Raw genomic sequence first — 72,089 nt, 5'->3', positions numbered from 1 at the left:
TTTCATAAAAATAAAAATTAAGTGCAAGACTGCAGAAGAATCATCTTACCATAGATTAGAGGTAAAATGATCCATCGATGAGGGAAAATGATTCCTTTCCATCGTAAGGATGTGTTATGTTTAAAAAGTTTTATAACTTAAGCAAAAGTTAGTAGAAATAATGGAAACAGTGAATATATTTGAGCATTAAAATAAAAACAAAATAAACTTAAATAACAAGAAGTAAAACAACAAAATAGAGACTCTTATTGAAGGCATAAATACACAAAAATATACATTTTTTTTTGTAAAAACCAAAAGTTTTTTTGATTCAAGAAGTTTTTAATTCCGCCAATCAAAAATTGCAAGTGAATATATTTTTCTCTTCGTCTACTCTTGCACATTGATTATGAGCCCATTTTTGGCACACATTGCATCTAATCCAATCCTCTTCTTTTGAAGAGTGAATATATTTTTTTCAATAAAAAATACATTCTAAAAAGATCCTTTTTCTCGCTTTTGTTTTTTATCACTGTCTTTTGTCAAGTATCATACAATTATTCATATTAGAAGTAAAATGATCCCGGAAAAACACAAATATTACTGTAATTTTTTTGAATATCCGCAGGTTTAGCAAGATATTTAATCATTTCATTGATAGATGGAACTAAGAGCAGTTTGGGAATCAAAGAGAATCATTTTACCGCGAGAGTTTATTTTACCCCAGTCTCCCCTAGCCCTCAAAGGACTAATGTTTGTCTCGATTGCTTCGGAAGACGACTTTTTTAATTAAAATTTTAATTATGAACGAGACAAATAATTAAATAGTTACCTGAAGTTTTTATGAAAAATTGTCAAATGTTGCCCTCCATTAGACAATCTACAATGTCATCAGTCTTCACCCGTAAAATTAGTTTTACCCGGAAACACACTTTTTATAAGTTTAGGTTCATCACAATACTTTTGAAGAAACCACAGCCAAAGGATAAATAAAAACACTAAGCAAGTGGCAAAACCAAATCGAACAAGTCAACTTGCGAACATTCGCCCTTTTGAGAGCTCGATTTATTTTAAACAAATTAATTACTGACAACCCCCAATTTTTGCAATGTGTCTTGGGTAAAACCATTAATAACTAAAAATTACAAACGTGTAAGTGTCGAATAAAGATGCTTAAAAACTAGCGCGCTTCCTTCGTGGTAGGTAAGCACCTACACAATTAAAAATGTATCCTGTGATCCATTAAAAACCCATTAACAGTAAGGTGAAAAAAATGTCATCTCATCAGTAACACATATCGTCGGCTTCAATTTTCTATTTTGTAAAATCAAAAACAAAAAGATGTAGCATCCGATTCTTTTATGTGTTATTATTTCAGAATTAAGAATCATTGTAATTTCAGTCCTCAAGTTTTCAAATTGCAGATTTGACTATAAATATGAAAAAATTAAGATTTCTCAACCTCCATTAAAAAAATTCAAAATGGAAAATTTTTATTTTATTCTTGAACTATTTTACAGATTGTTTTTCATGTGTCTTCGTGTGTATCATATAAAAAGTCACCTTGCTTTAAAATGCATAACCCGTCTAGAATGAATGCTTTTTGGGTGACACAATATAATTCAATAGTTTTCGAGCTTTCATCAAGAGCGGATTAAGGTGGATAGCGGATTAAGTGCGTGAGAAAATATAGGGCCGTTGGCCTTTTCAAAAATTATCTTACTAAAATCGTAAAATTACTCTCTCAGTTGTTCAAATTTCTTAGATTTACATTGACTTCTAATTCTTCTTAAATTTTCTATGGATTTTGTTTTGATTTTCTAAATGCTCTATAAATTAATATTTTCTTTGAAGATTTTTCTCAGATTGGAATATCAGGTTTTTTTTAATTTTCTCGATTAACTTGTGATCACACCAAATTTTTATTTCATTTAATTTTCTAGACTATGCATAAATTCTCATTGATGTTTTTTAATTTTTTCGGTTCTTTTTCCTATTATCTATATTATTTATATTATTATTCTAACGTGCGATGTTCTACGTTTTACATTCTATTTAATAAGTTCTATATGTTCTATATTTTATATTCTAAATTGTATATTTTAAATTCCATATTTTTTATTTTACTTTCTGCAGTCTACATTATTATTCAACGTTCAACATTTGATATTCTACATTTTCTTTCTACATGCTACAATCTAGAATCTACATTCTCTATTTAACATTTTACAGTCTAAATTTTACACTCTACATTCTAGAGTTTACATTGTTCCACATTCTACATTTGATGTTCCAGATTACATTATACAATTGTCATGCTAGATTCTACATTTTACATTCTACATTCCGCATTCCAGATTTTACATTCTAGATTTTGCATTCTACAGTCTGAATGATTCTACATTCCACATACTACATTCTATATTCTACATTCTAAAATTTGCATTTTACCTTCTATATTGTTACATTGTCCCAGAACCAAAATCGTCTATAATTTTAAAGATAAAATTTCGAAAATTTGTATAGGCTCTAGAACCTGACGCAAAAAGTTGTTTTTATCACCGATAGTTTTGGCGTCGCGACGCCTTAAAAATGTAATTTTTTACTAATTGTGAGGGATTGTGACATCAACCGGTAATTTTTTTTTCAATATAAATATGTTAAAAATATTTCAGTTGTTATTTTAGATTGAATGCAAATTGTATTTAAAATTTGAGGAAAAAAAGCTGTTTTATCAAGTTAGTTTTCAATTTCATTACGTCAAAATTGGGAACTACGTTTATACCGGTCTGTCAACATCTTGTGTTACAAATGGCATCTATTCATTGTTTTGCTTTAGATTGTAGCAAAAGTCTTACTTGGTGAAATTGTCGCTTTTTTGTCGATGTTAATTAACGATTTCTGGTGTCAAAAAAGTGCAACTTGCCCGAGTTAATCAAAATTGATTTTCATACAAGCGAATAAAGTGATTTGTGAAAATTTGGTGTAAACGTAGGTTGCCATTGCGCCGTCATAATTTTGAAAACTAACTTGATAAAACAGCGTTTTTTTCGCAAATTTTAAACACAATTTACAGTAGATTTAAAATTAAAACTCAAACATTTGCATCACATTTATGTTGAAAAAAATTTGAATTATATTTCTTACACGTCGCGACGCTAAACGAACCATGATAAAAAACAAATTTTTGCGCCAGCTTTTAGACCTTTGAAGACTATGAGCAAATGCAAGTTTTCAAAATTTTATCTTTAAAATTAAAGACTCTTTTGGGGGTGGACACAAGTGTTGCCGGACCCTGTATATTTTGCATTCTGAATTCTACATTATTTTACATTCTACATTCTCCTATATGTGTTCTAGATTATACAGATGTCCCAGAACGCTCGCAGTTCCTTTTAATACAAAATTCTCTATAAAAATCTGAGTTGACTATATCGCACAATGGTTAGGCATTTATAGTATTAAAGTTCCAAACATTTAAAGTTGGCGATTTATGAGCTTTATACTTGAAACTCAACAACTATAAGGACCTGAACATTGTGCGATACAACAATCAACTCAAATTTTTGCTTTGAACAATATTTATTTTAGGTACTTAATAATTTTAGTATTTTTAAGATGACAAGGTTGACATTGTTTTCCCCCAGATTTTGAGATTACTGTAGATAGAATAGAAGTCACTTTGCAGTTCAAACTGAGTCGCAGCTTGTGCTTTCGTCGCTAAACAATTAAAGTCATTAGATATATTTTATAAATTTTGGTATTTTTAAGAAGAGAATTGTCACCAGTTTGACATTTGACAAACTTTAGTGTATATTTAGGTTATGTAATAATTAATGCGAGCCCTTTAAAGTGTCAATGTGACCTGAACCCAGAGCCCAAATTGATTATTACGATTCATATAAATTAAAAATATGTTTAATGTTTTTTAATTAGTTTTGATTGGTGCACATTTTCGGCCGTGTTCTGATTTAAATAGGTCAAGATCGTACTGTCATGTAAATGCCAAAATCGTGACTCCAACCAATATTAAAAAAATAAAAATATTTGATAGCGTTCCTGTTGACATCAATAATGTGAGATAAAATCGATTAAAGATCAAAGCGGTTCGATTGAAATAAAAGTCATAAATTTAAATACATGCCAGTTAATAGTAAATTGCCATAAAAGTTTAATATTAAAACAACAAATTTTTGTATAAAAGACTAAAATTGAACCAAGTGCGCAAGAAATTATATCCATTCATGGACAACGTTAATTTTATCAGACGTTTTTATTACTTCTATTTTAATTCCAATTTCTTCAGTTCACAAAATGAATATGAGAAAGGCGACGCAATCTTCAAATGTGAGGGGAAAAGGTCAGTCTCATTTGCAGTTGAAATAAGAAATATACGAATGAAATGAAAATCCCAAGTTTTCAATTTACAAAAATGCATTTCCCCGCAACCAAATCAATTTTACAGCTGTAAGTGATAAAATGGTCACACGTGTAATTATGCTTTACAAACCTGCAAATTAAATAGACTAAGCTAGTAATTACCGCTGCCAAGAACACTTAATATGTAATGTTGACACAAACATAAATAATTAAAATTTTTTCGCTCTTGAAGCAGAGAACCAACGAAGCAAAATAACGAGATAGCATCTGATCACAAAACCTGTCACCCGAAGCCATTTTTGAATTCTCATGGACACTGACACTACCGAGCTGTGCAACCACTAAGAATGTTTTAAACTTGTTCTTTACATCTAATTTTATAATAAATTAACTTATTTCAACCGTCAGCTCTTTCAAGGCGATTTCCAACAACTGTATCTTCGTAATGTTGTAGTGATCCATTTCAGTGCGAGGATTCCTAATGCCAGTAAGTGTGGAATTTTTGATCAATTCTCAATTTGTGTGCCAATGTGTGCGATCTTTGTACAAAATTAAGCACTTCTCTTTCAATTTGGTTCTTAAAATCCGTTTTGTCCGGATTCGGAAATTTTCTTGAAAAATTATTTTGGCTGTTCAAATATTATTTTTTTTACTTTTTCTTGGAAACTTGTGAAGCTATGAACTTGCTTGACATGTTTTGAAAAACTAATTTAACAAGCTTTCGAAAGACAACACATCGCTAAGGTGAATACTTTTGATGATATTTTCAAAAAAGCATTGAAACTGAAAAGATCTTGCTTTTTGACGCGTTGACAAATGTATTCTCCTATCTCTTATTGTTTAGAAATGGAGTAGAAAAAATATTGAAAAGTTTTTTAAAATCTAAAACTTTTATTTTTTGCTGATTTGAGTTTTGGGTATTAAAATGACTTTAATTCTAACGCAGCGCAGAATAATACATGTTGGAAAACTTGTTGATGGTGAAGAGTTCTTAGTGTGCTTATGGTCCAAAAAAATTAGAAGGAATTGAGAAACTATTAAGCGCAAGTACTTGAAGATAGATGTCACTAAAAATGTATTTTTTGCATCCACTTGAACTTGTTTATTTTCTGGTGGCATCAGTAACCGGATCAAAATATCATCAATTTTAAGAAAATTCTATCTGAGGCAAAACAAATTATCTTGATTGATACAAAAACGTCTTCAAATTTATTTAAAACAAAAATCTCGACCACCAACTTTTTAACAGTTGTTGCTTATATTTTATCTAAAATCTGCCATTTCGACCTGTGAAATTATTTAGAAACGGAAGATTTTTCGAAAAACTACTGTTTTGTGGGTATTTAAATTAAAATTTTTCCAAAATGTTAGAAAGTTAACAAAACACCATTCTTTTTTTCAAAAAATTACTCCATATTCTTCTTTATTCTTGCTTACTTAATTTTTAGAAATGTTTAAAATTTGGAGGAGTTATTGTCATAAACCAGTTTTTTAAGTGTGCTGAATTTTAAAATTTTATACCAAGAAAAAGAATTTTTAGAAATTTCAACCTAAAAACTTTCTCAATAGTGCTAGAAAATTCCATAACTTAGACATTTTTAATTGAAAAACAATCGAATTTGGAGGAGGTACTGATTTAGATCTGTTTTTGATGTAAACAAAATTTCGAAATTTTGAGAACACGAAAAAATTTTTTTAGAAATTTTGACATTCATTTAATTTAAAGTAACAATTTCTCTAAGGATTCTATAAAATTCCTTAATTCGGGCAATTTTAATTAGAAATTAATTAAATTTACAGGAGTCATTGTCACAGACCTGATTCTTAAGTGTGCTGAATTTCAAAACTTTAGACCAAAAAAGAGAATTTTTAGAAATTTTGATTTCTATTAAACTAAAAATTTTTTCAAAGTGCTTTAAAATTCCATAACTTAGGCTTTTTTAATTCTAAAACGATGAAATTTCAAGAAAGTACTGCTTTAGATCTATTTCTTTTAGAATTTTAGAACACGAAAGACAATTTTTAGAAATGTTCATTCAAACTAAAATTTTTACTCAAGGGTCCTTGAAAAATGCGTAATTTAAGCAATTTTAATTTCAAATTAATGAAATTTGGAGGAGTTATTGTTATAAACCTGTTTCTTAAGTGTGCTAAATTTTAAAACTTTAGACCAAGAAAAAGAATTTTTAGAAATTTTGCTTTCTAATCAACGTAAAAATTTTCTCAAAACTGCTTTAAAATTCCATAACTTAAACATTTTTAATGGTATAGCAATCAAATTTGGAGGAGGTTCTGATTTAGATCTATTTTTGATGTGTACAAAATTTCGAAATGTTAGAACACGAATATGAATTTTTAGAAATTTTGACATTCATTTAAAGTAACAATTTCTTCAAGGACTCTATAAAATTCCTTAATTCGGGCATATTAAATTAGAAATTAATTAAATTTACACAAGTCATTGTCACACACCTGATTCCTAAGTGTGCTGAATTTCAAAATTGTAGATCAAAAAAGAGAATTTTTAGAAATTTTGTTTTCTATTAAACTAAAAATTTTCTCAAAGTGCTCTAAATTCCATAACTTGGGCTTTTTTAATTCTAAAACGATAAAATTTCAAGAAAGTACTGCTTTAGATCTATTTCTTTTAGAATTTTAGAACACGAAAAACAATTTTTAAAAATGTTTATGTTCATTCAAACTAAAATTTTTAGTCAAGGGTCTTAGAAAAATTCGTAATTTAAGCAATTTTAATTTCAGGTTAATAAAATTTGGAGGAGTTATTGCCATAAACTTGTTTCTTAAGTGTGCTAAATTTTAAAATTTTAGACGAAGAAAGAGAATTTTTAGAAATTTTGATTTCTAATCAACCTAAAAATTTTCTCAAAAGTGCTAGAAAATTCCATAACTTAGACATTTTTAATTGTAAAACAATCAAATTTGGAGGAGGTACTGATTTAGATCTATTTTTAATGTGTACAAAATTTCGCAATGTTAGAGCATGAAATAGAATTTTTAGAAATTTTGACATTCATTTACAGTAACAATTTCTTCAAGGACTATATAAAATTCCTTAATTCGGGCATATTTAATTAGAAATTAATTAAATTTACAGGAGTCATGGTCACAGACCTGAATCCTGACTGTGCTGAATTTCAAAATTTTAGACCAAGAAAATTTTTAGAAATTTGCATTTCTATTAAACTAAAAATTTTCTCAAAGTGCTTTAAAATTCCATAACTTAGGCTTTTTTAATTCTAAAACAATGAAATTTCAAGAAAGTACTGCTTTAGATCTATTTCTTTTGGAATTTTAGAACACGAAAGACAATTTTTAGAAATGTTCATTCAAACTAAAATTTTTACTCAAGGGTCCTAGAAAAATTTGTAATTTAACCAATTTTAATTTCAAATTAATGAAATTTGGAGGAGTTATTGTCATAAACCTGTTTCTTAAGTGTGCCAGTTTTCAAAATTTTAGACCAAGAAAGACAATTTTTCGAAATTTAGACATTCATTCAAACTAACAATTTTTTCAAGTATCGTAAGGTAAGTTCTAAATGGCAAGAGTTAATAACTTAATTACCAATTTATTATAATAAAAAATCAAAGTACCAATTTAGAAGTTTCATGCAAAAGAATTTCAAGAAGATTTTAAAAACCGTTTATTTTCGAAATTTTCACGAGTTTTTCTCAAATATCTTAGCCAAAACTGACTCTCCCGGAAACTTCTATAGTTTCTTGAGAAGCTTATTCAATTACCTTTCAAATAATATACAGGGTGTCTAAAAATGGCAAAAGACTAAGGAGACTACGGTCTTTAGAATGATGTACCTACTGATGCTTGAAAAAGTAGTAAAAAAAATTCTTCTCTCAATTTGGTAGACATAATTGGTTTAAAAACTGAGTTCTTTTGATCCATTGAGTAACAATATAAACAGTACATTATCAAAATAACTTAAAGTAGAACGTAAAGGTAATTTTTATGCACCCATTGATTATTATTTTTAAATACTGTTTTATTTGTAATTTTTAAAGTTACGAAAGTTTCATTTTTGAAAAATTTTGATAAAATCCATTTGACAACAATGTTTTTTTAGACACCCTGTATTATAAATTTTTATGATTTTACGAGTTGTTAAGCAATACCTACTAAAAAACACAAAAGTGAACGCGGAGTGAAACAAAGACTGATTTCACAAATATCTCTGAGTCCGGACCTGATGGAGCAAAATCGGCTTCGGATGTAAAATCAGGAGGCAATTCTACTTTAGAAATGATTTTTCACTCTAGTATAAATTTCGCCCAAAATTTAGAAAAGGTAGATGCATAGTACAATTGTTATATACAGGTGTCCCGAAACGCTGGTACGTCCTTTTAATCAAAAATTCTCCATCAAATCACAGCGCATTAATGTCAAAATAACATTCTTCATATTGCCCTTAAATAAATGCTAGAAATTTCTGAAAATTGCGCGAGGCAAAAATCAACTCATCATAAAGGAAGTGCAAGTGTTTTAAGACAATCCTGTATGTGTAAATGTGGGCTAGTTGGGCATAGTAGAACATATAAGGTGAAAACTTCACTGGTCAATTTCCAAAACCTTCTAGTTCTTAAATGAGATTGCGTGTCTCTTGAGGATCAAAGTAACCACTTAAACGATTGCCGCTCATTTATGGAACAGCCTATATACTTCCATAACATACGGCGGTCACTTACTCCTTGACCGAAAGGTCAAAAAGATAAAAGGCGCCGGCCGCAAATGGCGATTAGGTCGATGTTAAGTAGGATGCATTTTTAAAACCAACGTGTTAAATAGATCTAATGGAGTTTGTGCTAAATTCGCTACAAATATCCATCGTTTTGATTGATTTGGATTGATGGTTTCAATTAAATCGGCAGTAACGCTCAGTTTCCATTTTTTACTTCTTGGGCAGAATTCATTATCGTCCTGACTTGAAGCAATGTTTTTGCCAGTTTAGTTTACGACGTGCAAGAATTTCATTTTAGTTTTCTCAGATGACACTATCAAAAGGCGAGGCGAGGCTCAAAATTTAGACGACATGCTATGGGTTACTACTTGAACGTAGACGGTACGGTTGTGATCCCATATATGGTAGTTGTACATCTACTACAAGATGCACCGCGGTCTTCCTTCTTCTTCAGTTATTAATGGGATCTAAAACGGAACTATTCAATTTTAAAAGAGACACGGGAACCAAAACTCTTGCACTTCTCATCAACGAAGTAAAGTAGATTTAACACGTAATTAAAATGTGGAGAGTTAATTATTTGGGTCACTGGGATGGTATATAAAATTAGGCCTTCAACAAGTCGATGTTGCAAAATCTGGTTCTTTAAATTATTATGGTTATGAATGAATAACGTTTGTGCAGTTGGCTCATTTTACAACCAACTAGCAACAGTTTCACTCATGTGAAGACTCTATAAAGCAATCGACACGTTCGTAATAAAAATAAATACCTACATACCAAGAGCTTACTATAATTTACTTTTTCTGATGTTTTTATCGATTACAAAGGAAAAATGATTTTTTATTGATAAATTTGTCCAAAAAGTTAAGATTCTGATGCTAAATCTCATGTTGGGCCGAAAATATTAATAGTTATTTGTTTCACTAGGCTAGAAAATGGTCTATGGAAATGCAAGGAAAGTATTGAAATCCGAGCCAATTTTGTGCGCCGACAATTTTTAATTTTTATTTTTTTTGTCTTTTGGTTTGAATTTGAAACGTCACTCTCTCATTTAGGGGAATTTCATCAGCTGGGAAATAGGTTGGTAGCACCCCATTCAAATCAAACGATTGCAGATTAATTTAAATTCAAATGTGTTTCAGCAAATTTTTGTGGTATTTTTACTTAATTCATTTAGAATTAAAAAAATTCGTAATTTAAGCAAGTTTAATTTCAAATTAATAAAAGGAGGAGTTATTGTCATAAACCTGTTTCATAAGTGTGCTAAATTTTAAAATTTTAGACCAAGAAAAAAAATTTTTAGAAATTTTGATTTCTAATCAACCTAAAATTTTTCTCAAAAGTGCTAGAAAATTCCATAACTTAGACATTTTTAATTGTAAAACAATCAAATTTGGAGGAGGTACTGATTTAGATTTATTTTTGATGTGTACAAAATTTCGAAATGTTAGAACACGAAAAAGAATTTTTAGAAATTTTAACATTTATTTAAAGTACCAATTTCTTCAAGGATTCAATAAAATTCCTTAATTCGGGCAATTTTAATTAGAAATTAATTAAATATACAGGAGTCATTGTCACAGACCTGATTCTTAAGTGTGCTGAATTTCAAAATTTTAGATCAAGAAAGAAAATTTTTAGAAATTTTTATTTCTATTAAACTAAAAATTTTCTCTAAAATTCCATAACTTAGGCTTTTTTAATTCTAAAATGATGAAATTTCAAGAAAGTACTGCTTTAGATCTATTTCTTACATATGTGTGCCAAATTTCAAAATTTTAGAACACGAAAGACAATTTTTAGAAATGTTTATGTTCATTCAAACTAAAATTTTTACTCAAGGGTCCTAGAAAAATTTGTATATTAAGCAATTTTAATTTCAAATTAATAAAATTTGAAGGAGTTATTGTCATAAACCTGTTTCATACGTGTGCTAAATTTTAAAATTTTAGACCAAGAAAAAGAATTTTTAGAAATTTTGATTTCTAATCAACCTAAAAATATTTTCTCAAAAGTGCTAGAAAATTCCATAACTTAGACATTTTTAATTCTAAAACAATCAAATTTGGAGGAGGTACTGATTTAGATCAATTTTTGTTGTGTACAAAATTTCGAAATGTTAGATCACGAAAAAGAATTTTTAGAAATTTTGACATTGATTTAAAGTAACAATTTATTCAAGGATTTTATAAAATTCCTTAATTCGAACAATTTAATTAAAAATTAATTAGATTTACAGGAGTCATTGTCACAGACTTGATTCTTAAGTGTGCTGAATTTCAAAATTTTAGACCAAGAAAAAGAATTTTTAGAAATTTGATGATCTGTGAAACTAAAAATTTTCTCAAAGTGCTCTAAAATTTCATAACTTTGGCTTTTTAATTCTAAAACGATGAAATTTTAAGAAAGTACTGCTTTAGATCTATTTCTTACATATGTGTGCCAAATTTCAAAATTTCAAAATTTTTCAACTGAAATTTCTACTCAAGGTTAATTAATTTACCTTTACTATTTTCGAAAGTCATTGATCTAAAAATGGGCACACAAATTGACACAATTCACATTTTTGCAGCAATGCCAACTTGCAAAATAAAACCAACTATTCGAAATGGCACGTTTGACTGCCTAGACATTCAAAAGGTGATTTTCTTGCCGCGAATGAGTATCAAAAATCTCATGAAAAAATGACGGAGGCGCACAATTTGTATCGACGTAGATTATTTTGGGGCCGAATTTTAAATGAGCGCGAAATTCTGCGTAAAATAAGCACTAATAATAAGAATAAACCAATAAATAGTAGAAACTAGATATTGATCATTTTGGGGTGATTTTCAAGAAACTTTTTCAGGGCAAAAACGACGTTTATCATCTGTCCAAATTTCAAATCGATAGGAGATGTAGTTTTAGATTTATTAAAAAAATATTTTTTTCATCGTTTGAATCGGATTTTTTTCTCGAAAAAGTCAACCATCGCATTTTTTAGATTTTAATTCGTCTATTTCAACGTTAAAAATGCAATTTAAGGCACCGTTTTACGGTCAAGTATAAAAACTTAAGTGCATTTACCAAAAATTGACTGAATTCTCGTTTCCGTCTAAGAGAATTAGCCGATTTTGCAGTTAAAAATAGTCATCTTCTTAAAACAACTTTTTTAAGAAAAGGGGTGTGTTTGCAATGCAAAAATCAATCTGTACCTCTTCAGTTATCTTGGTTTTAAATATTATTAAATTCCATTAACAAATAAAAGAAAGTTTTATATCTGAGAGCGAATTCTAGACAAATAAAATCAATGATCAAAAAATTTACTGATTTACATAAAAAATGCAACACCTAGAAGCTGGAAACAGATTTTGATTTATTTCAGCACAAAATTGAAATGATCAAAATTTCATCAAGATATTTCAACTGGTTATGTTTTTCTGGGGGTTCTTGCTTCTTGAAACAATACTTTTAAGTGTGTTTTTATTGGAGAAAAATTCAAATGAGTGTATTAGAAATCGCGGCAGGCCGACATATTATTAAATATCTTTAAAATTTATAATGCTTTTTTGTTCAAATTTAAATCATTTGCTTATTGTTATTGACAAATAAAACTTTTGTATACATTTCACCAAAATCGGCCCACTTTTTATAAAACTCAGTATATACAGGGTGGTTTTGAAAAAGAAGCGGAAAAAAATCACATTTTCGGCGATTTTTATTAATTTTAAGGTAAGGGTAAAAATTCCAAAATCCTCACCTTAATCGGCGCCACTGATATGCACAAAATAACCTTAACAACAACGCAGCGCATTTTGTTCGTTAATAATCTACCTATGCGTAGTAACCTTAGTAACCTTAGTAATCATTGGCGTTGCATGAAAATTGGAACAAATTTCTTTTATTTTTTTCTTGAAACTGAGACAGCAATTTAAAAAACTAAACCTTCCAACTTTCTTCATTTACAATGGATTTTGTTTTCCGCCTCTATTTCAAAATCACCCTGTATAAATTATCAGATCTTAGAGAATTCAGAAATTGATTCTCACAATTAATTTATTTATATTGATCCAATTATTTATTTAAAATAAAAAGAATCTAAATGAATACATATACAGTAAAACTTTTCCAAACGGACACCTCTAATAAGCGGACAGTTTTGAATTCCCTGGCATAATTCTTGTTTACTTTGCCCCATTCATACAAGAAGTCTTAGTTAAATGATTTTAAACGATGTCAACCTCCAAATTCAGTTAGAAAAAAAAAATTGCTGTGGAAGCAAAATTGAAACAAAATAACAGATTTTGAAAAAAATTAAATTACATTTCTGCTCTTTTTTTTAATGTTTTATTGTTATGTTTATTTTTTATCCTTAATGTTTAATTAATATGTAATGTTTAAGAATTTTTACAAAAACAGTTTATGTACTTGTATTTCTTTAATCTTTTATTGTTAATAGGTAAATTATTGGTTTGAAGAAATTTCGCTTTATTTATTAAGTACAGATTTTTATTATAAAAACATTTTTAAAAATTTGTAAGCGGACAAAATCTTGACCTTCACTAGTTTCCGCTTAAGGGAAGTCCCACTGTACAACCTAAAATCAAAGAAAACGAATTAATGAAATGATTACTAAATTTAGAAGAATTCAGACTTGAAAACGACTAAAGAAAATCCCAAGAAAATTTGGGGAATCAAAAAATCGAAAAAGTGTATGCATAGTCTAGAAAATTTAGGCAGAATTGGGAATTTAAAAAAAAATTAATGTAACATAAATCTTAAAAATGTTAAAATAATAATAAATAAAATAAAGTTTTGACAGTCTCTTTAATTAGATACGATTAATCAATACATATATGTATGTCACCTGTCAAACTTGTCAACTGTCAATCAAAGTACATACAGTATGTCCCCGGATTGAGTTCACAAGAGGGAAAAAAAGTTTATTTTCCATTTTACAAAAAAATGACAAAGGAATAACATTTTTTGCTTATTTCAAAACAGATAAATCTGCAATTAAAATTTCAAAATTAGGAGTTTGTACTCTTAAAATTAATTTTTTCATTATTTTTATTTATTATATTTTGTAATCGTATTTAAATAATAGCAGGCTGTGGATTCACAATATCAAATAGTGCGTTAAAGATTAAAGAAAAATTTACCCAATAATGTTGTAAGTATTATAAAATTGGAAAAGAAATGCAATTTCATCCTTAACAATAATTGAGAAAATTCGAAACAGTCTTAGAGAATTACGAGTTAGAATAGAACTATGTGCTTAAACAGGTAATGGGTCAATCAAATAGTGGAAACTAGTTTAAGTTAAGGAACAAATTTCATTCCTTTGACATTTTTTGCAAAATTAAAAATAAAAAAGTTCTTCGTTATTTTTTGTTTTTTCGATTTTAAGAACACAGCTTCATAATATTAAAGTTTTAATTAAAGATTTATTTATTTTAAATTAAGCAAAAAATATTATTCCTTTGTCATTTTTTGGTAAAATAAAAAATAACGTTTTTTTTCCTCTTTTGAACTAAATCCGGGGACATACTGTATAATAGATATTAGAAGTGACCAACATTTTTTAGGTTCAACAAAAAAATCACTTTCAAAGCGGAATTTCCAGAGACACCCTTGAAACTAAAAACATTTATAAACACCTTGTACTACAGATTTTAATTTATGTTAATCAAACTTTTTTTTTAATTTTGACCTAAATTTCCTTAATATTTTTTTTCTCAAATAACGATCCGTACAACTTTGATTTAAATATTGGCGTTAATATAAAGTCTTACAATTCAGCAATTAATAAAGCAATGTAAAAATATCAACATTTTACTTTTCCAGAAAAATTTTTACGACCAATAAGGTAAACAGCAATTTGCAATAAAGCTAATATTTTATGATCGTACACTTTGCAATATGCCGATCCTCCCGCATTTTATTCGTTTAATCGATTCCAGAATACTGTCGTTGATAAAAAAAAGAAATCACATTGCAAATATCAAGAATTTTGATACTCCCAAGAAGCGCGCATTTCTAATTAAATTATTCCAGTTGATAATAAGCCACCCATATAATGAATACATCAGCAATTAGACTAGAAATACTAAGTGAAGTGTATGGCTTTTTGATGGCGTTCCTGGAGATTTCAGTCAGTAATATACAGTTGATGGTATTAATTTAAGCAAACCAACCGGTCGCAAATGCAAGAACACACTATACTGCTTTCAAATCAACCATACTTGCTAGTTGATTTTTTATTTTAGATTAGCAGGTGAAACGACTTATTGCAGGCGACTGCTACTTTTATTTTTATAAGAAGAAATTTTCCCATTTCCTTAATTAGAGTGTAAGCAGATGAAACCTGGCGGAATTTTTATCTATATTCTTTGCATAATTAATAATCAATTTTTAAAAGCAATTAATTCAATTCTTAAAAAAATCGATTCGGCACAGTTTTTACTCCAGCTTTGCCATTGTGCACCGCTATGCAATTTGATGACATTAAAGCATTTTTGTGCGTTTTTCAGACTTCTATTAAAGTCGCATTAAAGTAGCATTGCCACCTGCACCAAACACACAATAAATTAAACAAACGAGACCATTTGATGCTAATTGTAGTAAACTAACAAAAAAGTGAATATTTCAGGTACCACCCACTCTTAAATCGTCCGCCAATCAACCTACAAACGAATATCAGGTGTTAGATTCCGAAAACCAGGAGGTGTTCCTTAAAACAGACACGTTTTCTATTCGCCGATTGTGCGTTAGAAACCGGTGGAAGGGATGGAGGGTGTGGCTTTCTATTGCCAGGGATGAACATGCGTTTGCAGGATCAGTCGTCCTTACAGCTTTCTAAGGATAGGGTGTACTCAGTGTCAGGATCAAAGTGACGTTGAATGTGTCAAGTGGTGGTTTTTAGACCATTGCGGTGGCGCGACCTAAATTTGGGACACTAGTGGACGTTTTTCGAAGATATGGTAATTCTGTAAGTACCTTGTTTGTCACACAAAACTGAACTAAAAAGATAATCCTCCTGGCGCCTGTCAAGTATCTTAATATTCCACTTCTTTCGCACGAGAACTTGTTGTTTTTGACTCGAAAAAATGAAAATCACTTCCTGTCAGAGATTAAAAATAACCAATGCGCGTACTTGATTCCACTCGACTAGAATTATTTACGAGTTTAAAATCAGATATCTTATAATTAATCGAACATGATAATTACCTTCCCATTGACAACAGTAAATTACGATTGTTTAATAACCAAACGCCTCGAGCTACTTTACGACCGATTCACCAAGAAGTCGATAACTTAGTGAGATTAAATTTATTACTAGTTGATTTTACACGCTTTAATTTTACGGTGCAAAACTCGCGTGGGTCGAATGCTCATTATCTATTCATTACTACACTTCCCTTCCATACCACTTATGCGACCATCCCTTCAGAAATCACATTCCTCCATTCAAAATGTGCCGAATTCGATAATTCGCGCGGAGACTTCAACGCCAAGTCAGGCGCGAAACCCAAAGTAATCTTAATTTTTTTTTTTCTTGACAGGCATACCCCCTCCTCCCCTGGCATGTCGTGCCGGGTCTACTCAAGCTCTTCGTCTTCCGACTGGGACATTAATGATAGCGCAATACCGAGAATCAATGAGTTCGACACGTTTTCCGAATGGGCTGATGGGCACTGTCGCCTGGTTTACCGAGCGGACAATGAAGACGCCAAGAGGCACTCTTCCGGGTGGGCAATGCGGAACACGAATAATCACAACGTGCACATACTTAAAAAAAGTTGTCTGGGAGTTCTAGTCTGTTCTTTACGTTGTACTCTACCTAATGGTGATAGGGTGCATCTGCGACCCGCTATTTGTGATAAAGCCAGGAAGAAGCAACAAGGTTCGTTGTTCAGTTTTTGTGGTTTTGAAGTGTTCAAATGCGTTTTGTACAGGTAAACCTTGTCCGAATCGGCAGTGTACTGGTAGATTGGAAATTCTGGCATGTCGAGGACACTGCGGATATCCAGTCACGCATTTTTGGAGACATACGGATCATGCGATTTTTTTCCAAGCGAAGGGGGTCCATGATCATCCGAGACCGGAAGCCAAAAGTACGTCGGAAGCTCGACGAAGTTTGGGGAGTGGGAGGCGAGTTCGAGGATTGGCGGTGCTGTTGGCGAAAGAAGCTGCTCTAGGAAATAAGGTACAGAGAGTTTTTAGTTTAAATTAATGTTTCCGATTTTGAGAAACGCGCCAATAGTTGTTAACTAAAGAGATCTGAATTCTACAAATATTTACTAATTACTGCGAATAAGCTCAATGCAAGTTAACTCTGGAATGGAATGCATGCCATTTTATCAGAAATGCCCAATTAATTTGTGTTTGCTTCAAAGTGCAATGTTCTGAAATTTTTGCAAAGTTGATAAATAATTCGAAGATTATATTAAAACCGTAAAATTTTACAGTTTTGAAATTAAAACTGTAAAAATAATTACAAAAATTCGTAGATAATCTTAAAAAAAATAGTTTCGTCTCAAATGTTCTAAAAATTCTGTTTTTGGTGTGAAATTTTAGAATTTAGCACAATTGAAAAATATGTAAGTCAAAAATAAATTTTATTGTTTTAGGAGTAAAGTGCTAAAGTAATTTAATTTAATAGAAAATAATTCGTTTCTTTTAATGTTTAGAAATTCTGTTTCTTGTTTAAAAATTTCGAAATTTAGCACAGAATGCTAATCATGTCAAAAGTGGTAAAAGATGCTAATTTTGTTGCATTTATTGCACATTACAGTAACCATAAAAAATTAAGCATTTCGCTGTAATTTAACTTAAAAACACAAAACAGTTTAAATCTGTAATTTACTCGCTTTACCTAGAGAAGAGTTCTAAATTGGGTATATTTAGTCCCAAATTTCAACTTTTAAAATAATTAAAATTATTTGAGTAATTTTGATTATTTCTCTTTTTAGCATTGTCGAAAAAGACATTTATTTTAGTAGTCAATCTAATTTATAAATTATTTTAACATAGGCAACCAACCGATCCACACTAGTGACCAGAATGCACAAATTATTTCACATTTTGACAATGAATTTGTTATCAAAAATACGTGTAAATATTGGATTTATAAAAACTTGAACAAAAATAACATAATCACATAATATTCTAATAGAAAAAACTTTTTTGTATTGTTGGTTGCATAACCGTGGCGTTAAAAATATAACTTTATATGAGAAATACATATTATTTTGAATACCTACAAATGAATTGTATCGAAAATGGCGCAACAACTGCATAATTATACAGAAAATCCGAAACACCAAAAAAATCTGTCACATTTAATTTTTTAAACTATTGCCTTATGAATTTAGGGCCGAAGAAGTCGATTAACTTAATAATTATTCTATTTTTTGCAATTCCTACCTTGAATCTTGCACATTATACCAGATCACAAAATTTATCAAAGCGAATATCTAATCTTTAATAAAGTAAATTTACGAAAAAAAATCTAATTGGGTCGATTTCCACAACAATTTAATTGAAATTAAGTTAATCTAATTTGACATTTGATTTGAAAAATGGTCACATGTCACTACAACATGGCGTTAATATTTAATACAAAGTTTTAATATAGCTTCTCCAAACTAGATATTTACAGTTTAAATTAGACTTCATCAAGCACAAGCGACGAAAACAATGATACTAATTATTCACGAAACATAAAAGTACTAAAGTAGAGCAAAATAAATTCTAAAAGTGACAGTTGGCGAGAGTGGTATCTAAATAGGCAATTTTTCGATTGTCAAAACTTCAATTTCAAAATTTTAAATTCGACTACCAAAAAAATTCATAATTTCAACACTTCCCCAAGGTAATCTAAAATTAAATAAATCGTCGGCTTAATGTCGTAAAATAAATCGTCGACTGAAGAAGTGGAAAGGCATTTCTAAAGTAGAATGCCTCCTGATTCTAAATCCGAAGCTCGTTTTGCTCTATCTAGTCAGGATTCAGAAGTATTTGTAAAATAAGTTTTTTTACGTACCCCGCGTTCACTTTTTTTTTTTTTAATTTTGCTTGCAAAATCATGAAACTCTATAATACAGGGTGTTCTAGAACTAATGACCCAGAGAACAATTAGAGATGTCGACAGCAATACAGATGGTAAATTACAAAACACAAATTGCTTAAGTTTCATAGTATAGTGGTGTTATCTCTTGCATCTAGAAGTTAGATGACAAAAAATATAAAGTGCTTTTTAGAAAAAAAAAATCTTTCAAATATTTTGTAAAATTATTAATTTCAAAAATTCTAGATTTTTGATAAATTTCGCGTTCCTAAGTGATTTACCTAGATGCTCTTGGAATAAAAGATAAAATAGATAACAGATAAAAATTATTGTCAATTTGAAGACGTTTTCGTATAAATTTAGATAAATTTTTCGCCTCAGGCAAAATTGTCGTAAAATGGCACCAAATTGCCCGGAAAAAATTACGAGTAGTAAATAAATGTTCAGAGCCATCAAAACACTCTCAAGCAAATCCCATAACTTTGCAAAGTTTCATGAAAAAGTAAAGAAAATAAATTTTTGTACACAAGAATTGAACAAATCGCGACCTGAGAACTATAAGGTTCTAACTAACATTTGAATTAAATTGATCAGTGTTCACGTTATCAGTGATATCTCTTTAATTTATTAAGTATTTATTTAAAAAAATTACAGGATATATTAATATCTTTTTGATTTGTTAAAGTATTAACTTACTACATTTTTATACTTGATAGAAAATGTTTTCAAAAAATTTCAAAACACAATTTAAATTCTTACAAAAATCACTTATAATTCTCACGTCGCGAAATATCTTCGAATCCAGACCAGATGGAGCAAAACGGATTTCAGAATAATTGTGTTCTTTCTTTAAAAACATGACATTTTGTAAAATTTGACGGCAACGGAGATTAAATATACGCGCAAATAATTTGCAGTTTTGAAACAAATACAAGTTGTTTATAAATGTTTCTAGCATCGAAGGTGGCTAAGAAATGTCAAAGAAATTTGCCGCTCTTTACAAATGTGGGTTTCAATTTTTCAACTGACATTTGTAGTTAACCTCAAACATTAAGCAAAGTTTTGAGAAATAAACTGTTCTAGTTGTGGTTTAAAACCTGAAAATCAAAAATTTGTTAAAAAACGTCACTGAAACGTAACTGAAAGTAAGTAACATTATAAATAATTTTCACGACAGAATTCCAGAGCCACCCTTGATGCTAGAAACATTTATAAAGACCTTGTACTTCTCCTACATATTTTAAAAATTTTATTTTATTAATTTAAAAATCCAGGCAAGTACTCCAGGGCATTATCGCGAAGATTCGGAAATAAAAACCTTGCTTCACTGCTTGCTTCCCTTCTAAGAAAAACTTTTGATAAGAGATTCTTTATTTTTATTTAAATTAGCTTAGGTTCCATTGATAGTTTATAAATTACTTTCATTTAAATAAAAATAACTAGTTTCTTTAAGAAATGTTATGTTAAATTATGTTTGTACATAAAATGTTCTACAAAATAAATGGATTATAATAATTAATTAATTGTAATAATAAGTCTATTTGCCCAACAAAAAAAATCCAATAGGCTACCGGACTGTTTTTTTTTAATTTCAAAAAATGAATCTGTCCAGTCTGAAAACATTAAAAATATTTAAAAAATGGATAGTTTCAAACACGCGCCTTGGTGACGTAACAATTTAGTCGACGTCTATTGGCTGTAGGTAATGCCGAGGTCATTGGTGAAAACGATGAAGTTGAGTTTGAATTGAGGTTATGAATGCATAAAATGTGAATGGACAGATGACGTTCGGTGCAGTTGATTCCTGAGCTGACTTATGACAACAAAACTTCTGATTGGTTGACGCAAGTGTGCTATAAATCGGAAACCAGTTAGGAATTATAACGCTTACTCTATCTCACTCTCAGCAATGCAACATTCCGTTGGCGTATGCGTTTTCTCAATTCAATGCATAGAAAGGAGTTATGACGTAGTCACTGAAGACTTATTTAAACTAACAGCGCGAAGCTGGATTTCAAACGAATATTTAGCTAATAATTCCGACCTTTGGAGAACAAAAAATCTGTTTGGTAATTGATTCATGCGTATACGTAACTCATAAACATAATAAAATGCATCGATTTTTCTGGTGTCCGGTAGCCTATTACAGGACAAATATGAAAAAAGGAGTTATAACTAAAACAAACAAAAATAAACTAAAATTAAATATGTAATAGCAAAGACACCCAAGATTTTAAAAAGACATTAGATATTAGATATAATAAGTTAAACTTGTGGACTTTTAGAGCTCTCGCCTTCGGCTCGTGTATATAAATGATCCACGCGTGAAATAAAACACTATTGAAGTCACTTGTTATAAAAAATACTATTTTATGCTATTTACCTGTTAAACCCAATTTACAACATTTTTTGACGTAGCTATGGTAACGCACCCAATGCGGAAACAGCAAATTAGAAAAAATATTAATTAAAAGTACCCTCAATCATAATCAAACTTGAGAATCACAAAATAAAATGTAGAAAAACACGCAATCAAAACAAAGCTTAGCATTTTAACAAACCATATTATTTGTTTTTACACCTTCAAAATATTGTACATCATACTTTACTGTAATTAATTAGTTAATTGATTCAATTTATATCAGAACAAACGTGTCCACGAGATCGATGATAATTTCGGTAAATTGGCAGACCTGTGAAATTACGGGACAAGCGAGTTGCGTGTGTATTGAGTTTACTACATCCTGTCTATCGAATTTTTCATAAAGAATACCGATAAAACAAAACCTTGTTATTATGACTACATAAAACGGGTAGATACTAAAGATAAATTGTTTAGCAACTACATATAAAATAATACATTGAAGTGTAAACTGTAAACGTTTACCACCAGCTATTTCCATAACATCAATGAAACAAGGTCGCTTATTTTCTTCATATTTCGGATGACATCATCCTGACCACCAAGAAATACAGTCCAGACAGACGGAAATATACATTTAATGAAATTGGTATGTAAAACAACGAAGAAATATGTTTCTGTCAACACTACATCTTCTAGTGGATTACCAGTATTAATTGCCGGTTTGTACCCCTCAAATTGTCGGTCTCACTGTATAATTACATATGTGTGGTCGATTTATCAACCGTAACTTTATTTGTCTCGAAATATTGGTAATTGCTGATGCTTAATCATGTGTTAGACAAACCTCTCATTATCGGACCCCTTGGTTACATTCCCAAGACTCAATTTATTGCGTTTGGACTTAGATGATTGAGATAGTAATAGAGTTTTTTCTTCCTTCCAGCTAATGTCGCTCCGAGAGCCCAAGCGTCAGTGTCGCGATTTGACCTCGGGCCCACGTAATCTCAACCCTCCTCCGCTGATAGCAGATCAAGACAAAGGTAATAGAATTTTAATTATAAGCGCACAGAGATTAAAGTGATTCCGTTGCAGGTTATTGTTCTTGTCCGCCTTTTGAATGTATTTGTAATTATCAGCCGGTAATTTCCACTACTCTGCAACAATACAACCCTCACTCGCCCAACTACCAGCAGCCGCAGATTCTTGACTCTTACTGGACGCAAGAACCGGCACAAGCGCAATCGTATCCGGTAGACACCTTGAATCAACAGTACGACTTTGCGAACATTCCGGCGGATTTGTTTCAACCTGAGGAGATTTTCCAGTTGGATCAACCGATTAAGCCGGATTTCGTCGCCACCGCGCAAACTGATATCAATAAGTCGCCTTCGACTTTGTTGGATTTGGGGAGCGGTACCATCCATAGAGAATTCAAGTCGGAAGAGTACTGGAGTCAAAACATCATGATCAATGACGATAGTAATAATAGTGGAAGTAGTCGGTTCAATCTAAGTCAATCACCTGATAACAGTCTAAGTCTCAACAATAATTTAGTTCCTTCCATCAGTCAAAACCAGTACATGGAGACGGCGAAAATTGACGAGTTATCGTCGTACACTGGCCACAAATCTTCACATAGCTACTATCAACAGACGCTGCTGGATGGCGATTACAAAAGTCAAACGAATTTTGATGTTGCTGGTGATAATAAAGTTTACTTTGAAGACAATATGCAAAACTTTGAAATGTTTCAAAATTCAAAAGCTTATAAAGCAAATTATCAAGAGAAATATATTGATTTAGGACATTATTCTGAATACAATAATTTTCTTTCAGTCTACGACGGGAGCAAAAATAATGAAAATGCAATGTTCGGCGACTTAGACTTTCGAATTAATAATTGTGTTTCAAACACGAATGGTTTGCATTATATTCATGAAAATTTTGATCTTATTTCACATCCACAATAATACAGTATTTTCACGTTTTTGAGTGCCTTTTACACTAGTTAATTTCAATGATCTTCATTATGATAGAGTATGTATAGTATATTATTGTTGTACACTTGTATATATGATGTAGAATTAAACTAATAGATTTGTGATACACCTGTGGTTTACTTAACAATCCATTTGGCCTCTTTTTAAACGTACTTACTGCTTGCTCTAATGTAAATTAATATTTATTTCCTTCTACAGCACATTTTTGAACTTCATATTAAATATTGTCGGCTTAGATCGTTAAGTTGGCAAGTCCATTTTGAAAACACAGTATTTTTAAAAATTGAATGATTTGAACTCTACTTTTTTCATTTATCTGAAGATTTTTAAATAATAAAAAAGTAAATGACAAGTGTAACGTTAAGATCATCTGGGAAGGCATTTTAAATGAGTCATTTCTAGGCCCACTAAAAAATTTATTAAAGAGTAGATAATTATCAAAATTACAATTTATTCCCAAACACCAAATTTTGTCAAAAAATGCTGACGCGCGTTTCGATAGCAATGCTAAAAAAAATTTCTTTGAAAAAGTAGATACTTTGTTTTTGCTTGGGACAGCCGATTTGAAAATTTGGAGAATAAAAATAGAATGTTTTTAATTCTAAAATAATAACACATAAAAAGATCCAACGCTGTACCATTCTGTGATCCTTCTTATAAAATTAAAAACGGATTTTGTTCAAAAATAGACTTAGTAACTTAACAACTTAAGATATGTAGACTGTGCTCAAAGATTTTCAGAAGATTCAAAGATATTTCTGGAGTTTTTTATACATCTACAAGCTAGTCCATGAAAGTTTATACCATACCTACCTAATAGTTAGTTCTAAAACAAGTTACAGAATGGCCTATATCGAAATTTGGACACTAGTGCTGGAATACGTCTCTGCAACGAGCGGATTTTTCTAAGAATTTTGATGATTTCGTGAAGATTTCTGCTGTTTTTTTGCAATTCAGCCGTTGAATCTTGATAAAAATTGGTGATTTTGTAGATTTCCAGCTCTTCCTTGCGAATTCAAGCCAGAAAATGACGAAAATCAGCGAGAAATCGTCGTTTTGCATCGATATAAGCGGATTTTTCTAAGAATTTTGATGATTTCGTGAAGATTTCTGCTGTTTTCTTGCAATTCAGCCGTTGAATCTTGATAAAAACTGGTGGTTTTGTAGATTTCGAGCTCTTCTTTCCGAATTCAAACCAGAAAACGGCGAAAATCAGCGAGAAATTGTCGTTTTGCATCGAAATAAGCGGATTTCTCTAAGAATTTTGATGATTTCGTGCAGATTTCTGCTGTTTTCTGGCAATTCAGGCGTTGAATCTTCATAATAACTGGTGGTTTTGTAGATTTCGAGCTTTTCTTTGCGAATTCAAACCAGAAAACGGCGAAAATCAGCGAGAAATCGTCGTTTTGCATCGAAATAAGCGGATTTCTCTAAGAATTTTGATGATTTCGTGCAAATTTCTGCTGTCTTCTTGCAATTCAGCCGTTGAATTTTGATAAAAATTGGTGGTTTTGTGGATTTCGAACACTTCTTGGCGAATCCAAGCCAGAAAACGCCGAGAATCAAAGAGAAATCGTCGTTTGGCATTAAAATAAGCGGATTTCTCTAAGAATTTTGACGATTTTGTGCAGATGTCTTCTGTTTTCGGGAGATTCAGCCGTTGAATCGTGATAAAAATTGATGGTTTTGTAGATTTCGAGCTCTTCTTTGCAAATCCAAGCCAGAAAACGGCGAGAATCAGCGAGAAATCGTCGTTTAGTATCGAAAGAAACGGATTTCTTTAAGAATTTTGACGATTTTGTACAAATTTCAGCTGTTTTCTCGCGATTCAACCGTTGAATCTTGATAAAAATTGGTGGTTTTGTAGATTTCGAGCTTTTCTTTGCGAATTCCAGCCAGAAAACGGCGAAAATCAGCGAGAAATCGTCGTTTTGCATCGAAATAAGTGGATTTCTCTAAGAATTTTGACGATTTCGTGCAGATTTCTGCTGTCTTCTTGCAATTCAGCCGTTGAATCTTGATTAAAACTGGTGGTTTTGTAGATTTTGAGCCCTTCTTTGCGAATTCAAACCAGAAAACGGCGAAAATCAGCGAGAAATCGTCGTTTAGTATCGAAAGAAACGGATTTCTTTAAGAATTTTGACGATTTTGTACAAATTTCAGCTGTTTTCTCGCGATTCAACCGTTGAATCTTGATAAAAATTGGTGGTTTTGTAGATTTCGAGCTCTTCTTTCCGAATTCAAACCAGTAAACGGCGAAAATCAGCGAGAAATTGTCGTTTCTCATCGAAATGAGCGGATTTCTCTAAGAATTTTGATGATTTCGTGCAGATTTTTGCTGTTTTCTTGCAATTCAGCCGTTTTTCGGAATAATGTCGATATCTTGATGTAATATGTGAAATTATGGATAGATGGCGCCACCATAGCTCGGCCAAAAATATTTGCGGCCAGAAAAGGCTTACTTTTAGGTCGCTTTTGAGGCCTAAAAATACCATTTTCAGTTTACGCCGCCTAAAAACTGTATTTTGGGTTGCATTTCGAATTCCCCCTGTGTGGAAAGGCACGGCACGGTTTCATTTTAAGGCGGCGATTTACCTCCAGAAAAATGTATGTTTTCAGGCCTCACAAAATTCGATATTACTCCGTTGTCTGTGAAAAAAATCAGTTCAAATTTTGTGAAACTGCAGTTAAGATAGTAATTAATGTCGGGACGTTGAGTTTTTTTGAAAAAAAGTAATGACAGTATGATAAAAAAAATGTTGAAAATCGTTAAATTTGGCCAAGTTTAGAACTAAATATCTCAGGAAATAACATTCTTTTTGTAAAAAGCTCTTCGTCCCGACACAGAACCATTCTTTAACAAGAAGAATATCATGTTCGTTCCACTGTTAATTCTTTTATAATCATGTAGGATCTAATTTACATGAAGCCTGCATCGCCCAAATTGTGGATAAATTGCGTACATCTTAGGTTGAAACCAACCCTCTGTGACCATAATGGTGGGGGAAAAAAATAACATGTGTCCGAGAAGTGAGCTGAACGAAATTGTACGATAATAAACGACTAACTTTCATTTCTTTGCCCATTTGGTCTCGAAATCGACTCGATGTCCATTCAAATTTAAAGACTTGACATACCTAAATAACGGGCTCAGCGGCAAGTTACATATTTTGAGAAATTATTTAAATCTACGAGTAGACATTGTCACATTAACCTGACTGCAAAAACTATATTATTAAGCTTTGTTAATAAACTTGCAATTTGATATTGAGAGTTCTTAAATATTGTCTTCTTGACAAATGAGAAAAAAATTATTGACGTTGAAATTCACAAATTGTTCTAAGCGCCATGATATTAATTAAAAATAATGAGATATTCACCAATACAAATTAGTCAATAATTTTATTAAATTTTATTAAAAAATCGTAAAAATAATAACTAATTTTTTAAAAGTTTATTTATAAAACTTTTTGTTGGCAGATTTAAAAAATGGTAAAATCTGCTGAAGATTGTTATTTTGCTTGCATTTTTATTGGTTGTTTATATTCAATTGTCTAATGCTAGCGCACATTTACAATACACCTATAACAATTTTAACAATTAGAATAAATTAAAACAGATGTGATAGGATAACTTTCACGTTGTGTTAAAATTTGAAGAGATTACTTACTAAAAATGTCTTTATTGAAGGTTGACCATTGGCCAAAGTGTCAGGAACAACAAAAATGATTTGTGTATTGGCTTTATTTATGATTTACTACGAATTTAGACAACATCAAGTTTTTCTGTTTGTTGTTCGGTTCATTCACAGTCCAGTTAGATAAGAAGCAAATTTTTATTTACAGATTGGATTCTTTAGAACGAAGGCATACAGCACTTGACAAATACATCGCACATTCCACTTAGTTTTTCTTCTTTTACCTTCTTTCCGGTATTCGTAACATATTTCTTGCCTTGAAATTTTAATTTATTAAGGGATTGAAAGTTTTTTTTTATCAAATATGGACGATATTATTTAGAATTAATTATCTAATTTTTCATATTTTTGGCTCTTAGATCGGTCTCTATGTTAAGTTCAAGCTTCAAATTGTTGGCTGGAAATTTTTTGCGGAAGACATGACAATGCTTTCAAAAAAATTGTATAAAACGGAAAACTGTTAAAACGTAAACATCGGATTGCAATTCCTTTTTATACAGGTTTCACTGTAGTTTAGATCATTATTTGAACAAATTTGGTACCCGAGCTTGTGAATTCGCGTTGCGACAAAGGAATGCCTTGGTTTTAATAATTTCGGCTAATTTTATGTTTGTTTGTTTTTTGTTTTATTAAATAATTGGTTTGTTGTTGCTTTTATATTTTTTGTTTTTATTTTTATATTATGTATTATTTTTTATCATTATTTTTGATATATCGCTGTCTTCAATGTCTACTCTTTCTGAGCTGTAGTCCAACTAATAAAATGCTATGCTAAAAACGCTTCGTTTGCCGAGTCTGAAATGGTTAGTGTACTGCCGATGTGTCCGAAAGCATCACCTTGTCCTTGAATTTTGTCGAAGGGATGGATGTGTGTGTAACACTATAAGATTACAGCAGAGAAACGACACAGCAAACCTAGAATGCTCTGGGTAAATCGCCGCCTTAATAAGTTTTGCTTCCAAATGTTAGAATAATTATACAAGAACATGGCAGGTAGTAAAGATAGCGATGAACCATTATTAGACGTTAACGAAACATGCTCTGAAAATGAACAAATTGATATTTTTGAAATTTTGGAAAGATTTGATTTAGAAATTTTTGATTTTGTTAGTGAAATGTAGAACAATTCAGTAGTACCCCGAAAGTTTGTACAATTTGTCATTAAAAAAATTAAAAAAATCTTCTGTAAAGACCTTATAAGCTCCCTTAAAAGAGTTATTAACAATTCAGATCAATGGGTTCATGGGTTAATCACTTAGGAACAATTTACAAACCAAATTATTTATTGATTTTAAAATGGACTGATTGTTTTCCTGTTTTCGGCCTCACTGAGAAAATCATTGTAAATAAAAATGATCAAAACTTCTGTTTTTACTGTAAAATAATAAAAACTATTGGGTTTTCACGACATTTTTATGCTTTTGAAGTTGATGTTGAAAGTGAGAAAAAGGAATTTTTTAAAGCTGCAGATTTACATTGTTTTTTTTCCAGGCTTTGTTACAACCCTAAAATAATAAATGTTTTGTTTCACTAAGATATTTAGTATAATTTTTAAATAATTTTGTAAAATATCTTGCCATTTATATGTATTTGCATTATAGAAGTAAATAAATAATAAAAATGTTTGAATATTAAATGTGCACTTTTTTTTTTGACATAACCCATCTTTGAGCGTTTTTGAAGTATAAGATTGGGCAATTTTCATACACAAGATTCAAAAATGTGTTGAACAATTTTGTGTAAAAATTTCTTATAGTGTCCGTTAAAAATTGGCACGATTTTGTGCAATTAAAATTCACCTAATATTCTGGAATTAATATTCACACAATACTGTGCATTACAAGTCACACAGTTTTGTGCAAAATTATTCGATAAAAAATTGACTAATGTCATATTTTTACACTGATTTTTGAGGTAGAATTTCTACAGACGTCTCTATTGATTTTTTCTGATTTTCAGGGGGCGGGGACTGAATATCTTCTTCCATTATTTTAATAAATTCGCAACGAAACGCTCACTGTTTATGTTAAAATGTTATAAAGTTATGGCAACGCTGATAAATATACTATAAGCGGCAGGTAAAGTGGTTGATTTCACAGTGAAATAAAGTGATTGTTTATCTCCGAAAATCACTATGATAACATAGCTCAACAAAAAAATGATTTTTTTTGTTGATTTTTTTTGTTACCCTGAATATCTCTGCGGATTTCTATGTTTTCAAGACCATAGTTTTCGAATATATTCTTGAAAGTACTGAATTGGCTCTGGTTTTTATGATTTTGGCGTATTTTATATTTTTAATAATTTAGACTTTGAGTCGGCTCTTCAGAACACGAATTATAATAAAGTGTTTATTATCATGTTAATATTCGCTTTTGTGCACGCCACGTGACCAACAAAAGTTGGAATGCTTCAAGATTTTGAGTAAATAAGGGCATAAAAAATATAAAAGACGTGCTTATAAAATGCGTTTTATTAAAGTTTAACATAAATTTTATATATTTTTTTCTTTTTCAACTTCTGTGTACATTAATTAACCACTCAAACGAAACAATTTTTAATAATTTCCAAAAAAAAAAGATATTTAAGAATATACTTGTAATTTTTTTCTCAATTTTACCGATAAAATATAAAAATCAAGATTGAAAAAAAATCAGAGCCAATCTTCCAAAACCATCCATAGTTTCGTGAATTGTTGGCATAGAAGTGTTCGAAACCACTCTTACATCAAGGGCAACAAAATCATTGACACTGGTCAAGTGTAATGCATGGCTCTATTGACGGTTGGCGATAATAATGGATTTTTTCTCCTAACGTCACAAAAAGTCACTATTTTTCTGTTTATAAACGACAAAAAATAGTGACTTTTTGTGACGTTTGGAGAAAAAATATTAAATTAATCTTTAAACTAAAAACCAAAGTAACGCAGCAAAATATTTTCGGTGTTATTTATGAATGTAATTGTAAATTAAAAATCTAATTGCACTTGAATTTTAAAACAAAAATTTTCCAAAAAAGACTTGCTAATCCACTTTTAAAATGCCATGAATTCGTTCTGGGAATTTCCTTTTCAACGAGAAAAATTGAACAGGTGGTAGACTTTTGAAATAAACTTATATTTAATTCCGTCGTTGAGTCAACAACCAGTGCAAAAAGTTGTTACAAGCGCAGTTACCAACTGTATTATTAAATGGGGCGTTTTAGCTGTGCACTAAATTTAAATCAGGTAACATTTCAACTTTTTACCATATCCGGTCATGAAATGTTATGTAGGTAAAAAGCTGATAGTGTTCCTAAAATATAATATAGCTTTTTTATTAATATTAATAAAGTTTTTGCTACTTCTATTAATCCACTTCATCAAGAAATTAGAAAGTATGTATTCTTGAAGAGGTTCCAATAACCTGTCAAGTTCTTTTATGAAACAGACTGAAAAGTTCCGTAAAAACAGCATCCATTCTGTGTAATCTTACAGCTGCTTGTGAAACCATCCATTAAAAAAATCCTGCGACTTTTGAAAATTTTTCCTTTGTAACCGCAATCCCCTGAAAGAAAAATAAACTTTAAGTAAGTCGTGCAAGAACTCACCATATCATCACCCCTCGCCCTTTTCATACCTCCTAAATCACTACACGTACACGGTTGATTTTTAAAACGTATGTAAGTTTCATGTTAATACTAAAATGAGCCGATCGACGATAATACCCAATCATTAATTTCATCCAATAATGAGGTAATTTTAGGGAGAATTGCCCTGTATGAAAAAACGATTGGCAGCACTTGCTACATTGTAATGTACACACAATCATAAACTTTTGAGTTGCAATACTAAAAAGAGACCCTAGACTAAATCTGGGAACATCGAGTAAAAAAAATCGGTGTTGAACTCAATTTCAACAAGAGCACAATTACATCGATCTCCAATACATCGGAGAAAACATCGATTTTGAAAAATACTAAATAAAAAACTCAACATAGCATAAAGTGCAGCTCATTGCTATCAGTTCACTCTCTAGTGTAAATTTTCGAAAATTTTTGGGTGTAAATCCGGCTTTCAATTCCTTAGGGAGAAAATTAGGGGAAAATTGAATGTAGCGATTTTTGAGGTTAACACGTTGTCAAAGTTGAGTGTATTAATCAATAACTATAGTCGGAATTTTGTAACTTTGGTTTAACCCCGCCCACATGGACAAATGACGATTTGAATTTGTCGAATCAAGGAATGGCTAGCCTCTTTTACACAACATAATCAAAAATTTGACAACTCTAGTGTCACGTTTGTCAAGAAGATTTGCAGTTTTGCGGGAATTTATTTAATCGTGAAATCTTCGTCCAATTTAATCGTATTTCGTCTTCTAATGTGTGACATTTCTACTTCGGCTTCTGGCAAATATCAACGAACTCTCAAAATGTTGCAGAGTAAATCAGACTTCCAGCTAAAATTCTATTGGTCCAAAAGGTAGGCGGAGTTAAACCAAAGTTACAAAATTCTGACTATAATTAAAAATTTGTTGCAAAAAATGATTTTAATAGAAATTTAACAAGTTTTGGCAGTGCTGTGAAAGACGATTAGCTTCTACGCATGCCACAGTTGCGTCAAGGTCAAACGCTTTTGCTGCCAATTGTTGGCGATAAAAATCACCAAGGGCTGCTGTCAACTTTACTTTTTAATGAGTGGACCGATAGTAATGGGCTCTGGTATAGTTTATTGTGAAAAATAAAAATTAATAAAATTCTTAATAAAGCAACAAAATAGTAATAAACAAACTCGAGAAAAACAAAAATAAATAAAAACCTTAAGAAATAAACAAAATAATAAGTAAATAAATTATAAAAAAATGACAAATTCGAGATTAATAAGAATAAACAAAATTCTAAAATTTAACTCCCTTAAATTAAATTCCAGTCTTCTTTATTTAGACCGCAGCACAAGTAAATTCCGCCTTGCTTTGGTTCTATACGTTGACAACCAAGCAAACGGAATATCACCAAAATCAAGAGTGTAAAATAAAATACATACATCGAAACCGCAATCATCGATTTTTAATGAAACATCGAAAATAAAAATATATGTATTAAAAATCGATGTTTTTTTGGCGAAATCCAAATTAATAAAAAATCGATGTAAAAGTCCCAGATTTACCCTAGATGATCAATTGACAATATTGTTGATTGATCGTCTAATAAAGATATCTTTCCATGCAATTAACGCGATCGTAGGGCTATTTTACCATTAAATTACAAAACCTAGATTCCAATAACAAAATTAAGTTTTTACAATTTAGCATACAAAAAGTTGCCATTGTGTAATAAATTAAGTGTACAATGAAAGTACAAAAATTGTTGTTTTTCCTTAATTTAAAACTAATTTTAAAGACAAGAGTAAAGTGTTCAATTTAAAAGTCAGAAAATGTACTAAAAAATGTAACAAAATTTGTCTGTCAAATTTCATAATACAGTACAAAAATAAAAAAAAATTAATTGCCGATTCCAAGACAGTTTGCTTTCCTTAATTACCCATTAGCCTATGGCCGTAACGTTACCTAACACCCTGTATACAAAAACTTTAACAAAATTTATCAACATCTTAACAATAACAATTTTTAAAATTGAAAGAAAATGAAACAATCAACTCTCATCAGACATAAAGTAACTATTTTGTAGCAAAAAAATCTGGTACTTTCATTTATTTTTTTTTTGTTCCAAAATTTTCTCTGCCACTTGAGTTTTCAGTTTCCTTAATTATGACGGTTTTCGTTTCAAAAAAATTTGTTTCAAGCATTTTTATTATTGTTTGCGGACATTACTATTCGAAGAGAAAAATTTTAACTAATAATTTTGTTTTTGCTCTCTGCACTGACTTAAATCTGATGAAACTACACCAATTGTTACTCGTGAAATTACAAATTTTAAGTTTTATAACGTTGGAAGCAAAAGTATTTTTTTTTGTAATGCACGGATAATCGAACGAACACCCTTGCACGGATAATCCGCACCCGGATAATCGAGGTTCTACTGTAAAACAATAGTTTACGTTAAGAACACGCATGCGTTTTTTTCTTATTGTAAGTCAAAATTGCAACGCCAACTTAATAAATACGTGAAGACTCTCGTTATTTGCGATTAGAAAAAACTATGAAAAACTATGAACATTTTTTCCCTTATGGGGTTTCAACGCTAATTTCAAAAGAGGATGTCTTTCTTAATAAAATAGATATCGACATGGAAAAAAAAACTACTATAATGTGCAAAATATTCCCGAGGTGCCCTTTGGAGCAAAAGTTTGAAAAATCAGTGTGATCATCTTTAAATTAATTCGATGTTTCACAACCCCAAATTTAAGATGCAGGAAAACCAAAAGTTTGAGCTTTTGGTTTCATGATTTCTAAAATATGCAGTGAATAACAGTGAGAGTTTGAATGACAGAAAAGTCACTAAATCTACGCAATAAAAAGTGTACCATACGCGCGAAATTTAAAATAACAAAATAACCCCAGTTACTGACAACTCTGTCAACCCAAGTCACGTAGGAATTTAGTGTTTTTAGTGTATTTTGTAGCATAATTTGCTGCCAACCTATATGTCAACTGTCGAAATCTTCCAATCTCTCACCGGATATACTATACACCTAAAATTTAGTGCATTTATGGCTTTGACTTCAACGTTGTTTTGACATTTCTTGCACTTCCCGACATTTATTGGGGTTGACTTCACGTCAGATAAAACTTTATCACTGAGGGTGATTATGGGGCTTTGCGGAAAAATTGCCGAACAATTTTATTGCATTTTTAAATTCTATATGCAAATTAAAGATCTTTTTCAATATGCCGTGCTACACCGAAATTCTATAATTTCTGAAATATCTCGATTTAAAAAAAGAAATAAATTAAATTTGTATTACAAAACAAAAATTTCCACAAACATTTTTCAGAATTTTTTATTTCTACAAGGTGTTTATAAATGCTGCTAGCATCAAGGGTGACTATGAAATATAAAAAAAATTGCCGCTCATTACAAATACGGATTTCGATTTTTCAACTGACATTTGCAGGTAACCTCAAACATACAGCAAAGTAAATTTTGAGAAATAGTTCTAGTTGTGGTTTAAAACCTGAAAATTTAAAACTTGGACACAAAACTGTAACTAAAACGTCATGAATGTAAGTTACAATATAAATAATTTTTTAGATAGTTACATTCACTATGAAAACAAAGCGGCAACATAGTGCAGAATTCCAGAGCCACCCTTAATGCTAGAAACATTTATAAAAACCTTGTATTAGATTACCAAATTTGATTATAAAAAATCCACATAAAATTAAATTGTCACTATTCCAAAGCATGCTTAAAAAAATTGGAAACAAAAGAGTAAAATCACTTTTTTTTTCCGTATTTTTAGTAGTTTTGTACGTTTGTGTTTGTGTACGTTTGTGATTTTGAAATAGATTATAGGCTAATTATTTCGGAAAGAATATTTCACTTCTGTTGTGCATTTTTTTTTAGAAAAATCGAGATATCTCTGAAATGGTTCAATTTAAGTATAGTCACCCGAAATTTAGATGCAGAATCTGAAAATGCAATAATATATGAGATTTTCCATTTTTTAAGTGTTACGAATATGTGAATATTGTCATTCGATTTGTTTTATTCGCTGCTTTCTAAAGCGGTGTTAAAAGCGTTTATCATCTCTTGGCACTATATTTAGAAGATACATGACAAAAAATATGGAGCGATTTAAAAAAATCATGTTTTGTTAACTTTAAAAAATGTAAAAAATTTAATTTGAATACTCACAAAGTAGTTTTTTGATAATTAAGTCCCGCGTTTTTAAATGATTTCACTGATAAGAATAGATCATGGATACAAACTCTGCAGCAAAAGTTTGTCGAGCTTTTCATGATTTAAATAAATTTGAAGACGTTTTCGTATCAATCTAAATAATATTTTTGCCCCATATTGATTGATTTTCATCAATTAATGGCACCAGATTGTTCGGAAAAAAGTTCAAGTGAAGATTCAAAAAATAAATATCATTTTATGCTAACTTTTCAACAGATTTGCAAGAAGAATTGCAAGAAAACAGCAGAAATCTGCACGAAATCATCAAAATTCTTAGAGAAATCCGCATATTTCGATGCAAAACGAGCACTTCTCGCTGATTTTCGCTGTTTTCTGACTTGAATTCGCAAAGAAGAGCTCAAAATCTACAAAACCACCAATTTTTATCAAGATTCAACGGCTAAATTGCAAGAAAACAGCAGAAATCTGCACGAAATCATCAAAATTCTTAGAGAAATCCGCGAATTTCGATGCAAAACGACGATTTCTCGCTGATTTTCGCCGTTTTCTGACTTGAATTCGCAAAGAAGAGCTCAAAATCTACAAAACCACCAATTTTTATCGAGATTCAACGGCTGAGTTGCAAGAAAGCAGCAGAAATCTGCACGAAATCATCAAAATTTTTAGAGAAATCCGCGAATTTCGATGCAAAACGACGATTTCTCGCTGATTTTCGCCGTTTTCTGGCTTGAATTCGCAAAGAAGAGCTCGAAATCTACAAAACCACCAATTTTTATCAAGATTCAACGGCTGAGTTGCAAGAAACCAGCAGAAATCTGCACGAAATCATCAAAATTCTTTGAGAAATCCGCGAATTTCGATGCAAAACGACGATTTCTCGCTGATTTTCGCGGTTTTCTGGCTTGAATTCGCAAAGAAGAGCTCAAAATCTACAAAACCACTAATTTTTATCAAGATTCAACGGCTAAATTGCAAGAAAACAGCAGAAATCTGCACGAAATCATCAAAATTCATAGAGAAATCCGCGAATTTCGATGCAAAACGACGATTTCTCGCTGATTTTCGCTGTTTTCTGGCTTGAATTCGCAAAGAAGAGCTCAAAATCTACAAAACCACTAATTTTTATCAAGATTCAACGGCTAAATTGCAAGAAAACAGCAGAAATCTGCACGAAATCATCAAAATTCTTAGAGAAATCCGCGAATTTCGATGCAAAACGACGATTTCTCGCTGATTTTCGCCGTTTTCTGACTTGAATTCGCAAAGAAGAGCTCAAAATCTACAAAACCACCAATTTTTATCGAGATTCAACGGCTGAGTTGCAAGAAAGCAGCAGAAATCTGCACGAAATCATCAAAATTTTTAGAGAAATCCGCGAATTTCGATGCAAAACGACGATTTCTCGCTGATTTTCGCCGTTTTCTGGCTTGAATTCGCAAAGAAGAGCTCGAAATCTACAAAACCACCAATTTTTATCAAGATTCAACGGCTGAGTTGCAAGAAACCAGCAGAAATCTGCACGAAATCATCAAAATTCTTAGAGAAATCCGCGAATTTCGATGCAAAACGACGATTTCTCGCTGATTTTCGCGGTTTTCTGGCTTGAATTCGCAAAGAAGAGCTCGAAATCTATAAAACCACAAATTGTTATCAAGATTCAACGGCTGAGTTGCAAGAACACAGCAGAAATCTGCACGAAATCATCAAAATTCTTAGAGAAATCCGCGAATTTCGATGCAAAACGACGATTTCTCGCTGATTTTCGCTGTTTTCTGGCTTGAATTCGCAAAGAAGAGCTCAAAATCTACAAAACCACTAATTTTTATCAAGATTCAACGGCTAAATTGCAAGAAAACAGCAGAAATCTGCACGAAATCATCAAAATTCTTAGAGAAATCCGCGAATTTCGATGCAAAACGACGATTTCTCGCTGATTTTCGCCGTTTTCTGACTTGAATTCGCAAAGAAGAGCTCGAAATCTACAAAACCACCAATTTTTATCAAGATTCAACGGCTGAGTTGCAAGAAACCAGCAGAAATCTGCACGAAATCATCAAAATTCTTTGAGAAATCCGCGAATTTCGATGCAAAACGACGATTTCTCGCTGATTTTCGCGGTTTTCTGGCTTGAATTCGCAAAGAAGAGCTCAAAATCTACAAAACCACTAATTTTTATCAAGATTCAACGGCTAAATTGCAAGAAAACAGCAGAAATCTGCACGAAATCATCAAAATTCATAGAGAAATCCGCGAATTTCGATGCAAAACGACGATTTCTCGCTGATTTTCGCTGTTTTCTGGCTTGAATTCGCAAAGAAGAGCTCAAAATCTACAAAACCACTAATTTTTATCAAGATTCAACGGCTAAATTGCAAGAAAACAGCAGAAATCTGCACGAAATCATCAAAATTCTTAGAGAAATCCGCGAATTTCGATGCAAAACGACGATTTCTCGCTGATTTTCGCCGTTTTCTGACTTGAATTCGCAAAGAAGAGCTCAAAATCTACAAAACCACCAATTTTTATCGAGATTCAACGGCTGAGTTGCAAGAAAGCAGCAGAAATCTGCACGAAATCATCAAAATTTTTAGAGAAATCCGCGAATTTCGATGCAAAACGACGATTTCTCGCTGATTTTCGCCGTTTTCTGGCTTGAATTCGCAAAGAAGAGCTCGAAATCTACAAAACCACCAATTTTTATCAAGATTCAACGGCTGAGTTGCAAGAAACCAGCAGAAATCTGCACGAAATCATCAAAATTCTTAGAGAAATCCGCGAATTTCGATGCAAAACGACGATTTCTCGCTGATTTTCGCGGTTTTCTGGCTTGAATTCGCAAAGAAGAGCTCGAAATCTATAAAACCACAAATTGTTATCAAGATTCAACGGCTGAGTTGCAAGAACACAGCAGAAATCTGCACGAAATCATCAAAATTCTTAGAGAAATCCGCATATTTCGATGCAAAACGAGCACTTCTCGCTGATTTTCGCTGTTTTCTGACTTGAATTCGCAAAGAAGAGCTCAAAATCTACAAAACCACTAATTTTTATCAAGATTCAACGGCTAAATTGCAAGAAAACAGCAGAAATCTGCACGAAATCATCAAAATTCATAGAGAAATCCGCGAATTTCGATGCAAAACGACGATTTCTCGCTGATTTTCGCGGTTTTCTGGCTTGAATTCGCAAAGAAGAGCTCGAAATCTACAAAACCACCAATTTTTATCGAGATTCAACGGCTGAGTTGCAAGAAAGCAGCAGAAATCTGCACGAAATCATCAAAATTTTTAGAGAAATCCGCGAATTTCGATGCAAAACGACGATTTCTCGCTGATTTTCGCCGTTTTCTGGCTTGAATTCGCAAAGAAGAGCTCGAAATCTACAAAACCACCAATTTTTATCAAGATTCAACGGCTGAGTTGCAAGAAACCAGCAGAAATCTGCACGAAATCATCAAAATTCTTTGAGAAATCCGCGAATTTCGATGCAAAACGACGATTTCTCGCTGATTTTCGCGGTTTTCTGGCTTGAATTCGCAAAGAAGAGCTCAAAATCTACAAAACCACTAATTTTTATCAAGATTCAACGGCTAAATTGCAAGAAAACAGCAGAAATCTGCACGAAATCATCAAAATTCATAGAGAAATCCGCGAATTTCGATGCAAAACGACGATTTCTCGCTGATTTTCGCTGTTTTCTGGCTTGAATTCGCAAAGAAGAGCTCAAAATCTACAAAACCACTAATTTTTATCAAGATTCAACGGCTAAATTGCAAGAAAACAGCAGAAATCTGCACGAAATCATCAAAATTCTTAGAGAAATCCGCGAATTTCGATGCAAAACGACGATTTCTCGCTGATTTTCGCCGTTTTCTGACTTGAATTCGCAAAGAAGAGCTCAAAATCTACAAAACCACCAATTTTTATCGAGATTCAACGGCTGAGTTGCAAGAAAGCAGCAGAAATCTGCACGAAATCATCAAAATTTTTAGAGAAATCCGCGAATTTCGATGCAAAACGACGATTTCTCGCTGATTTTCGCCGTTTTCTGGCTTGAATTCGCAAAGAAGAGCTCGAAATCTACAAAACCACCAATTTTTATCAAGATTCAACGGCTGAGTTGCAAGAAACCAGCAGAAATCTGCACGAAATCATCAAAATTCTTAGAGAAATCCGCGAATTTCGATGCAAAACGACGATTTCTCGCTGATTTTCGCGGTTTTCTGGCTTGAATTCGCAAAGAAGAGCTCGAAATCTATAAAACCACAAATTGTTATCAAGATTCAACGGCTGAGTTGCAAGAACACAGCAGAAATCTGCACGAAATCATCAAAATTCTTAGAGAAATCCGCGAATTTCGATGCAAAACGACGATTTCTCGCTGATTTTCGCTGTTTTCTGGCTTGAATTCGCAAAGAAGAGCTCAAAATCTACAAAACCACTAATTTTTATCAAGATTCAACGGCTAAATTGCAAGAAAACAGCAGAAATCTGCACGAAATCATCAAAATTCTTAGAGAAATCCGCGAATTTCGATGCAAAACGACGATTTCTCGCTGATTTTCGCCGTTTTCTGACTTGAATTCGCAAAGAAGAGCTCGAAATCTACAAAACCACCAATTTTTATCAAGATTCAACGGCTGAGTTGCAAGAAACCAGCAGAAATCTGCACGAAATCATCAAAATTCTTTGAGAAATCCGCGAATTTCGATGCAAAACGACGATTTCTCGCTGATTTTCGCGGTTTTCTGGCTTGAATTCGCAAAGAAGAGCTCAAAATCTACAAAACCACTAATTTTTATCAAGATTCAACGGCTAAATTGCAAGAAAACAGCAGAAATCTGCACGAAATCATCAAAATTCATAGAGAAATCCGCGAATTTCGATGCAAAACGACGATTTCTCGCTGATTTTCGCTGTTTTCTGGCTTGAATTCGCAAAGAAGAGCTCAAAATCTACAAAACCACTAATTTTTATCAAGATTCAACGGCTAAATTGCAAGAAAACAGCAGAAATCTGCACGAAATCATCAAAATTCTTAGAGAAATCCGCGAATTTCGATGCAAAACGACGATTTCTCGCTGATTTTCGCCGTTTTCTGACTTGAATTCGCAAAGAAGAGCTCAAAATCTACAAAACCACCAATTTTTATCGAGATTCAACGGCTGAGTTGCAAGAAAGCAGCAGAAATCTGCACGAAATCATCAAAATTTTTAGAGAAATCCGCGAATTTCGATGCAAAACGACGATTTCTCGCTGATTTTCGCCGTTTTCTGGCTTGAATTCGCAAAGAAGAGCTCGAAATCTACAAAACCACCAATTTTTATCAAGATTCAACGGCTGAGTTGCAAGAAACCAGCAGAAATCTGCACGAAATCATCAAAATTCTTAGAGAAATCCGCGAATTTCGATGCAAAACGACGATTTCTCGCTGATTTTCGCGGTTTTCTGGCTTGAATTCGCAAAGAAGAGCTCGAAATCTATAAAACCACAAATTGTTATCAAGATTCAACGGCTGAGTTGCAAGAACACAGCAGAAATCTGCACGAAATCATCAAAATTCTTAGAGAAATCCGCGAATTTCGATGCAAAACGACGATTTCTCGCTGATTTTCGCTGTTTTCTGGCTTGAATTCGCAAAGAAGAGCTCAAAATCTACAAAACCACTAATTTTTATCAAGATTCAACGGCTAAATTGCAAGAAAACAGCAGAAATCTGCACGAAATCATCAAAATTCATAGAGAAATCCGCGAATTTCGATGCAAAACGACGATTTCTCGCTGATTTTCGCGGTTTTCTGGCTTGAATTCGCAAAGAAGAGCTCGAAATCTACAAAACCACAAATTTTTATCAAGATTCAACGGCTGAGTTGCAAGAAAACAGCAGAAATCTGCACGAAATCATCAAAATTCTTAGAGAAATCCGCATATTTCGATGCAAAACGACGATTTCTCGTTGATTTTCGCCGTTTTCTGGCTTGAATTCTGGGCTGCATTTGCATTAGTCATTTTAAATCTCAATGTGTCTAGAAATTAGAGTTTTTAAGCAACGTCATTGATTTTATGACGTCAAAAATAAAAAAAAATAAAAAATATAATACGTCTCAATGTATTTTGTCTTGTAACGTCAAATAGCAATGCATTTATCAATGCGTCAAAAAGACAAAATTCCAGTCTTTCAATGATATGTGTCGAGTTAAATGCAAAATTGCATATGAAGATAACTAAAAGAATGTTTTTTTGGAACATGAGGTTAGTTTTTCAAAAATATCATGATAAGTAGTGTCCCTAGTGATGAATTTTTTAGGTCATTGGAAAGCCTATGAAATTAGCTTTCCAAAACACTGTCGAGCAATCCAAAACAAAGTGAAGAAAATAAAATTTTGTACAGCAATACAAACCTAAAAAAATACATTTTCAAGAATATGTGTAAATCCGGACCTGATGGAGCAAAACGAGCCACAGATTCGGAAACAGATTATTCAGTACAATTTTTTTTTCCAAAATTTGTTGACTAGTAAAACGACTACACGTTTGGCCACCGTAAGAACAAGGCAGCAAAGTGGTCAAGTTAGAAAATTCCAAACCCACCCTTGGAATGTGGCTTATAATTATAATAACTTTAAACTCTGCTCTATTACTAACTAAATCTAAAAAAATTTCAAACTGTCAATTTTTGATATCTTTATTGCACACTGCGTTCTTATAAAAATTTGTCAATTTTACGTTATGTTACTAATGTTCAGAAAAATCACTTATACAAGCTTAAAAACACATACATTATCTAATTTATGAACAGAAATCTAAACAGAAAATGATATCAACACTATGTAATAAAAACAAACGGTGCCAATACTCATTTTTGCGCTTTATCACTCCATAAAATCAAATAACGGAAACAAAAAAAATATAATCCAGTCGAAACTTACAAGTAAGAAATGGGTATAATTTATAATTGTTATAGTCCGCTATAATTACTTATCCTATAAATTTATGCGATTGAAATTTTAAAAAGTAGTGAGATGGGCTATATGGTTAAATAAATTATTTATAAATATCAAAACTAGACTATTTTCTATGTTTGAAAGTAATATCGCTACACATTTTGATTCAAAAATCCGTAAGGCCATAAACAATGACAGAATGTCTATTTTATTACGCAGTATCGTATAATAAAATAAACTTTCTGTCAACATTACATTTTTCAAAATTTAATTCAAAAATCAGATATATCCTAACATACATCGGTAACCTGAACCAATACCCATAGTTTATTTTGAAACAACCACATAATCACATGTATACTTGTGATGGACTACTGATTTATGTACAATATTAAAATATCACAAAACAATTCTTCATTATAATAACACAAATTAAGCAAAACTCTTCTGTGGGGAGAGCGGTAAGCAGCTCATCTCTTCAATTCTGCAATCATCGAATTGACAGTTAAAGCAATGATTTGATGATAACAGTTAGTTGACAGTTAGTGACAGAACCTGAGGCGCCTGAGGCCGCTTTACCCCTTGCGCCGGGCCTGGTTAGTCAAATAATAGCCACTTTTTTAAATTCATCAAAACATGAAATGGGGATACATTTAAAAATATGTCTAGTGTAGAGAGAATTAGATCTTTAGAGTAACGAGAATATGTTAAAAGCCACTCATCTTTCTCTTACCTATCTACCACCTACGAAGTACCTCGGATTTATACTACTACACAAATTTGTGATCTGCAAAAAATAGAGCCTATTTACACACCAGTCAGGAAAATGTACGACTATTATTTTAACCAGTAAAGCAGCATACATGTACAAAGTTTTTCACGTTTTCCAAAAAACTACTTCCTACTCAAAAATGCATTAAACTCCTAACCGTCTAATCGAATTTTCTGAAAGTAAGGAACATTTTACCGTGGTTACAAATTCAAAACAATATAAATGAAACAGTTCTCTGCTTACAACTCTCCAAGATTTCATGCCGGTTTGGTTATGAAACTACCAACACGACAACAAAAACGAAACTTAACTGTATCGAAAAATTACACTATTGCATAGCAAAATTAACTAATTCGCCAATGAGACCTACCGATCAATACTGGATTGATTATCAACATTAAAATTCTCCGTTAACTCGGTTCCCTTCTCTATTTCTTCGTCGTTTCTGACTTCGCAGTCTCCACTTTCCGACGTTGCTGCATCTTCACCTTTTTCTTCGGGTATCGACGCTTCCTGTGATTCTGACTTTTCCCAAATCCCTTTTGAAGGACTGGAAGGGAGAGAATGTGATGGTTCTGAGGCTCGCACCACGTCTGAACCTTGCGAACTCTGACTCTGCGACATGCGGGTTGCCGGCAACGGAGGTGTGGGTTGGTAATGTGCTGAGGGAGGTTTTACTTTGACACGGAAAAATTTCGTGCCTTGGGGTACCTTGAACCGGTTGACAGGCTGAAAAAAGGCGAAATTAAAATGTCTTAATTATTTTGATTTAGAAAAAAAAAAAAATTTAGAAAAAAATATAGAGTATCCATTTATGCACAAACTAGGGAAAATCAAGAAAATCAGAACAAATTTAGAGAAACTAAAAAAAGTTTAAGTTCATTTGAAGAAATCTAGAAAGAAACAATTTCAAAGTGTATTTCCGGGAAAATTTTATGAGAATCTAAAAAATTTAAGACAATTTATGTATAGGAAAAAACTAAAAGGAAAGAAGAAAGTATATACAAGGTGTTTATAAATGTTTCTAGCATCAAGGGTGGCTCTGGAATTTCTGCCATACACCATTTTGCCGCTTTGTTTTCATAGTGAATATGACTATGTTTAAATTAAAAACGTCAATTACGTCAACGACGTTTCAGTTACGGTTTTGTGTCCAAGTCTTTGATTTTCAGGTTTCAAAACCATAACTAGAACAGTTTTTGTTTCAAAATTAACTTTACTCTGAGATTGAGGTTACCTTCAAATGACAGTTGAAAAATCTAAACCCACATTTGTAATAAGCGGCAAACTTTTTTGACATTTCATAGCCACACTTGATGCTAGAAACATTTATAAACACCTTGTACAAAGCAATTTAAACACAATCTAGAAAATTGTAATAAAACAAAGTAAGAGATTATTTAGAAAATACAAGCAAAATTTTGAAAATAACCTAAAAAGACCAAAAAAGTTTAGACTAAATTTAATGAAAACCTAGAGAAAACAAGGTATCTAAAATAGCAAAAATACAATTTATTCCCAAACACCAAATTTCGATAACAATGCCACCACCATCACAGCGATGATTAAACAGATTAGTTTTTGTCAACACCAAGATTTGATCCAACAATTTTCTTTAAGAAATCTAAAGAAAAGTCAAATAATCTAGAGAAGCCAGAAAGAATTAAAATTCATCATAAATAAATATGAGAAATTTAAAAGAAATCTAAAGAATCCAGTAGAACTTGGAGAAAAAATGTAAAGACAATCAAGCGGATGTAAAAAGAATTCAAAACATTGTAAATTCGAGACAAGATTTTGAGAATCTAAAAAAAGTTTTAACAAATCAAACTAAAATCCAGAAGATTGGAAATAATCTAAATCTAAAGTGAATTTAAAAATTGACTAGAGGCTCTACGAAACAATATAAAAAAACTAAAAAATACAAAAATTCCATGAAAATCCAATGTTTCGAAAGTTCGCAAAAAATCGAAAATAAACTAAAGTAAATCTAGAAAAACCAAAAATCTGTTTAGAGAATTTAAAAAAGTTATAGGTATTTGGACAAAACCTAGATTAGGTACCTAATAAGAATCGAGAGTGTAAATCGATCCAGAAAACTTAAAAAACCTAAAGAAAACAAAAATTAAAGAATGAAAATCTATAGAATTTTGAAAGAATGTAAACAAAATTGTAAAAAGAATGCATAAAGTCTAAAGAAAATCCAGAGATTAAACAGAATATAAGAAAAATCTAAAGAGAAGTAATGACAATCTAGTAAAAGTCTAGAAAATTTAAGAGTAGTGTTAAATTGTCTAGAGAATCTAAGAAAAGTATAAAAAGGCATTAAAAATAATCCTCACCATCAAAAAAAAAAAAAACGAAAAATATTAACATAAACAAGAAATTTAAACCTATATTTTGAGGAGTTATTTTTCAAAACTCAATAAATCCAATTAATAAATTTTGACAAAGGATTAGAAAAAACGATAATTTGTTCGATTTTCTTCAAATTTACTTGAACTTTTTTGGCATAAGTGAGTAACACAATGTTTTAGCAAGAAGTTTTTCACTCAATAAAAAATACACATTGTTAGATTTACCCAAAATAATTGAACAGTAACTCCTCATTTGTAATAAGCAGTAATTTTTTTTGAGATTTCAGAGCCAACTTTGATGCCAGAATTTTTTTTAAACTCCTTGTATACTATACAATGTGATGAAAAAAAGGCGCCCATAAGTGTAAGTACCATATTAAGAAATCAAAGCAAAATTAATCAAAGCCTATTCATTTTTGCAATATGGATTTTTTTAAGAAACAACTTGAGAAAACTGTTCAACACTTTCTTATACAATTTCACATTCAGCAGCAACTAATGATAAAGAGATTTACAATGATGCAACATTGAAAAAAATTCTTCAAAGCCAAGAAATGGTACTTTTAAAAGTTTAAGAATTTTTGGTTCAAAGCACTACTTTTCCTTTTTTTGATATAGATTATCATTAACTGTAAAAAAACTAATCTCTAACAGTGAAATTGTTATACAAATTTTAACCCCATAAAGTTTGATCGATATCATAAAAAAGATTCTCGATTAGTATCTTAACATATATAAAATATATAAAAAATACAAAGACCATAGAAAAAAAGGATAATAAAAACCAATACTGGAAAAAAACAGGAAAATTAGTGAAAATCTAGAAAACCCAAGAATATATTGAGAGCATTTTAAAAGAATTCAGAATGAAAATAGAAAATAGAGTTAAGATAAAAAGAATTGAACGCGATTTCTAGAGAGAATCTCAAGAAACTAAGAATTTAGTGAAACTGGACAGAAGAATCTAGAAAAATTCTAAAGCAGTCAAAAAGCGAATCTTGTTTTATTGTACCGTTCATTTCTTAATTGGCTTTTTTCCGGGAAAATATTAACTAGTTTTACTTGAAACCATTTAATTGTGTTTCAATGATGAAACTAAAATGCATAGTTTTAGCGACCCCGTCTATTTCGAAAAACCCTCGTCCGCTCAAACGCAATTTTCCGCACTTGTTACATAAAATTCCATAAAAACTTACTTTTCTAGCATGGCAGTATTCTTTGTCAAGAACTTCAGCGTAGCAGTAAAGTTTATTAGGCTGGCCATCCACGACTCTCAGTCCTAAGGATTCCAAACATTCGGCGTTGAGAAAATACAAAGAACTGCTTTCTTGGAGGATTTTAAAGTTCTGATGCGTTATGTCCCACACTACTAGCACCAAATCGCCTGGTTTACAAGAGTCTATATTCAGTTTCCCGCCTTTGGGAGAAGAGATTTCGCTACGTTTTCTAAGTTTTACTGGGCTTGTTGCTGCGTCGGAAGTAGCTGCACCTGCAAACGCAAATTAGCATTGTGGCGCAACTTGAGATTACTCACCTTCGCAAATAGCAACCGATGCCGCCATTCCTGTCGTTTCAGTTTTGTATTTGTCTAATTCCATTCTTAAACTCGCGTTATTCCGTTCTAAACTGTCTATTCGTTTTATTAAAGCGTTTTGGTCACTATCTTCACTACATTCTGTCAACTGCTGGATTATATTTTTATACTTAAAACACTCCATGTTCAAGCTGCTAATCTGCGCTCGCAACTGATTGAACTGATTTTCTTGATCTTGTTGGATCCTACTTTGGATATCTTGAATAAGAAAAGTTTTCTCTTGTTGAAAATTGACATTCATTTCGGCGACTTTATCATCTAAAACTTTCTGCCATTTTTGACTTTCTTTGTTAATGGCATCACTCACAGCCACTTCTTTCTCCGATTCGAAATTTTCCGTCATTTTCAACAAAAGTGTTTCATGGTTAGTAATACTAGAATAGTCTCCTCGTTCTATTTTCTCCAAACTGTTTTCCGAAGGACTTCGTTCCATAGTCATCAACTTAAACCGTGCTCTAATACTCTCCAATTCGCTTTTATGCTCACTTTTCAGTCTATCAGTAATTTCCTTAATACTCTTCTCCTTCTCCGTCATCGCTTCGTCCACTTTTTTTCGCATCTCATCCATTTCCTTCACGCTGTTTTCATCGACTTGTTCCATTTTCACTTTCAATTCGGAATTCTCCAACGACAGCTTCTTCAGTTCAGTATTTAAAACAGACGATTCGTCCCGCAATCCTTTAATTTCTTCATTCTTCGATTGGGCAATTTTTCGAAAATCGCTGATTTCCAATTCGTGATCCACCGTTAATCGTTGGACGATTTCACGTTCCTTGTTTTCTTTCACTGTGATAATTTGTTCAATACTCGATTTTAGGCTACCACAAGCTTCCTCAACCGACGCTTTCTCCAACAGAAGTTGCCTCTTGGTTTCGGCCAGATCAGCTTTGAGTTGAGCGTACGATTGTTGGCCAACCTGACACAGTTTAGTGAGAACTATTCGAAGTCTTTCGTAGCCTGACCTCGAAATTTGCAAATTATCCTAAAATAAATAGACAAAAGTCGTAGAACTAAGCGGTACTAAAGGGCTATGATTGTACAGGGACATGCATGTTGAAAGGGAACGTTCAGGAAGTAATTCTGGACCACCAACTTACTAGATTACTGGTGCTTGCAAATGAGAATGATAAACAAGTAATTTTAATGGAACTAAATAAAAATTATGTTCAGCTATTTCTCGTTTATTTTGAATACCGCATTTCAAGGTCATAGTTTGTGACAGTTGTGGAGCTTTACAACAAATTTATTAGGATTTATGTATTGAATATTTATGAAAAGAATCACGAACAGGTCTTTGGGTGTTTCAGTACTCTTTTATGTTCAATTCAATGGATAAATCTTCTCAAATTTGCCGTAGAGTTCCACAATTTTCACAAATTATGACCTTGAAATGCGGTATTCAAAATAAATGAGGAGTATGTTAGTGCCCAAGTTGACATTAACAAACAATACACATTATTGGTCATTGTAACAAAGACTTTGGCAACCAAAATCGCTCTGCTCGCGACTGTTTGGTATAATTTACTGTAAGTAGGTAAAAAAAAATATATTAAATTTATATTAAATTATACACCGTGTTTAAAAATAATTTTTATCTAGTTATGTGCCTTTAGGATGTAATTCCTTTTGTGCCGCTCACTTTGTACTTTGTTAATAATGTCACTTGTCAAATGTCAAAATAGCCAATAGAAAAAGAATTAAATAACAAACGGAAAAATTTAGCAGAGTCAGTTTTATCCCTTCAGCGATCCTGTTGTGCTCGATCAGTGCTAAATCTGGGACTTTTACATCGATTTTGCCAAAAAAACATCGATTAATACATATATTTTTATTTTCAATGTATCATTAAAAATCATAATTGCGGTTTCGATGTATGTATTTTATTTTACACTCTTGATTTTGGTGATATTTATAAAGAAGACTGGAATTTAATTTAAGGGAGTTATTATTTAGAATTTTGTTTATTATTATTAATCTCGAATTTGTTATTTTTTTTATAATTCATTTACTTTCATTGTATTATTTAATACTTAGGTAATATTTATTATTTAGGTTTTTATTTATTTTTATTTTTCTCGTATTTGCTTATTTAGTTGGTTTATTAAGAATTTTATTTATTTTTGTTTTTCACCATAAACTATTTTACTATTTTTCAAAATCGATGTTTTCTTCGATGTATTGGAGATCGATGTAATTGTGCCTTTGTTAAAATTTAGTTCAACATCGATTTTTTACTCGATGTTCCCAGATTTAATCAGTGCCTACTTAACAATTTTTTAAAAGTTTTTAGGTTATGTAACCAAAGTTAAAATCATTATTTTTTTAATTTGTACGGAAAATCAAAGGCGACTAGATGAAAATCCTTTTTAAACACGGCGTACAAAATGTGTATAAATGTTTCTAAAGTCCAGCTTATTGCTATCAGTCCACTCTCCAGTGTAAATTTTCTAAAATGCTTGGGTGTAAATCCGGTTTTCAATTCTTTAGGGAGAAAATTAGGGGAAAATTGAACAACGATTTTTCAGGTTAACACATTGTCAATGTTTGGTGTATCATCATCTCACATATGTTAAGAATTAATCAAAAGTTAGTTCCAAACGAGAGATTTAAATAAGGATTTAACAAGTTTTGGCAAACTTGCGCAGGATTAGCTTCTACGCATGTCACAATTGCTTCAAGGTCAGATCAGCACAAGTGTTTGACCTTGTTAAAAACTTGTTAAATCCGTATTTAAATGTCTCTTTTGGAAGAGATCTGTAATTAATTATTATTAATTAATGTGCGATGTTAATATACTCAACTTTGAAACGTGTTAACCTCAAAAATCGCTGCATTTTTCCCTAATTTTCTCTCTAATAAATGAAAGCCCAACAATTTTTAAAAATTTACACAGAAGAGTAGGCTGACAGCAATGAGCTCCACTTTAGTATCAAGGGTGGCTGTGAAATGTCAAAAAAAATTACTGTTCAATACAAATGTGGATTTAAAATCCGTTTTTTTTTTTAAAACCACGCAATCTTCCCCTGCATTACAACCGGCAACGTTGCCTAGGGAGATTTTTGGTGAGAAAATAATTGTCAAATTTTTGACATTTCTGAAAATTAGCCAGTGTTTCCGTTAAAAACGTTTCTTTTACAGCCTGTTGGATTGCAAATCAAAGGATTTAATGGTGAAAAGACTCGGCACAGCCTGAAAGGCCGTTTTGTGTAATCAAATTGTCAATTAGGCAACTAACCTATTTGATTTTATCACCAAAAAGTCACCATCGACGACGTTGCCGGTTGTAAAGTGGTGGGAAAGTGCGGTGTTGGTGATTTTTTAATAAAAAAACGGACTTTACGTCTTATTCTAAAAAAAATCACAGAAGATAATCTGGCTGTACCCCAAAATCGTCTTTAATTTCAAAGAACATTTGCTAATTTACATGTGCACCGTTAATTTGGATTCGCATAAAAATTGTAATTTAATTGTTTTCATAAAACCCAAAAATCGCTAAAAATTAAAATGTTTAAGCGTCGCGACGCCAGACTATCGATTATAAAACAAATTTGAGTCCAATTCTAGAGCTTAATCAACTATAAGCGCACGCAAATTAGCAAATTGTCACGCACGCAAAATTTTCAATTAAAGACGGTTTTGGGAGTGAGTAAAAATATTGCCAATTTTAATATTTATAACTCTGTGTCGACATACAGTAATTCTTTTCATTATTAAATAAAGATGGCTTTGAATTTTTGCACCTAGATTTAATGTACAAAGTGTTTATAAATGTTTCTAGCATCAAGGAGGGCTTTGGAATTCTTGTCAAGCGCTATTTTGCCGCTTTGTTTTCATAGTGAATATAACTATATTTACAATTATTTCAAATGTCACTTACGTCTACGACTTTTCAGTTACGGTTTTGTGTCAAAATTTTAGATTTTCAGGCTTCAAACCACAACTTGAACAGTTTGTTTTCAAAACTATCTTTGTTCAATGATTGAGGTTAACTACAAATGTCAGTTGAAAAGCCTAAACCCACATAAGTAACGAGCGGCAAATTTTTTTGACATTTCATAGCCACCCTTGATGCTAGAAACATTTATCAACACCTTGTATTTCCACAGTGATTCCAAGCTTGACACATGAGATTAGAATCAAGAATAGTCAGAAAGCTTAATTTAATTATTTGTCATTAACAAGAGTTATTTGGTTTTGTGTTAAGAATGAACACTTCAACCAGACGAGCAACATGCATTGAAAACACTTTTTACATAATTAAAACAAATTTGTTTAATAGCAAAATGTTACTACATGATGAGCCATTGCTTTGAAATTGTCACGAATCTTTTCGCGAGAATGTTTCATTACCTTGGCTGGAAACAAACCACAAAAACTTTTATTATAGCGAAAAATGTTGTTTTGTGGTATAGAAATGACATGACACTCAAAAATTTCAACGCCGCCTTTGATTAATATTGAAAAGAATCACCTATATTATGCAATCGGCTGTATCAACTTTTTACATGATACTGCGGACGAAAGACACCTCTGTCTTCCATTTTCTGTTGAAATTTTTGAAAAAATCGTATTTGAACCAATTTGTCAACTAGTTAGCTACGACATGACTTTTTTAAAGCCAACTACGAATAGGAATTTAACGAATAAATAATTATTATTAACTACAAGGTGTTTATAAATGTTTCTAGCGTCAAGAGTGGCTCTGAAATTCCTGTCATGCACTACTTTGCCGCTTTGTTTTCATAGTGAATTTAACTATCTTGAAAATTATTTATAATGTTACTTACGTCAACGTTTCAGTTACGGTTTTGTAACAAAATTTTTTATTTTCATGTTTCAAACCACAACTAGAACAGTTTTCTTTCTTACTTTGCTTTATGATTGAGGTTAATTACAAATGTCGGTTGAAAAATGTAAACCCACTTTTATAATGAGCGGCAAATTTCTTTGACATTTCTAGCATCAAGGGTAGCTCTGGAATTCCTGCCGTGCACTATTTTGCCGCTTTGTTTTCATAGTGAATATAACTATTTTGAAAAGTATTTATAATGTTACTTACGTCAATGACGTTTCAGTTACAGTCTTGTGTCCAGGTTTTTGATCTTCGGGTTTTAAACCACAATTAGAACCGTTTATTTCTCAAAATTTACTTTATTCCATATTTGAGGTTAACTGAAAATGTCAGTTGAAAAATCGAAATCCACATTTGTAATGAGCGGCAAATTTCTTTGACATTTCATAGCCACCCTTGATGCTAGAAACATTTATAAACACCTTGTAGATTTGCTGTTTTTTTAATTCACCAGTGTAAACTATTCATTCTCTTTTGCAACGCACCTGTCCTTGACTACTATTTTTGAACCTGAATGATTGAAGCAAATAATTCGTCTAAATAAAATAAACGGATACATGCAACATAACTATAAAAAGTAGAAAAAAAATGAAGAAATTCGATGATAAATAGCAAATAAAACTGTAATAACTTAACAACAGTGTAAAATGCGCATTACTGCAGTAGCTACAATGAATTAAGTACCTGTAACAAGGCCACAACATTATTTGCAGTATCAAGCTGCTTAACGAATTCGCCTTGGCTCTGTCCAGTTTCGATACTCAAGCTCGACGGCAGACTTTCGTCAATATAAAATTCGTCATTAACGAAATCGTTTTGTTGGTGGCCCATAACAGGTGAATTGGGTGATTCTCCTTGGATATCTTTTGGGCTTTGCGGTGTGTGAGGGGAAATCGATTTGGACCGATTTAGAAGTGTTGAATTATAGCCCTGCATATGCTGATGATGCGAATTGAAACAACTCTCCGTGTTCGAACCGAAGTTTTTCAATGACGACAACTCGTCTATAGATTCAAGTGAGGGATTTTTGAGGTTAGTGAAGCTTTCGGTGTTGCTCTGACTGCCACTGATGCTCAGAGTACGTTGGAGGGAGGAATTGATTATGATGTTGGTATCGTCTTGGGTTTGTATGTGAGGCTTTTGGAAAGTACGGGGAGGTTTTTTAGGGGGTAAAGGATTACGGTCACCAACCTCGGTTAAAGTAGACGCGTCTTGAGTGCCAGGCCGCGGAGACGGAATCCCCTTATCAAAATGCAAGTCGAAGGGACTCTGGCCCACTTTCTCAAACTCTTCGGTGTCGGTTTCCGACTCGCAACCCCTAAAAACAACCACCGAATTCACACAAATTTTTACTACTATTAGACCAGGGTCGATAATTTTTGAAACCAAAAAAATCGTAGTAGAATGAAACCTATTCGAAATGTTGAGAATATTACAAAAATGAAAGGAAAAAAATTACGATCGATTCGAGATCGGGAAGTGGGAGAGGGTGAGTTTTTAAGAGTTAAAAAAGGTTTATCTCGATTTCCGGCAAAACTACAAGTCTTATGGAAAAAAGTTAAGTGGTAAAGTTGTAAGTAATAAAAAGATCTACAACTTTTGTATTTACACTTTTTTCTCATAACCTCAAAATTCACATGAAAAACTCAAAAAAACACGTTTTTGGTTTTTTATTTCTATCTTTTACAAAATTTTTTTTTTTATGAAATTTCGTGAGAACTTACCTTTGTATATACCAAATACACAAGAATTTTTTGGATTTGAAAAATTCATTTTTTCTCCTTATTTTTATTTAATACCGAAAAAGCACCCTAATTTTCAATCGAAAATTCACGCGTCAAAATATCAGCTTTTTTAAAAAAGTTGGTGGGCTTTTTATTCGTTGAAATCTCTACTTTCTGATAGTGTAATAAAAAATATACGTCACTATGGAAAATATTTTCAAAAAATTTAAAAAACGAAAAAAACTCGAATCGAAAAATTATTTCTCTATCATTATGTACAATTTTGAGCTATTTATTAATATTAACACTGTAATTACTCATTTAGCGTATGAATCTATGTTACATTGATAAACAACAAAATTTTCAATCCATCAAACATTAAGATTGCAAAATAAAACATGGGAAAATGGTTGTTAAAAATATTCAAGATAGGATTTAAAGGGAATTTTATCTAAAAAATGAGGATGTTATAATTTTTTTTTCAGTAAAAAAGCTGGTTTATTACAGTTTTATTATATTTTTGTCATAAAAAAAATCTCATACTATATAAATGTTCTTCGGAATATTTTTTAGTTCAATAATTTCTGTCTCTTTGATGGTATTCCTTCGTCGTTTTCCGATTCTAGCAATGAAATTTCGGGAGGTTTTTAATCTAGACTTATTTATTAATTGTGCCAAATTACAAAATTATCGATCAAAAGAAACACATTTCGAAATTTTTTAAATTGATGATAGAACTAGAAATTTTTGAAAAAATATGTTAATGCTTGTAACTCTAACAATTTTAATGCCAAAGCAATCAAATTTGGCAAAGTTACTTATTTGGACTTAGTTACTAACCATACGAAACTTTAAAGTTATGCAGCAAAAGATACAGAATTTGAAAATTTTTTATAATTTTTTTGAATGGACCAAAAACTGTAAAAATTATTTATTTGGGGTTTTATCTCGGTCAGTTTTAACGCCAAACAATAAAATTTGAGGAAGTTACTAATTTAGACTTATTTATTAACTGTTCTAAATTGCAAAAATATAAACCAAGAAAGTCAAATTTTGGAATTTTTTATTTTGAAAAAGAACCAAAAATTTTTGGAAAAAATATATGGGTCTATTTTAATGACAAAGCAATGAAATTTAGCAAGGCTATTATTTCAGATTTAATTACTAAATATGCCAAATTTCAAAATTATACAGCAAAAGGTACTAATTTTGGAAAATTTAATTTTTTGATTGAACAGAAATTTGAAAGAATTGTCTAATAAGGGCTGCATCTCTAACAATTTTAATGCCAAAGCAATCAAATTTGGCAAAATTACTACTTTGAACTTAATTACTAAGTCTGCTAATTTCAAAATTCTACAGCAAAACGTACTAATTTTGGCAAATTTAATTTTTTTTTATTAAACCGTTAACTATTTAAATTATATATGTATTAAGGGCTGTATTTTTAACAAACATGAAAATTGAGAAGATTACTAATTTAGACGTACAGTAATTAATATACAATTAACTGCGAAAAAAAATGCTATTACAGATCAAAAATGTCAAATTTTGGATTTTTTTATTTTGGGAATAAACTATAAACTTTTGGAAAAAATATGTTAAAACTGTAACTCTGTTAATTTAAATGCCAGAGCAATCAAATTGTAGATGTTTTATCAAATATACACATTATTAACTTAGTTGTTTGTTAATTATAGTAGTATCTTTTGATTGAAAATTTTTTTGTTAATCAATGTAACTTAGAATCATACGCTAAATGAGTAATTACAGTGTTAATATATTAATAAATAGCTCAAAATTGTACATAATGATAGAAAAATAATTTTTCGATTCGAGTTTTTTTCGTTTTTTAATTTTTTTGAAAATATTTTCCATAGTGACGTATATTTTTTATTACACTATCAGAAAGTAGAGATTTCAACGAATAAAAAGCCCACCAACTTTTTTAAAAAAGCTGATATTTTGACGCGTGAATTTTCGATTGAAAATTAGGGTGCTTTTTCGGTATTAAATAAAAATAAGGAGAAAAAATTGAATTTTTCAAATTCAAAAAATTCTTGTGTATTTGGTATATACAAAGGTAAGTTCTCACCAAATTTCATAAAAATTTTTTTTTTTGTAAAAGATAAAAATAAAAACCAAAAACGTGGTTTTTTGAGTTTTTCATGTAAATTTTGAGGTTATGAGAAAAAAAAGTGTAAATACAAAAGTTGTGGATCTTTTTATTACCTACAACTTTGTCATTTAACTTTTTTTCATAAGACTTGTAGTTTTGCCGGAAATCGAGACAAACCGATTTTAACCCTTAAAAACCAACCCTCTCCCACTTCCCGACCTCGAATCGACCGTAATTTATTTTTCCTTTCATTTTTGTAATATTCTCAACATTTTCTACTACGATTTTTTTGCACTTTTTACCTTTTTTGAAGGCTTCGACACTGGTCTATATTACTAATTTTATTATTACCTGTCCAAATCTTTCAAATGCGGAAGTCCATGCGGCGTCTGCAGCGGTTCATTCTCTATCGCCTTCAGTATATTTTGGTCCAAATTACTAGCAAACCCCACTTCAATCAACTTATCCTCCACTGTTTTATTCACATTCCTTTCCACGTCTTTTACGTCTCTCAACAGGAAATAATTCGTAATCGCCGATGTGTCAGGGACCAGCAAACTCTCGCTCATTTCCGGTAGGGCCACCTTCAATTGTTCTACATCTTCTTCCGTGACCTTCGGTAAGCTTGAATCAAAGATTGACGGTGCTTGTGTGGCAAAGCTTGGAGGAAAATCCTCCATCCCAGGAAACAAGGAACTAAGAAAATGTCCTTCGATTTGACTCTGGAAGTCTTTCCGTCTGGCGATTTCCTCGTTGTAGATGGTCAGTAAGTGACAAGCGACATCTGATGCCCACTACCATTCAAATATCATCAAGTGTCTTAAGTAAAAAAGTTACTCACCAAAAGAAAAGCCTGCGAGATTTTTCGTCTTCTCACTACTTCAACTATGGACGAAAGATAAGTTGTCGGTGCAGTGTGCACTTGCTGGAGAATCTCCAACTGTCTTTGTAAACTCAACAGATTTTCGAAGTAAAACACTAATTTATTGTCAAGTTCGGATAAATTATCTTCCATGAACACAATCCATTTGAGTCTGTGATACAAATTAGAACTAAGTTCGTCTTTCGCAAGTATACAACGCCGCGTAATATCGCGCAATTTCGTGTGGTTGTCTAAAAGAACGTTCAACTGCTGGAGATGCGTAGCACAAAGATCCGGTAACACTGATGCTTCCCTGACTTGGCTCGCTCGGTTGTGGTTCTGAAAAGTTCTAAGTTATTTATTTACAACTGAAAATTCCATATCGTCGGTTAAGAGTGGTAACCTGCTAACTCCACTGGTCATTTTTTGAATTTTCATCTATTCTAATTTTTTGTGACTTTACTTCTTTGTAGTTTGCGTATTATTTAATCATTAAATTTGTTTTTGAAAATTAGCTTAAAGATAAGTTCGCTTTTTATAATATAAAAATTTAATAGGGTATAAGGAGACATTGTTTAACGTGTTTAAAAAATTAATTTTGGATGGCTATAGCAGTTTGTTTTTCTAATATTTATTTAAATAAGAGTCACAAAAATGTTTTATTACTGTCGAGAACTTCAACGTCTTAATATTGATTTTTTAATTACGTGACATAAATAATTTTTTCTGTAACGGTTAATAATACCTATAATTATTACAACAAGACATTCATTTTAAATTTTGTTATTATTATTTTATTAAATTTTCCCAATACAACTAATAAAACGTTGCTTAGTAAATATTTGAAGTTGAATTTTATTTATTGCTTTCATGTTCAAAAAACCTGCTAACTCCAAAATTAATAAAAATCATAGAAGTTCGCCTGCCATCTCCAAATATACAATGCTTTAAAGTATTAATTTAGGAGTTATTTTTAAATTATTACTATGTATAATTCGGTATCCCAGAAGCATAAGAATCTATCTCCAATTTTTGTGAAAAATGAGTTAAATAATGTTTTTTATTACTCTTTACATCTTCTTTAAGACAGAAAAATAATCCCCATTAGATGAAAAAGAAACAATTTTAGGTTTCTCTAAGGAACTAAATACCACATTATGTTGGAAGCATAAAGAACCTTACAGGTCTACATTTCGAGGTGATTTTGTTACTCAACTGATCCAAACTTACTTAAATTGATGATAAAAGCAAGTATATATTTGGGGATGCTAAAAAAATATCCGTGTATTGAAACATACCATTAAAATTTTGCCACCATTTTTTTTTAAGTTTTGGCATTTCTTTATTTTTTATGCGATTTTAACGACATTCGTGGAGATTATCACTCTCGACTGCCTTATTAAAAGTTTCGATTTAGAAAAATTCAGACCAAAAAATTGTGACCTGTAAGTTCTTCATTTTTAATGCCACTATAACCAAATTTGTGGAATTTATAAGTCTCGACTGTCCTATTAAGAGTGTCGATTTAGAAAAATTTAGACCGAAAAAGAGAATTTTTAGAAATTTTGATTTCTAGAAGCAAAGAAAAATTTTTGTTTTTTCACAAAAAAAAAAATTGGTACCAAAAGTACTATAAGTTTGTTCTTCATTTTTAATGCCAATAACCAAATTTGTGGAATTTATAAGTCTTGACTGTGTTATTAAGAGTACCGATTTAGAAAAATTTAGACTAAAAAGAAGAATATTTAGAAATTTTTATTTGGACAACTGTGAAAAAGTCAATTTTTTTCAACAATGTAATTTCGTTATTTTTAGTGCGACACGAACTAAATTTATGCATGTTGTTTCTTTTGTTAGTTTTAGTAATATCACTAATTTGCAAAAATTTAGATCAAAAAGTCGAATTTTTAGAAATTTTCGTTTTAAGACCAAAAAAATGCCACCAATTTTTTTTAAGATCCTGTAATTTCATTAATTTTTAGGCGATTTTAACCACATTTGTGGAAATTATCACTCTCGACTGCCTTATTAAGAGTGTCGATTTAGAAAAATTTAGACCGAAAAAGAAAATTTTTAGAAATTTTGATTTCTAGAAGCAAAGAAAAATTTTTTCACCAAAAAAAAATTGGTACCAAAAGTACTATAAGTTCTTCATTTTTAATGCCACTATAACCAAATTTGTGTAATTTATAAGTCTCGACTGCCCTATTAAGAGTGTCGATTTAGAAAAATTTAGACCGAAAAAGAGAATTTTTAGAAATTTCGATTTGTAGAACCAAAGAAAAATTTTTATTTTTTGACCAAAAAAAAATGGTACCAAAAGTACTGTAAGTTCTTCATTTTTAATGCCACTATAACCAAATTTGTGGAATTTATAAGTCTGGACTGTCTTATTAAGAATACCGATTTAGAAAAATTTAGACTAAAAAGAAGAATATTTAGAAATTTTTATTTGGACAACTGTTAAAATGTCAAAACTAAATAGCAAAAAATTAGATCAAAAAGTCGAATTTTTAGAAATTTTCGTTTTAAGACCAAAAAATGGCCACCAATTTTTTTTAAGATTCTGTAATTTCCATTTTTTTTATGTGATTTTAACGAAATTTATGGAGATTATCACTTTTGACTGTCTTATTTACAATGCCGATTTACAAAAATTTAGAGCGAAAAGGAGAATTTGTAAACATTTTTATTTCCAGCAGCTAAAAAAATACAAAAAAACTTGAACGCGCTTTAATTTCGACATTTTTGGTGTCATAAGAACGAAATTTGTGGGTGTTTTTTAACATTAAATAGTCTATAGAAGTTGCTGAATTTTTAATATATCTTTGTTAGCAATTATTTCTAATAACGTATTACCTTTTTTTTGTAAAAACATTGTTAATTTTTTTGAAAGTTTTTATTACTAAGTGGGACTTAAGTCCAAATAATCTAATTTTTCTTAGAAGCATAAGAAACCAAGTGTAAAAAAAATATTTTTGGATCAAATGTTACGACTATTAAGTCTAATAACTAATAACTAGTAACTCGCAATTTGCATATTTGAAAAGAGATTAATAACACCACCTCGATTTTTTTAAATATCTATTTTGTTAATTTTCTCGAAACTATAATTTATGGAGATAAACCCTTATGCTTCTAAGGTACCGAATTCGTAGCCGAACATTGTTAACCCGTTCGTATTTTGAGTTCTTTCATAAACCTATTTTTAATAAAATTATTAAGTTTTTTTTACCACCTGTAAAATTTGCGTTACTAAAGTTAGCAAGTTAACACTCTCAACCGACGATATGCAAAACATCTACCCTTTGAAACGATTCCGCCAGTTTAACTTGCTCGCTAACCAGGTATCTAGCATCTTTCATTAATTTTTCCAGCCCGAAAAGTCGATCCCCTAAGCCTTTAATTTCTTTCATCGCTACATTATTTGTCATTTCCAAAGTCTTTTGGACTTCGTGCTCCAATGAAAGAAACTCTTTCTCGTCCGTCTTAAAACCAAATCGTTATTTAGAATGTAAGAAAAAAAATTCAAACCTGGATAAGTCCTTTAGAACAAATCTCAAACAAACTGTCCAGAAAATCGTCCCTCTGGGTTATCCACTCCAAAAGTGTCACGTCGTCATTATCGGGCTCCGGCTGCTTTTCAACGGAAAAATGGTCGTGCTCAGGTACTATTAACTTCTGCGCATCCACCAGGGCAGGTAATACAGGAATTTTTTGTAATATAAGGAGATCATCTTTGAAACTGCAACAACAAAATTAACCGAAACGTGGAGAGCCCACGACTACTTACTGGTTTAAAAATTCTAAATAAGAGTCCCGTTTTTCTATGTACTCCCTGAACGCTTCCTTGTAGAGATTCCAGCGAGTTTGTAAATCGGAGTTTAAATCTTCTAAATTCGCCACAACGGCGGACCATCCTTGTTGTTGTAAGTGCTGTTCATGGACTAACTTTTCACACGTGCTCATTTGGCCCTGGCTGATGTCGCAAAACAAACGAGCCAACTGAGCTCTTTTTTGGACTGTTTGGTAAGTTGCTGGCAGTTCGCTAGATTCTCGCACTTTGCCGGACAGATCTAAACAAAATTTCAAATAATAGAGAGGTAAATTAGATCTGCGACTTTTACATCGATTTTTAATACATATACCAGAGCTCACTACTATCGGTCCAGTCATTAACACGTTAAGTTGGCAACAGCCCCTAGTGATTTTTATGAATAGTTGGCAGCAATAGCGTTTGACTTTAATTCAACTGTGGCATGCGTAAAAGCTAATCGCCTTGTGCAAGATTGCCAGAACTTGTTAAATCTCTATTGAAATCTTTCTTTGGCAGCAAATTTTTAATTGAATATTGATTAATACCCTCAACTTTAACAACGTGTTAACCTCAAAAATCGCTTCAATTTTCCCCTAATTTTCTCTCTAAAGAATTAAAAGCTAGATTTACACTAAAGAATTTTCAAAAATTTACACAGGAGAGTGGACTGATAGCACTGAGCCACACTTTATATTTTTATTCTCAATGTATCTTTTAACATCGATGATTGCGGTTTCGATGTATGTATTTTATTTTACACTCTTGATTTTGGTGATATTTCGTTTGGTTGGTTATTAACGTATAGAATCAAAGCAAGGCAGGATTTACTTGTGCTGCGGTCTAAATAAAGAAGACTGGAATTTAATTTAATTTAGAATTTTGTTTATTCTTATTAATCTCGAATTTGTTATTTTTTTTATAATTTATTTACTTATTATTTTGTTTTGTTTTATTAAGAATTTTATTTATTTTTGTTTTTCACAATAAACTATGCTATATTGATTTTTTTATTTCAGCAGTTCCACACGAACTGAACATGACACATTAAAAACTAAAACATCTTGCAGAAACATAATTTTGTTAAAAATCGGATATATAATTCTTAAATTAACCAAAACCATGAATGGTTGAATTGTTTCTTCTTGATACTTTAAATAATTACCTTCTTTTAACTACACTTTGGTTCTTCTATTTTAATTAAATTTTTCGCTTAACTTCACTTATTTTTTTGCACTCAAAATATAAATTCCAAGAATTTAAAATTAGTGGACAAATCAGTTTGAACTCTTTACTTAACACATCAGATACTGAATACATAAAAAAGTAATTTCATAATTTGTTTTTGAATTAAAACTTTGTTAAGAAAATTTGTCACACCCGTGACAATATTTTAACAAAAGTTGGCAAAACTGGTTGAAATCTGTGGAGTTAAAAATTGATAATTTGTATACAAAGTAACAAATTGATAATGCAGTTTTTGCACTGAATTAAGTTAAAAGATATATTAGAGAAATACTGAAAATAAATGTCACGGGTGTGACAATTGTTAGATCGGACTTTCCAAATTTGATGATTTAAAGCTTAAACATGTACACACAGTTGGTTTTAACAACTCCTATTAAAATGCTCACATGTTAAAGAAATGGATGGTATGGAAGGCACAATAAACGTATCGTTCACAGAAAGGTAAACAACAATTCTGCAAAGGATTTCTTCTTGAAAGCAAAAATCAATTAATAATATAAATATTTTGTATACTGGTGAATTCAAAGTCAAAATATCTGAATCTACTAAGTAAAAATATTCAAGCAATCAACACCAAATATCTAACAATATCTCATATTTTGTCCAAATAAAGAAGTTAGTTTAGGGTGGATGTAGGTATGTCTAGCGGATATAAGTACACTCGACCAATTTGTGAAACCGAAACTGGGGGCTGTGGGCGCCTTCGCCTGTGTAAAATATAACTTACTTTGTTCAAAATGTTACAAGCATTAATAAAATTAGTTTTTCTGCTACATTATTTTCATTTTTTAGCAACGCTTATTTAACAAGTTTTGCTTTGTCACACCCGTTACAGTTTTCTAAAAAATACAGTGCACAATTGAATTGGTTATTCTAATTGCAAAAAGGCTTAAAATGTGTGCCTATAGTTCATCTATTTGTGTACTAAAGGAGAAAGAATCAGACTTTTGTTATTCGCAGAAATATAGAAAAATGTTATTAAAAACAATAAATTTAATTTGTACGCGTCACACCCGTGACACCACAAATTAATTTGCTGCTCTATGATCTGCAATCGTAACTTAACAAATTTTATTTAGATAGTTTGCAGCACTGATAACAGTGTACTTCTGCTTGAAAAAGCTCTTAGTCGTAAATAAATTTAAAAAATGTTGTCATTTTGTCACACCCGTGACATATGGAATTGCTGATTTACTATTTTTCAAAATCAAAGTTTTCTCCGATGTATGTATTGGAGATCGATGTAATTGTGCTTTTGTTGAAATTGAGTTCAACATCGATTTTCTCTACTCGATGTTCCCAATTTTCAGGTTAAATTAACAAAATCGAAGAAATGTAAAACACTATTCAAAAGACGTAGCATAAATGCGATATCTCGGCTCTTTTAGCACGTAAGAGCTTTGAGCTTCAGAAATTTAATCGGATCCATCATGCTCACGTTTTAATTAATCGAATTAATTGAAATTAATTTAGATTAGCCTGACTGCAGGTGGTCATTAAACCTCTCGTTTAGTTCAACTTTGAAAATATGCATGAATTACCATGTTCAGATCCATAATCGATGCTAGCGGCTGGCGGTTGATCAGACTCGATGACAGCCTTACTGAAGAGAAAGATGGGATTGGTATCTGTCCCTGCCGGATACGAACAAACTCTGTCGTCGGGACGCAAGTGCTCGCCACCGCTGATTAGCAGGACTTGTTTGTCAACGGGGATTTTTAAAGTGTGTTCCACCTGAGATTTCAAACTTTGTACACTAAAACAAAAAAATTATTACCATAAATATACAACGCTCAATTTTTTTCAATCTAACGTAATATGCAGCTTAACAATATTCATAACATTCCTGAGTTTATTAATATCTCTAAACGGTTTGAATTCTATGTTTATGTATACTTTTAACACGCCACTATATTTACGAGCGTGAAACATGTTGCCCTGTAAAATTGGGTTTAGCTGTTTCAGATTTCGTTTACAATTAACCGCGAAATATAAGTCAAAAATAGCAATAGAAGCAAATAACTGATAGAATAAAAATGACAATTGTCAAATGTGTCAGTCGAATTATAAATTTTGAAATCCTGAAACAAAACAATGACATTGTCACCCGAAATTTTAAGCTCGCGACTGTTCTCAAAAGTGGAAGCATTTTATGCACAATCAATATGATAATGAAGTCATTTCGTACGTTTAAAAAACAGCAAAATAGGTCTTATTAACTTTTTGGAATTTCACATTATCCAATAACATGCGACAAATACGACTAAAAACAATAAAAAAATGACATGAGATTTAAGTAAGCAAATCTCACAAAAAGCAATTGATTGTTAAAACCTTCAAACGGCGTATAAGTTCTTGACATATTTACAAAAATTATATATATTTTTTTAATTTTCTGGAATTCAATTATGTATGTACTTCAAATAATTATTTTCATTGATTAAAAATAAATTGGCGACAACAAAATAAAACTTTCTTCTGTGATTTTTGCTTGAATTATTTATACAGGGTGTTGGGTAAAGTTACTGTCATATACAAATGGCTAATCAAGAAAGGTAAAATACAATACCCTGTAAAATTAACGCAAAATTGACACTCTGACTTTAAAATTTTCTTTAAAAAAATTATTGATGATTCACTTCAATTTAACAGAACTTTAATTTGATAGAGCATTTATAGAACAAAACGAAAATGCAAATTAAATTTTTGTAGCAGCATTTTGCAATCTTTTTAGAACTAACAATTTCATTAACTGATTTAACACAAATGTGGCAAAAAATCGCAAAGTAAGAAATCAGTAGGCGAGGAGGTAAAACACTGTGAAAGCCAACTGTAAAACTCGAGGTAAAAATCACAGCCTTTCCCATTTTTGATTTTTTGCATTTATTTGCACCAAGTGTTAATTTTTTGGAAAAATTTTGATTTAAAATTGTAAAAAATGCTTTCATAAGCAATTACAAGGTTAATAAATATTTCTAGCATCAAGGGTGGCTATGAAAGGTCAAAGAAATTTGCCGCTTATTGCAAATGTGGGTTTAGATTTTTCTAGTTATGGTTTGAAATCATAACACTTGGACACAAAACCGTAACCAAAACGTCGTTGACGTAAGTGACATAAATAATTTTCAAGATAGTTACATTCACTATCAAAACAACGCGGCAAAATAGTGCATCACAGGAATTCCAGAGCTACTTTTGATGCTAGAAACATTTATAAACACCTTGTATTGGAAACCAGTTTGAGAAAAAAATATTTAGAAAAAATTAGTTAATTTCAAATATTTGCGGCGTATCTTGCAAACTCTAATTATGTTGTTTTTTTTTCGATTAATTTAAAAAACTACAAAGCCATAAATTTGTCAAATTAAATTCTTTCAATCAAGTTCGAATTTTGCAAACAACCAAGTAGTCTTTCGACCAAATGAATAATTTGTCACTGAAATCAGTGGCGCCAATAAGAGGAAGAAATAGTAGTGTAATTTTATTTGTAAAAAAAAAGAAAAGAAATTTTCAGTAAATGTTTATAATTTTGTTCAATACAATTCAATACAAATAACGATGACTATACATTGTTTATTTTGAAAGTGAATTCCAAAGTCCAACATGTGTTCAAATTTTGGGACTGTACGCAAAATTGTTTATTGAGTTGTACCTCCTAGTGATATTTTTTGGTTTAATAGGTCGCATGCATTGTTTTGTTGACAGTTGACATTGTTTATAATAATTAACCGAAATGACAGAAACAATAAGAATGTTGAGAAATTATTTGATTTTCTCAAAATTCAGACAAAAATCGTCAATGTGCAGAGCTCCTTTTGATTAACACAGGGTGTTTATAAATGTTTCTAACATCAAGGGTGGCTATGAAATGTCAAAAAAATTTGCCGCTCATTACAAATGTGGGTTTCGATTTTTCAACTGACATTTGCAGTTAACCTCAAACATGGAACAAAGTAAGTTTTGAGAAATAAACTGTTCTAGTTGTAGTTTAAAACCAGAAAAATCCAAAACTCGGACACAAAGCTGTAACTGAAACGCCATTGACGTAAGTAACATAAATAATTTTCAAGATAGTTTAATTCGCTATCAAAACAAAGCGGCAAAATAGTGCACGGCAGGAATTCCAAAGCCACCTTTGATGCTAGAAACTTAAAAAAATACAATGAGACTGAAAAACAATTAAACATAATCTATCGTGCTAGTTTTTAACTGTAATTAACATGAAAGTATTAACATGTTTAGATCGTCAAATTAAAACCCTCAGCTCTCAAATACACCTTTCGCCACTAAAGTTGGGACCTTTTATAGGTAATAAATGAGGTTTATACATATTGCGACAAATGAGTTTTTTTTCAATTACGAACCAACTATGCCACTCATATAAAGTAATGACTGACAGTTTGACATTAATCAAAAAAGAACCCAAAGTCCGTTTTTTTTAAACCACCAACACCGCAATCTTCCCCTACTTTACAACCGGCAACGTTGTCTAGGGAGATTTTTGTTGAGAAAACAAATATGAAATTAGTAACATTTCTGAGAATTACGTAGTTTTTTCGTTAAAAACGTTTCTTTGACAGCCTGTTGGATAGCAAATCAAAAGAGTAAATAATAAAAAGTGTTGGCACAGTCTGAAAGGCCGTTTTGTGTAATCAAATTGTCAATTAGACAACTAACCTGTTCGATCTTACCACTAAAAAGTCACCATCGACGATGTTGCCGACTGTAAAGTAGTGGGAGAGTGCGGTGTTGGTAGTTTAAAAATTCAAAATTGGGTAATCTTTTGAAAATTGAAAATTACAAAAAAAAGCTTCTAGCTCTTAAACAGTTGGAGAAAATCCGAAAAAAAAAAAATTATTATTAATTTGCTATGGCCGTAACGTTACCCAACACCCTGTAAACGTATCCTGATTTTTTTTTATGACAGTTTTGAGGGTAAGTTCTAAAGAATATCTCGTCATTATAATTGTGGCGAAAACAAACAAAAACAAAATCACAACTGGAAAAAAACTAGCTTCATAAAAAAAGGAATCCACTTTTAGACAAATGACTAATTATTACATAACAGGTGACCCAGATAATTTGTCATCAAGACGCCTATGAATTTGGTGCGGCATGCCGTCATTGATTCATCTAGCTGTGTCGAAGGTACAGTTCTATGTATAGCAAAAAAATAAGACGAATTTTGGTTGATCCTGCAATAACGTAGACATATTTTTTAAACGTTTGTTGAAATTTTTCTTTGAAATAAAGCTTTCGCTTTAAATTACCCTTTTGACAATTATTAGTATGGTTCAATAAGACAACATGCCGAGCAGAATTCAAACATCGTTTTGATGACAAATTATCTTGATCACTTGTTACATGAAATATGCTGAATTATTTCGACCAAGTTTTTTGTCCAAGCTAAGCTAATAATATACAGGGTCCGGCAACACTTGTGTCCACCCCCACAATCGTCTTCAATTTTAAAGATAAAATTTTGAAAATTTGCATACTCTCACAGTTGACAAAGCTCTAGAAGCTGACGCAAAGATTTGTTTTTTATCACTAATGGTTTTAGCGTCGCGACGCCTTAAAAATATAATTTTTACTTAATTGTGAGGGTTTGTGATATCAACCTCTAATTTATTTTTTTTTAATATAAATGAATTAAAAATATCTCAGTTGTCATTTTAGATTCAATGCAAATTGTCTTCAAAATTTGAGAAAAAACGCTGTTTTATCAAGTTTCCAATTTTATTACGTCAAAATTGGGAACTACGTTTACACCCATCTGTCAACATCTTGTGTCACAAATGACATCTATCTTTTGGCTCGATTTAGATTGTAACAAAAGTCTTACTTGGTAAAATTGTCGCTTTGTCGATGTTAATTAAAGATTTCTGGTGTCCATAAAGTGCAACATGCCCGTGTTAATCAAAATTAACCTTTATAAGAGTGAATGAAGTGACTTGTGAAATTTTGGTGTAAACTTAGTTTGCCAAATTTTATTTTTTTAAGTGTTGCCGGACCCTGTATTTCGCAGATAGCACTTTATGCCAGTTTTCCTGCAGATAATTTACCGATTTACAAAGGAAAAAAAATCAGCAAAAAATTTTTTAGTACATAATAAAGTTATAATGAATACCTGCTAATCGGCATTGAAAATAACAAAAACAATTTAATTACTGATGCTCCTACAATTTGGTGATAATCTGACAAATGCGACTGTTTTGTGTGACATTTCGCAGGAATTGCATCATGGAGTTGCCTCTACTAAATGGAGTTGCCTCTACTAAACAACCAATCGCAGAGTCGCATTTTAAATTTGGTGCCTACAAAAAATTCTCTGCGGGAAAATAAATAGTTTTCGACAACAAAATTTGGAAAAAAAATTACTAGAAAAATGAAAAGTCATTAACAAGTGGAATAGCCTCCTGATTTCGAATCGATCAATAACTTTTTAACATTTGCTCCATTTTATAATTTAATAAATCGAAAAACAATTTTACAAAATCTTCAAAAGTTAACAAAACATGACTTTTTTCTAAAAATCACTCCATATTAATTCGTCACCACGATAGAAAGCACAGATACCGGCGCGCTTTACAAAAGATAATTAAGCCTTGAATTCAGATTAAATATTTAACGCTGTGTTAAAGGGACTTTTGACTGTTTTTCCGCCTATCAATCATCAAATTAGTTGCAAAATTAACTTAATCGTAATAAAAATTGTGGAAAGTTGCCTTTCAACTTTTATAACGACGTATTACAATAAAAAAATTAAAGTACCATGGCCGCTCAAAAAAAAAAGAGACAAATTTGAGCAGCGTATAAATCTGAAACCTAGTAATTTATGCTGCGTAAATTGGCAGTTGATGACGTTTGCTAAATAAGGTTATGTTATGTATCTTCTAATTGTTCCAAAGTCCCAGTAATCATTTCTTTCTGAATTAGTGTTAACGAAGGTATTTTGACTTTCAGAACGTGAATTGTGCCTTTTTTCACTTTTGCAAAATTTGGCATTGTCATTTTAAATGACAGTTCTGTAGCATGATTTACATTAACAAAATTTTGTTTGTCTCAGTTTTTTATGATCATACCAATTTAGAAGTTATTTATATGCAAAAAAGTATCAAAAATTTTGTAAAAACAGTTCGTTTTTCGAATTTTTTATTAGTTTTTTTCAAATATCTTGACCAAATCTAACTCTCCCGGCTACTTTTATAGTTCGTTAGGAAGCTTATTTAATTACCTGATCAATGTACAAGGTGTTTATAAATGTTTCTAGCATCAAGGGTGGCTAAGAAATTTGCCGCTCATTATAAATGTGGGTTTAACATTTTCAACTGACATTTGTAGTTAACCTCAATCATAAAGTAAAGTAAGTTTTCAGCAATAAATAATTTTCAAGATCTTTCATCTTCACTATGAAAACAAAGCGGCAAAGTAATGCACGACAGGAATTCCAGAGCCACCCTTGATGCTAAAAACATTAATAAACACCTTGTATTAACGAGTTTCATGATTTCGCAAGTTGTTAAGGAAAACAGAAAAAAACAAAAGAAAACGCGGGGTAATCAGAAAAAAACAGAATATTTTACAAAAAGTTTTGAGTTCTGACTTGATAGAACAAAACGGCAATTTTTATTTAAAAATGAGTTTCTGCTGCTCCAGCACAAATTTCGTCCAAAATTTGTTGACTAGTGATGTTGATTCATGCTTAACTATGTACAAAAAACTACAGTAAACCCTCGTTAACACGAACTCTAAAAAAGATCGAAAGTACACTTGATTGCAATAAATTTGCGTTCACTTAAAATATCAAGTAGCAGAATTTTGATGATTTTTTGGCTATGTGACTGTTTTCTTAGATTAGGTTATGTCAAACTGACGAATGCTGTCACAATAATTCTTGGCATTTTGATTAATTTCTTAATCTGTCAGTGTCAAAATGAAGGCAAACTCAATCTAGCAAAAAATAGGTATACGCAAATTTATTGCAATCCAGTGTATATGAAAAAATTTAATTTAAGTTTTGTTCTCATTATGAAGACAAAACCAAACCAACAAAACTTCTCTTTTCAATGTTATGTAGTCGTGACTAATAAACTACCATCGACTGAGAAATCAATTTTTCAATTACTCGTAATTTTGTGGAAATGTTTTGCCTTCATTCAGACTTTTCAATAGTATGCAAGTTTAAGCTGTTCATTTTTCAGAACTTCCTTATTTTCCAATCGAAAAAAACTTTGTTAATGAGCACCGAATATATTGTTGTTGTTAACCACGTGTATTTTAATAGAAATTGCTATTACGGTTCCAAATTTCTGTTCGAAGTCGTTTTAGCCGAGCCGAGACCACAGCACTTGTTCGTGTTAACGAGGTTTAACTGTAATAACAAATCCATCTATAACCTCCTCTTATCAATGTGGTCTGGAAGAGCAAAATGGGGCAAAACGTCATTTTAAATGTCATTCACTTACATCACATGCTGCACTAGCAAACAAACGCCAAACGAATGGAAAATAGCTACACTTTCTGCTCAGAGCAGCTTAGAGCAGACAAAGGGACAAACCTTATGGAAGTAATTTTTGTCAACTGACCCATTGCACATTTGCAGACATGAAATTTAGACATTGTCAACTGCCATTTGCCATTTTAGTATCATCAGGTGTAAACGAGCATTTATCTCCAAATTCCGACGTTTTAAACTATCATTTTTTGCCCAAAATTACATCACATGTGTACATGTTTTGGAACAATGTAGTTCGAATTGTAAGAAAGCATATAAAAATGATTACACAACTTGAGTCATACAAAGATTTCTTGTTTAACTTCCCCAAACAGGTTTATTCCTGCATTGTAATACTGTGGGATTATCAAAGTTGTTAAGTAAAATACAGTACTTTCTTACAGACTGCAGGCATGTCATACCTTGACATGCTGGAATTGTACATACAAACACATCGTCACAAGATAACAGCAGAGAAATTTTACACAAAAAAAATAATAAGAAACAAACCTTTCCAGAGCCAGGCTCATTTCAAAAGTCATCATTCGACCAGTGTCCACTTGAAATACGAACAGCATTTTAAGGCAATTTAGGAACGGGCTTCGCAAGTGATCCAAAATTATTTATACCTGCAACAGATACGCAATTCAGTTGGTACAGTTGAGTTGTTGAAAACCTTATCACAAGTAGAGAATCCCACATTTCCGCGAGGTCAACATTTTTTTTATTTAATAAGTCTGGCAGACATGTCGACACCTGCAATAGGTGCATTATAAAACAGTCACAGTTATAAATAAAATCAACAGAACGTCATTATCATCAATGATGCATGTTTACGTTCTCAAATAGGTAAACAAAGAAATTCGGTTGAAAAAGCTCCCGCAAGGGGCAACAAACCCGAACGTTCGTCGATTTCGAGTGCAATGCAAATTTATCTTAAAAAGAATTGTACTTACGTGCTGACATGGAATTTATGACGATTTCCCAACGATTTTCTTGTCCATAGCTGTCTAAACAGCTATCTGACATTTTCACAGCTGATATTGACAAACACTGCGAAATTTCACGAACATTTTCACGCAGGGTTACTCCACTTGATATGTGAAACTCTGGTCGTTATCGCACATTTTGGCCAAAACGCAATTTGACCATCAGCTGATTAGGAAGTACGATCTGTTTTGCAAACTCGTGTACGATGTGCAATTCATTAAAACCCAAGGACACTTCCTTACTGGTTTCAAGCGACCGCAGCGACATCTTGTTCAATAAAAAGTTTTTTACCAAAGCGACATCTATGTGTCTTTGTATAAAAACATTGACGTACAAAACTCTGTAACCAAACTTTTTCATAACCGACTACGTAATTACGTGAATGTTTTGTTGTGTGCCTATGTGATGGCGAGATTGTGATTTTCGCTTTATTAACATAATATTTAAAAACAAGTAAAGTCCAGCTCACTGCTATTTGTCCACTCTCCTGTGTAAATTTTCGAAAATTCTTGGGTGTAAATCCGGTTTTCAATTCTTTAGGGAGAAAATTAGGGAACGATTTTTGAGGTTAACACGTTGTCAAAGTTTAGTGTATCAACAATCTCACATTAGTTAAGAATTAATCAAAGATAAGTTCCAAAAGAGAGATTTAAATAAGGATTAGACAAGTTTTGGCAAACTGAGATGTAAAGTCCGTTTTGTTTTTAAAAAACCACCAACACCGCAATCTTCCCCTGCATTACAACCGGCAACGTTGCCTAGGTAGATTTTTGGTGAGAAAATAATTGTCAAATTTTTGACAGTTCTGAAAATTCGGCAGTGTTTCCGTTAAAAACGTTTCTTTTACAGCCTGTTGGATTGCAAATCAAAGTGAAAAGACTCGGCACAGCCTGAAAGGCCGTTTTGTGTAATCAAATTGTCAATTAGGCAGCTAACCTATTTGATTTTATCACCAAAAAGTTACCATGGACGACGTTGCCGGTTGTAAAGTGGTGGGAGATTGCGGTGTTGGTGGTTTTTTAATAAAAAAACGGACTTTACACGGTATTTCAACTGAAACTGTGGCCCCAATTTTGGTGGCGACAAGTGTGTGTAAGTGCTGAGTGTATCTGGACACAGCTAGTGATTTTATTTAAAATTGGTAATGATTTAAAGAGTGGGAGAGTTGTCAAAATTAGTTTGGTTACAATTATTGACATTATTTGTTGGAAAAGCAAAAGATTTACGTCCCATTCGATGCAAAGTGAATAATAAAGAAATTTTACTATGTGCTATGCGTGATCTACAACTTAAAAAACAAAAATTGTAAATAAAATACTTGTGTTTTTCCG

The 72,089-nt window shown here is 31.5% G+C and overlaps 2 protein-coding genes across 6 annotated transcripts; one reads left to right on the top strand and one right to left on the bottom strand.

Annotated features, from left to right (window-relative positions):
- Window positions 1–15,898: 15,898 nt before the first annotated feature.
- gcm (glial cells missing) lies at window positions 15,899–23,595 on the top strand. Its single transcript, XM_088037840.1, has 5 exons — window positions 15,899–16,043; window positions 16,618–16,958; window positions 17,011–17,261; window positions 22,433–22,529; window positions 22,582–23,595. Exons 1-5 carry the CDS (start codon window positions 16,033–16,035, stop codon window positions 23,457–23,459), a joined length of 1,578 nt encoding a protein of 525 aa, XP_087893966.1. The 5' UTR covers window positions 15,899–16,032; the 3' UTR covers window positions 23,460–23,595.
- An 18,059-nt stretch (window positions 23,596–41,654) lies between these two features.
- Window positions 41,655–71,029, bottom strand: LOC148173823 (uncharacterized). 5 transcript variants are annotated; one of them, XM_088037837.1, is made up of 14 exons: window positions 70,725–71,029; window positions 70,445–70,524; window positions 70,279–70,397; window positions 62,813–63,027; window positions 60,003–60,285; window positions 59,744–59,954; window positions 59,515–59,697; window positions 56,189–56,548; window positions 55,699–56,141; window positions 52,189–52,822; window positions 46,593–47,634; window positions 46,255–46,547; window positions 43,072–43,430; window positions 41,655–42,716 (listed from the first exon to the last, which is right to left on the bottom strand). In XM_088037837.1, exons 3-14 carry the CDS (start codon window positions 70,344–70,346, stop codon window positions 42,692–42,694), a joined length of 4,116 nt encoding a protein of 1,371 aa, XP_087893963.1. In that variant the 5' UTR covers window positions 70,347–70,397; window positions 70,445–70,524; window positions 70,725–71,029; the 3' UTR covers window positions 41,655–42,691. The 5 variants fall into 5 exon arrangements, with proteins under 5 accessions (XP_087893963.1, XP_087893964.1, XP_087893962.1 ...); XM_088037838.1 differs by having other exon boundaries at window positions 70,453–70,524; XM_088037836.1 differs by lacking the exon at window positions 70,445–70,524 and having other exon boundaries at window positions 41,655–42,413; window positions 42,663–42,716.
- Between the last annotated feature and the right edge of the window lie 1,060 nt (window positions 71,030–72,089).

Source organism: Gnatocerus cornutus, chromosome 5, assembly GCF_029298725.1.
Source record: "Gnatocerus cornutus isolate USDA-ARS CGAHR chromosome 5, icGnaCorn1.1, whole genome shotgun sequence".
Classification (NCBI taxonomy): domain Eukaryota; kingdom Metazoa; phylum Arthropoda; class Insecta; order Coleoptera; family Tenebrionidae; genus Gnatocerus; species Gnatocerus cornutus.
The sequence above is the reverse complement of the archived record's forward strand: the minus strand, read 5'-3'. Positions and strand labels throughout refer to the sequence as shown.

What these genes read in the sequence shown, in the direction of transcription:
- LOC148173823 (XM_088037837.1), bottom strand. Translation starts at nt 70,346, where the DNA reads ATGCTGTTCGTATTTCAAGTGGACACTGGTCGAATGATGACTTTTGAA. An exon ending in CATTTGAAAGATTTGGACAG is followed by an intron (nt 52,823 to 55,698) that starts GTAATAATAAAA and finishes GGTTGTTTTTAG; the next exon opens with GGGTTGCGAGTCGGAAACCG. An exon ending in ATGTTGTGGCCTTGTTACAG is followed by an intron (nt 47,635 to 52,188) that starts GTACTTAATTCA and finishes TATTTATTTTAG; the next exon opens with GATAATTTGCAAATTTCGAG.
- gcm (XM_088037840.1), top strand. An exon ending in AGCCAGGAAGAAGCAACAAG is followed by an intron (nt 16,959 to 17,010) that starts GTTCGTTGTTCA and finishes CGTTTTGTACAG; the next exon opens with GTAAACCTTGTCCGAATCGG. An exon ending in AAGCTGCTCTAGGAAATAAG is followed by an intron (nt 17,262 to 22,432) that starts GTACAGAGAGTT and finishes TCTTCCTTCCAG; the next exon opens with CTAATGTCGCTCCGAGAGCC.